The sequence below is a fragment of the Medicago truncatula genome, chromosome 2 (genome assembly GCF_003473485.1).
Source record: "Medicago truncatula cultivar Jemalong A17 chromosome 2, MtrunA17r5.0-ANR, whole genome shotgun sequence".
Taxonomy (NCBI): domain Eukaryota; kingdom Viridiplantae; phylum Streptophyta; class Magnoliopsida; order Fabales; family Fabaceae; genus Medicago; species Medicago truncatula.
In genome coordinates this window covers 31,708,078-31,780,166 of record NC_053043.1, presented here as the reverse complement: position 1 = coordinate 31,780,166, position 72,089 = coordinate 31,708,078, and the positions used below count along the sequence as shown (strand labels likewise).

The 72,089-nt window shown below is 35.9% G+C and overlaps 4 protein-coding genes and 1 pseudogene across 4 annotated transcripts; 2 read left to right on the top strand and 3 right to left on the bottom strand.

Annotated features, from left to right (window-relative positions):
- The first annotated feature begins 8,179 nt into the window (after nucleotides 1-8,179).
- LOC25486866 (VQ motif-containing protein 17) lies at nucleotides 8,180-9,024 on the top strand. The gene has a single exon (XM_013608689.3). It carries the CDS (start codon nucleotides 8,314-8,316, stop codon nucleotides 8,785-8,787), a length of 474 nt encoding a protein of 157 aa, XP_013464143.1. The 5' UTR covers nucleotides 8,180-8,313; the 3' UTR covers nucleotides 8,788-9,024.
- Nucleotides 9,025-13,247: 4,223 nt separating this feature from the next.
- On the bottom strand, nucleotides 13,248-17,753 carry LOC25486865 (GTP 3',8-cyclase, mitochondrial). The gene is made up of 7 exons (XM_013608687.3): nucleotides 17,551-17,753; nucleotides 16,593-17,204; nucleotides 16,119-16,286; nucleotides 15,836-16,027; nucleotides 14,323-14,391; nucleotides 13,750-13,834; nucleotides 13,248-13,646 (listed from the first exon to the last, which is right to left on the bottom strand). The coding sequence occupies exons 1-6, from the start codon at nucleotides 17,623-17,625 to the stop codon at nucleotides 13,751-13,753; spliced, it is 1,200 nt and encodes a 399-aa protein (XP_013464141.1). The 5' UTR covers nucleotides 17,626-17,753; the 3' UTR covers nucleotides 13,248-13,646; nucleotide 13,750.
- Nucleotides 17,754-21,935: 4,182 nt separating this feature from the next.
- Nucleotides 21,936-24,522, bottom strand: LOC25486864 (RNA exonuclease 4). Its single transcript, XM_013608686.3, has 6 exons — nucleotides 24,488-24,522; nucleotides 24,014-24,165; nucleotides 23,799-23,926; nucleotides 22,939-23,360; nucleotides 22,436-22,516; nucleotides 21,936-22,263 (listed from the first exon to the last, which is right to left on the bottom strand). Exons 1-6 carry the CDS (start codon nucleotides 24,520-24,522, stop codon nucleotides 22,029-22,031), a joined length of 1,053 nt encoding a protein of 350 aa, XP_013464140.1. The 3' UTR covers nucleotides 21,936-22,028.
- A 5,490-nt stretch (nucleotides 24,523-30,012) lies between these two features.
- LOC25486863 (lysine--tRNA ligase-like) lies at nucleotides 30,013-32,480 on the bottom strand (annotated as a pseudogene).
- Nucleotides 32,481-61,271: 28,791 nt separating this feature from the next.
- On the top strand, nucleotides 61,272-69,640 carry LOC25486862 (citrate synthase, mitochondrial). The gene is made up of 20 exons (XM_013608683.3): nucleotides 61,272-61,496; nucleotides 61,690-61,762; nucleotides 61,899-61,961; nucleotides 62,479-62,520; nucleotides 63,189-63,254; nucleotides 63,376-63,441; nucleotides 63,608-63,721; nucleotides 63,868-63,931; nucleotides 64,492-64,574; nucleotides 65,715-65,764; nucleotides 65,835-65,912; nucleotides 66,043-66,171; nucleotides 66,309-66,351; nucleotides 66,576-66,662; nucleotides 67,023-67,127; nucleotides 67,963-68,070; nucleotides 68,185-68,235; nucleotides 68,883-68,956; nucleotides 69,055-69,106; nucleotides 69,192-69,640. Exons 2-20 carry the CDS (start codon nucleotides 61,712-61,714, stop codon nucleotides 69,282-69,284), a joined length of 1,419 nt encoding a protein of 472 aa, XP_013464137.1. The 5' UTR covers nucleotides 61,272-61,496; nucleotides 61,690-61,711; the 3' UTR covers nucleotides 69,285-69,640.
- The last annotated feature ends 2,449 nt before the right edge of the window (nucleotides 69,641-72,089 follow it).

Below are 72,089 nucleotides of genomic sequence, written 5' to 3'. Positions count from 1 at the left end.
TGCTTCTCCTAAGTGTGGGGGGAGCCTAATAAAGTGTTTTTAGTCGTAGTGTTTTCAAACTCCCTTGAACTTTATTCTTTTGTTTTGTTTTATTGTAAAAGGCATGAAAAAGCAGCTTGTTTTTATTGTTTTATTATGACATAATTTTTTTGTTGTCTCTTCAATGGTCGTTTCTTGTACATGAAAGTGATTTCTTGTGTTGTAAGTGTTCTTGCTATACCCACATCAAGTTTTATTGTGAAAATTCTCCAATGAGAAAAGCACCTAGTTGCAATCCTTGAGTAAGTGTATGAATAGGTATTTTAAGAAACACGTTCTAACTTTAATGGTAACTTGGACCCTTAAAAATCTTTAGAGTAAAAGTAGTATAAGTTTGTGTGGGAATAATTCTAATGTATTGTAATGTGTAAACCAAAATGGGGCAGAAGAATATCACCAACACGTGGAGGAAAGGATACCCCCTCTCTGACTTCCTAAATATGGTGATGACTTCTCAAACAAATTGTGCTTAAATTAAACCCTCTAAAAAGGAGGAACTTCCTAAGTGAAGATGAATAAGTTGTAGCACTACTTAGGGTGATCATGGAAACTTGGAGGAAAGGATACCCCCTCACGGACTTTCAATGTGAAATGATAGCCCCTAGGCATCTACAAGCCCCCAAGCATCTAAATTGTCAAATCTATCTAAACTCTCCCATCTCTCTTATATGAAATGAAGAAAGGATTTTTCTCGGTCACTTTAGTGTTAAGGTTAGAACCTGTTCCTCATAATATCTATCTTATACAGGAGCAAGAAAAGGGTTGAACTACACACACACACACACTCACTTAAGACTTGTTGTTGGGTTGAATAAGTTCACAAGGAATACTAGAAGTTGTGATTAGTGTACATTGAAATGAAACCTCGAGGGAGACATAAGCTTTTATTTGAATTCTCATATATTAATCTTTTTGTTGCTGCCATGTCTATGCCTTTTGCTTGAGGACAAGCAAAGATTCAACTGTGGGGGAGTTTGATGAGTCATTTATTACCTATTTCTAGATATTATTTAGTTTAGTTTTAATTAGATTTTAGTTTATTTTATATTAATATTATTTCCTTTTTAAGATAGTTTACTACAAATTGCATTTTATTATATTCCAGGAATGAATATTGGATGGATGAGTCTTGGAGCAAAAGAAAGAGACTTGGAGCTGATTCGGAACGAAAATACAAAGATTGGAAAACAAAATATGTCTCCCCTAAAGACAGAAGCTTGGCACGGCCGTGCCACCCTCCAGAGTTGCTTTTGCTGCTTTTGCTGCTTTTGCTTAGATTTTAAGCTACTCTATTTTAGCCCGCAATCTCTTGTGGAACATTCTAGTAATGTAATTGCTTAGATTTTAAGTCGAATGTATGCTATAAATAGAGTAGCTACCCATCACAAATATTCATCTTTTCTTGGAATGCAATATGTGACAATTGTCTTTCTAATAAAAGTTCACCTTTACTTTCTTGTTATTTACTTTTATGTTTTCTCTCTTCTTCTCTATGTCTACAATGAACGTTAGTGAGTAGACTTCTTCTTGTCTTGGGATTGTTGGATAAGTCTAAATGACATAATCCTAATCAAACCAAGCTCTAAGCCTTAATCTTATGTAACCCTAATTTCTTATCTAAATTCACCGCTTTAACATGGATCAACCATTATCAAACTGTGGAAACGAAAGTGGAGGATTTGATAATTGTTTATCCATCATCTCAAATATCAATTCATAAAACGAAAGTGGAGCTTTGATATTCGAACAAGTGAATTTAGACAAGGATTTCAAAGGCAGCGAAATAGTCTTTGAAATCTTTGAGACATATAGTTTCGATCTTCAAGGGAACTAATAATGATCAAGTCAGCGAAATAGGCTTGGTTGCTAGAGGAACAAAAGAGAAACTGTCTTGAGAAATTAGGTCTAACATAAAGTTATAAGCTTATAGTTTGGTTTGTGAAGGACTTGTCATTTAGATGAACCAATAATCCCAAGGCTTTTATCTTTTCTTTTATTATTTGCTTTTAATTAAAAACCCAAACTTTTCTACCTTATAAACCTTTAGTCTAATCATTATCTAAAGTTAATTGAATTCCTAACTCCCTGTCGGAACGATACTCTATTTTTACTACTTCGATAGAACCGTGCACTTGCGGTTTTATCCCATCAACACCTTTCCTTTTTTGTAGTTGTAGAATTTTTTGAGCAAGATATACTCGACATTTCGAGGATTGGTTGTGATGATGTTGTTTATGAAGTGGACATGGATGGTTTCCGAGGGGAACATCCGTAGCAGGCTCGAGTACCAATCAAAGAGGTTAAGGAACTCCTTCCTCCAACTCCCTCATCGGTAGCTCGAACACACATTACACGTGCACCTCTCAGAGAATTTGAAGAGGGTCACGATGAGTGTGAGAAATTAAATTATATATTAATTTATGATATAATAATTGTACATCGTCATTTAATACTATATATGTCTTCGCGCATGTCTTACCGCACAACGACACACGTTTTGTTGCGTCGCGCTACCCGTGTTGTAGCACGTGTATCTCGACTAGTATGATCAACAAAAATGATGATAATTTGTCACTATAAAGAACATTTTACTTTTTACATTCATTGAATAGTTACCTTATATTTTGTCAAAGTTAGCCTAATTTGTGTTCGAGTGCGCGCGCGCGTGCATGCGAGAGAATGAGGAGCCACATCACTAGAAATGAAATAGCAACGCATTCGTTTAACTTTGTGATTTTCACAAAAGCATTAAATATTATATAGTATCTAACATTTAGTGGAATTTTAATTTTATTAAATATCAATATATATATTATTTTAAAATATATTTTTATTTTAAATATATTTATATTCATTCATGACATTGACCCGATGTTAAATATTAAAAAGCATTAAATATATTTTTATTAATTTTTATTTTAGTTGCTTCTTTGAGCTTCTTCTGTGACCCGATGTTAAAATACCGCTTGATTTTCCAAATCAAGGGTGACACTGACGAGGCTCGCTCAGCCGAAATCCGAACAGTGGTGTCAAATGCCTCGCCAAAATCCGAATGTGGCAAGGCGGCCTGTAAAGCGTATGGGTCCCATCCAAAGGAGAAGCGACACATGACATCGAATGAGAAACGCCTCATCAGGTCATGTACGTAAAATACTCTCCCATCATGTGTGAATGAATAAAACACTGGAATCAATCTCTTTTCAACCTCCTCAGTCATGACTTGAAAAGCGCGATCAAGGGTGAATGGATTGGTGAATTCGGGTCTTACCAGATTTCTTTGAAACTTCCACACATGGTCATCATCATTTTTTTTTTTGAAGAAAACATGGTCACCATCATTGAATATGCCATCACCTAGGAGATCGTCGAGGATGGCATAGTACACCTTTCCTTTTTTGTAGTTGTAGAATTTTTTGAGCAAGATATACTCGACATTTCGAGGATTGGTTGTGATGATGTTGTTTATGAAGTTGACATGGATGGTTTCCGAGGGGAACATCCGTAGCAGGCTCGAGTACCAATCAAAGAGGTTAAGGAACTCCTTCCTCCAACTCCCTCATCGGTAGCTCGAACACTCATTACACGTGCACCTCTCAGAGAATTTGAAGAGGGTCACGATGAGTGTGAGAAATTAAATTATATATTAATTTATGATATAATAATTGTACATCGTCATTTAATACTATATTGTCTTCGCGCATGTCTTACCGCACAACGACACACGTTTCGTTGCGTCGCGCTACCCGTGTTGTAGCATGTGTATCTCGACTAGTATGATCAACAAAAATGATGATAATTTGTCACTATAAAGAACATTTTACTTTTTACATTCATTGAATAGTTACCTTATATTTTGTCAAAGTTAGCCTAATTTGTGTTCGAGTGCGCGCGCGTGTGTGCATGCGAGAGAATGAGGAGCCACATCACTAGAAATGAAATAGCAACGCATTCGTTTAACTTTGTGATTTTCACAAAAGCATTAAATATTATATAGTATCTAACAATTAGTGTAATTTTAATTATATTAAATATCAATATATATTATTTTAAAATATATTTTTATTTTAAATATATTTATATTCATTCGTGACATTGACCCGATGTTAAATATTAAAAAGCATTAAATATATTTTTATTAATTTTTATTTTAGTTGCTTCTTTGAGCTTCTTCTGTGACCCGATGTTAAAATACCGCTTGATTTTCCAAATCAAGGGTGACACTGACGAGGCTCGCTCAGCCGAAATCCGAACAGTAATGTCAAATGTCGCGCCAAAATCCGAATGTGGCAAGGCGGCCTGTAAAGCGTAAGGGTCCCATCCAAAGGAGAAGCGACAGATGACTCGAATGAGAAACGCCTCATCAGGTGCTGTAGGTCAAATACTCTCCCATCATGTGTGAATGAATAAAATATAGGAATCAATCTCTTTTCAACCTCCTCAGTCATGAGTTGAAAAACGTGATCACGGGTGAATGGATTGGTGAACTCGGGTCTTACCAAAATTCTTTGAAAATTCCACATTTGGTCATTATCATTGAATATGCCATCACCTAGGAGATCGTCGAGGATGGCATAGTACACCTTTCCTTTTTTGTAGTTGTTGAATTTTTTGAGCAGGATATACTCGAACATTTTGAGGATTGGTTTTGATGATGTTGTTCATGAAGTGGACATGGATGGTTCCCGAGGGGAACTTGTAGTAGGCTCGAGTACCAATCAAAGAGGTTAAGGAACTCCTTCCTCCAACTTCCCCATCGGTAGCTCGAACACACATTACAGGTGCACCTCTCAGAGAATTTGAAGAGGATCACAATGAGTGTGGGAAATAAAATTAATACTAATTTATGATATAATAATTCTACATCGTCATTCATTACTATATATGTCTTCGCGCATATCTTACCGCACAACGACACACGTTTTGTTGCGTCGCGTTTGCCGCGCCTCCTGTGTTGTAGCATGTGTATCTCGACCGGTATGATCAACAAAAATGATGACAATTTGTCACTATAAAGAACATTTTACATTCATTGAATAATTAACTTATATTTTGTCAAAGTTAGCCTAACTTGTGTACGAGTGTGCGCGCGTGCGCGCATGCGAGGAAGGAGGAGCCACATCAGTAGCAATGAAATAGCAACACATTTGTTTAACTTTGTGATTTTCACAAAAGCATTAAATATTATATAGTATCTAACATTTAGTGTAATTTTAATTTTATTAAATATCAATATATATTATTTTAAAATATATTTTTATTTTAAATATATTTATATTCATTTATGCAATTTAAGTTCTACCCGCCTCAATCCCCTAAAAAAAAGTTGATATCCCCTTTTATGTTCTATATATATTCATTTGTACCACCTCTCAAACTTCAATTTATTTCTAAAATTATAATATAAATTTTCCATCTATTAATAAATGAATAAAATTTAAAATTTATTAATATTTATATTTCTGTCAAAAAATATATATTTTCTTTTATGTTTAATAAAATAAAATAAAAATTATAATTTATGGAGCAAATGGACGTTTGAAATGTGGTACAAATGAATATAAATATATTTAAAATAAAAAATATACTCTTTTTTGAAATAAATTTGCTTATATCTTTTCATTAATTTGAAGATAATAAATAGAACTTTAATTGTAAAAAAAAATATATAAAATATGTCGAAGTTATAGCATGCCAAGACTTTCTATTGTTTCATGTGAAAGTCAAGCCATGCCAAAGGGGCTAAATAATTTGTTTAATTATTTTGTTGTGGGCTCTTATAAAGTCAATATCAAGGCTGTGAGAAAACTAAATAGTAAATTTTGTTCACTTATTTTAGCAATATATTTTGTTCACTTGCAAATATTATTTTCCTTCTGAATGCACATGAAATGTTATTTTTAAAATATAGAAGTAATATCCGCTTTGTATAGGTATCCAAATTAAAACATGATATGAAATAAAAAGATAAAAAATGCAAGGCTAAATTTTTTCTTGACAGTATCCTCTAATCATATCTTGCAGATGTTTGTTGAAATAATTTACTATAAAGTAATATAACAACGTAACATAGTAATTAATGAGATATTTTATGAAAAACATAATAATCTACCACAACCGTTTAAGTTATAATTTAAATTGGTCCCATTGAAGCATACACGTCCTTATTTAGTAGCACAGAAATTAATACACAGCTAATCAGGGTCGATTTTAGCATAAGGTATAGTCCAAAGACACCAAACTTTTACCAGATCTATGAAAAAAACATACTTATGATGACAATTTGTAGAACTTTCAACACAATGGTAGCCATCACTTATTTGTTTTAGATTAAAAATAATTAAAAATGTAATAATTTCACTGAAATATTGATACTAGTTTTAAAAAAGATTGATTCTAAGTTTTTTAATACCAAAAAAATTACTTTTTCATAGACATTTCATGTACATTTTGAATGAATAAAGCATTGACATATATAGGGGAATCTAAATCAGATGTACCCCTCATTATTGGAGTAGGTTCTATCACAATCATTTATTTACTTTAACTATTTTTTCATCTAACCAATCAACAATTTAAGATCATAAACATATCAATATTTTGGTTAAACACATCGATCACCTAACCTGTGTTTGGATTCCACATAATGTAGGACATATTGGATATCATAGTAACCGTGACTGACACAATCTTTTACTGCAACTCACGTGCAAGACAGAATGGACCACCACTTCCCCACGTGGTATCCTTATGCATTCTGCAAGAATATTTTTACACAACTCTCGTGTGCATAACTGATCTTCACAAACACAATGGAACAGATATTCTATTTAGGTTCGTTTTTGGGTACACTTTTTCCACTCATCTTAGAGTTTGCTACACATTTTCGGGGTACTATCACATTCATGATCTTCACTTTATCAGATACAAATCATGGAGAGTACGTGCATGTGTTAATTGATTCTATTATTAAAGACTTATTAGTTAATGATATGCCATTATGGCAAGTGTAAAACTCTATCTCATTGGGTTTAAATACAATTCACATAGTAAAATAATTTGATATACTTAAGTGTACATTCGGATCAAATATAGGACTATATGAAATATGGACGACAAAACTCTCAGTTTAGAACTATTTCATTTTAGGATTAAGATTCATGCTAAAAACCATTGTTCAACAATCATTAATGTGTTTTACCTCTCAAAAAGAAAATTAATTTTTGTAGATAAATTAAAATAGTTTTAGTTATGTTGTTGAATACATAGTTTTTTTTTTTATTTTTTTTTTTACTTGATACATAGTCAACAAGTGAGTTGTAATTTTACTTTATTTTTATTCAATCTAACATATCTCGTTGAAAATGAACTTTTTTTGATAATTTGTGTTCGATCGAGAAGTAAATATAGATCGGTTGCAAATTATTTTTATTAATTTTTTTTAAAGAAATTAAACTAGTCCATTCAAATTGGTACTTGTAAAAATCGAACCCAACACTTTGAGGAAAACACACTCCAATGTCTCTGAAACCAAGATCACCCAAACAACCTAAGTGTGTTTTATTAATGAATAGCCGGCCAAAGTTAAATTAAACAGATCTAAGAACAAACGGAATAGTGTGTTTCTTAATGCACTGCTTGCACATATATATTATTAAATGGGACATATGACTACCAAATTAGTAACAAACTGCAATTCGTTGATAAAATGACAAACAAAGAATTTTTGTCTAATCATTGGTTTGACATGTGGAATAATAAGATCAAACTGAATGTAAGTATCTAGTTTGGGACGAATTAACTTTAGACATTTCTCTCCAAAAAAAAAAACTTTAGACATTGAACTTTATTTTTTTTAAAATATTTTTAACGCACTAAAATGTGGTTGATCAAAATTATAAAAGACTCTAATCTAAATAATTAGAAGAAGAGAATTAATTTCTCGACAAAGATTAATTGTTGTTAAACAAGAATGGTAGTTTGTATATCGTAGTTATAACACGATTATTAAATAAAATTGTTCATTCACATAAATAATTAAATAATAAAAAAGTTACATATGTAACTGAATAGGGGGACCCTCTTGCCATTCTTTATTTAATTATAATATTTCATTGACTATAAATTTGATGAAATGTTTATCCAAAACACAACTTCTTGTAAACTTTCACAAATTGTACCTTGTTTTCTAGCAGGATATTGTTCCTTTTTTTTTTTCTATGTAAACATTAGCACTCTCAAACAAAACAACTCTTTTTTCAACATTTGGTATCAAACATGAAAAAGCAACACACATCTTCTTCAACCTCAACAACATCTTCAAAGCTAGGAGTTGACAAAGATTCACAAGTAATATCAAAAGTGAAGCCAAAGATCCGAATAATTCATATATATGCTCCAGAAATCATAAAAACTGATGCTGCAAATTTCAGAGAGCTTGTTCAAAGACTCACAGGAAAGCCAGAAGAGCATGAAAGGGGAGGTGCAAGAAGCAAATCCAAGACTGCACCACCACCAAGCAAAGGTTCAATGGATTTAAACCTCGAAAAGGCGATGATCATGCAAAAAGATGAAAAAGATTTTCTAAGTCTCCAAAATGGGATAAGTGTGAAGAAGAATGAAAATGAAGAGGAAGAGATATGGAGAAGATCAAAGTCAAATGAGAAATTCAATGGTTTCTTAGATGGTTTTTCAGAATTAGATGGTTTTATGGATGAGTTAAGTACTATGCCTCTACTTAATCAAAATTAAGGCATGCTTTTGATGTGTTGTTTGTTATTTATTTTGCTAATTGATGTGTGCATATTTATCACAAATATTATTCATAGAAAAAACTTATGCTTCCTCATTGTAGATTGACAATTAGTTATTACCTTGCTTTTGATACTATGAATGATTGAATGTGTATTGATTTCAAGTGGCCCTTTTGATATGCTGAAGTATTTTAGTGAGCATTTATGAACATTACTTGATTTCATACTTTTCTTATCCTTTTGCATCTCATCTTTGTCTTGTTAATGATTGCAAAATTTTGTACAATTAATGTTGTCCAAAATTTTTACTTTGATAATGTTCTGCTATTTAAACTTTGACAATATTTAAGCAAATAAAAACAGTGTCCTTGTCACACTTATGACATTAATTAGAGTATGTAATAAATACTATTCAAGAGTGACGAGCTATGGAAATCAACAGCATTGTGTTTTGAAAGCAAAAGGTAGATTATTATTGACAACAATAATTAAAAAATGGCTAAATTACATTTTTGGTCCTTTAATTATTTAATTGATATCGGATTGGTCCTCTAACTAAAAATTGATTTATTTCGGCCCTCTAAGTTTCTCACTGTTACTACATTTAGTCCTTTCTGTTAGTTTTATTCAAATAAACGTTAGAGTTTGTGTTATGTGGGTCCTCTAACTTTTTTTATTAGTATCATTTTGGTCATATGCCTTGTTAAGGTATTATGATTAAATAGTGACTGATATTATTAGTAACTGTTATGGTTCATATGTATGTGTGAAACAGGAGATCAGATACACACATAACACAAACCTTAAGGTTTATTTGAATAAAACTAACAGAAAGGAATATATGTAGTAACGGTGAGAAACTTAGAGGACCGAAATAAATCAATTTTTAGTTAGTGGACCAATCCAATTCCAATTAAATAGTTAGAGGACCAAAAAGGTAATTAAGCTTTAAAAAATATTGCGCTTAGTTTGTTAGATAATATAGATGATGTAATTAATGAAAACTGAGTAGCCACCATTTGGAATTCATCATTCAAGAATTACATCTTTACCTCAGATTTGTATTTTACAGTTCACAAGTGGTTTTGTGTAACATTCATACAAAAAGTTGCATGTATTTTGTTTTTTTGTTTTTTGTCTATACACATTATGAAGAAGAGGAGAAAAATATGTAATATTAATTATCTTAATGCAATTAAATAAAGAGCAAGAAATAACTGTAAAAGTAGTTTTTCATCATGCTTATTTCTCATGTTTTCCAAGGAGTACTTTGAAGCGGTTAAAAAACATTGCATTCTTTGAATCAATAGATTCATTGACTTTGTAAAACTATACAAAATTACACCTCATCCACAAATGTTTATGAATATATAATAAGATCACTTGGATAATAATAATGATATGTTAAAATTATACATGTTGTTACTATATAGTTTAGTTTATTTTTTCTTTTAAGGACAAAATATAGTTTAGTTTCAACTAGTCATCTACATGGTATTTAGAAATGAATATGGGATACCACTAACTAACACATGGCTTTGGTAGCTTTGATAAATTAATGTAATGACAATGTTGATTTTGGAAAGCAAAAATTAAAATTGACAATGGGTATAGCTTTCTTTTCTTTTACTCAAGATTATGTCAACATTTGACTTTGGATGGCAAAATGTCAGCGCCTCGTACAAAATTGTAGGGGCAACTTTGCATGTCATAGGACAGATCTGACTTATATGAAAATGTGTTGTTTATATATCTTAATTTTTTTTATATCTACTCTCTGTATATCTTAACTTTTTTTTTTTTACAAGTCAAAATAATATTTTATAACCAAAACAGAGCGGTTCCGAAACAAAGAATTACAACCATTATAAACAAAGCACAACATAACAACATTAGCTTATACCTAAACAAATAAGGAGGTTTGACCACCATTACTGTGTATCAAAAACAATGGCATCATTTAATATGTTTATGACTATTGTCTTGATAGTTTTAATTGTTAAAAAAGTTTTCTCTATAGTTGACTGGAAATACCAAATCATTACAAATAAATCTATCAATCATTAGTAATTTTGTACTTTTTTTTATATGCTAATTTTTGGACAACTAAACTTGTTTGAGGTAGCTCAATATTTATTATTTGAAGTAGCTAGATATAAATACATACCAACTAATTCAAAATTAATATATTTTTTGGGTAGCCAAGGCTACTCCTTGTATATGAAGGGCTACGCCCCTGCTTTCAGCTAACCTAAAGACATCATCTTAACCTTGTCTAATAAACGGGGGATGGGAGTAACAACATTATTATAAAGGCGATTATTTCGTTTATTTCATACAACTCAGGCACACAGAAGCCATATGAGTTGCAGAAAAGAACGCCTAGCATTACCACCACCTGCCAAAAAAGTAAATTGTAAAAAATGGTGGAAATATTATCAGCGTCCACCCCACAACATCCGATCCAATCACGAACCATCTGCCAAAGCGAACCACATGTATTACACAATAAAAAGAGGTGTTGTGTCGTTTCAGGATGTCTGCACCCAGCAATACAAAAGCAAATGTCAGGCGACAGCACCCTCTAGCAATTAAATTTATCTTTGTTGGTAACCGATCACGGATGAGCATCCACGCAAAAACTGATACCTTCAACGGAATATGATTGTACCACACCAAATCCAAAGCAGAATCCTCACCAGAAGGTTCTCATGAACGAGGTTAATTATTATTTTTATATGCACCACGAACCGTGTAGCCACCTGAAGGATCCGGAAGCCACACCCAGACTTAATTATTTTTGTTTGTAAATCAAGTATTCATTTGTGCACTTTAATATGTAAGTTAGATAGAGTCGCAATAGATGACAAAGTTTTTACTGAAGAGTACGTTGTTGGATTTGTTAGACTGAATTTGAAAAGATAACTTTCAATTAAATTAAGGGTAACTTACACTCACCTCCCTTGAGGTTTTCTTAAATAACACAAACACCCCCTCTAGTTTTAAACTAAACACAAACCTCCCTTTATTTTTATTCAAATCTACAAACACCACCCCTATCATGTAACACTGTTAGTTCTCTGTTAACTAAGCTTCCTTGTCTAACAAGCTAAATGTATTAATGGAAGGATCAAATGAAATAAAAAAAAAATACGTAAAAGCAATAACAATGAACATATTCTATCTGGTGAAAAATGGATTAATGGAAAGACCTGAAATAAAACCTTAGCTTTTGAGGCGTGAAGTTTGATGCCTAAACGTGATAGATATTCAATTTTAGGATGAAGGAAGCGATTGTAATTCACATCAACATAATAAAGTTGGATGAATTGATGTCAATTGAAATTTGAAACGTTATTAATCTCTTACTAACATTCTTGTAGTGTTTTAATTAGCAACGAGTTAACCACCCCAGTAGTGGTAGCCAAATTATGGTAGCTAATCTGTAAAATTTTTGTCATGTGATTAACAGAAAGCTAACAGTGTTAAATGAGAAGGGAGGTTAATGTTTTGTTCAAAACTAAAGGGAGTGTTAGTGCTATTTAAGAAGACCTCAGAGGAGATGAGTGTAATTTGCCCTTAAATTAAAAGAAATCAAATCATCTTATTAAAACGCTCTTAAGTAGTTTATATATTAAATTGATATATGAAACAAACTTATGTAACAACAATAAAAGTCTTTTCTCATAAAGTCGGCTACATAAATTATTCATGCATATTGTGATTGATTTATTCAACTTTTATCCCAATGAGACAATCTCATTTTATACTCCAATAATTTTTTTGTCTTTTTGAGTTATCGCAGCAATTCTTACCTAGACATAAACCCAAATAAAAAATATTTGCGGACATACATAAATCGAGAGAATTAAAAGAAAAATAAAATAATCACATCATTTTTTACTGTTATCTTTAATTTTTTCTTATCTATATGTATGTCTAAATCATTTTTGTTTATATTTGTGACGATGTTAGACTTTCTCTGATTTATCCTATCTGTCATTCTCATATGTCCAAAACGTGGGAAGACAATTGTATCATGTCTTTTCAATAGATGCAACTTCAATTTTTTTATTTAATACATTAATTGACTCTAGATCTAATCTTTTTTTTTTTGGTTACAGATCTAATCTTTTTTAATGCAGCGTAACTCACTAAATATATATAAATAAGTAAATAAATAAATAAATAAAAAACCACCTTTATAAACTTTGTAAATGAGACGAATAATAGTCTTAAAATAATTTACGGGCTATCAATAAACTCAATAAGTATCTTTTTCTCTCAAAAAAAAAATCAACTCAGTATCCTTTATAATTTTGATTTATCAGGGCCAAAATAAAGTAAATAAACAATTTGATCTTCTAAAATGAAAGGCTCAACAAACATTTTAATTAGTCTATGTTTGGACTGACGTTCAAAGTTGTATCCCTTTGGGAGATACATTCACAGTACAAATACCGAAATGTGTCCCTATGCTGGCAGAAAAACTAACCACCAAACACAAGATATATATTCATTTATAACAGGTATCAATTGTGAACCTTCTCAAAATTCCAATTTGCTATGTTACTCATCATAAATATAAATACAACAGGAAGCCATTTTTAAGCATTATTCACTAATATACTCATCAATGGGACCTTTATTCTTCAAACTTTTTATCTATTTGCTAAAAGTAGACCCAAATGTTCAACAAAATATATGCTAATGGTATGATTCACAAAATTGTATCACCCCATACTAAGTGAGATTAATCATCTGTGAAGATTTCGGCCGATGCTCAATTCAAACTGTTTTTGGTTGGGGCTGCTCTGGTGGCTTGCGTTTTACACGATTTTCAACAATATAAGATACCTGAAATCAGAGACAAATTATTTTGTGCTTTAATACATTGTAGAACCAATCTTCTAAGAGATTAAATGTGAAATATCTTGAGAGAGAGAAAAAATAAGCATACCTTATCCTCCAATATGTATCATAGGCCTATTTGCTGTCTTCGCTATGTCAAACATACCGGCATGTGAAGGTTTCTTCCTCTTCACCTAAACCAAATAATAGGCAATGCTAAAGAAACATAATAGTACAAAATCTCACGGAATAACTTAACTACAGCATACACTTTTAAGTTATAGTACAATAGGATCCACTGTTGACTATTTTGCTAGGCAAATTGTTCTAAATTTCAGTCCACAACTATAATGTGGTCTACAGCTACCATAGTAGTCGCAATATAAAGGATATTGAGGTCTCATAACAGCATCGCAACTGCAATTTTCACCACATTTCCCCGTGATATAAAGGTTTGTATGTAACCGCCACCACAATATAAAATTATGACAAATACACGGCCATGTAATCACATTTTTCGGGCTGAATTTGAGAAATTGTTTTAAAATAGCATGTGAATATAATTCTATTACTATATGATCATAATAAAGAGAATAACCAATGCTTGCAATGATACTAAAAAAGTTACTAAATCATCATAATGAAATTCTGAATTTTAGTAACAATAACCAGAAGTGCATACCGCTGCGCCGATTATCTCCCTAAGTTCATGATCCTCTGCACCATTCCGCAAGGGATCTCTTAAGCTTACCTGTAAGACACTAAATCCGTGTAAGAACTTCATAGTAATCTTTAGCTGAAGTTGCACATTAAGCATGTTAAACATAAGAGTAAGAATCCAATTGATGTATGATTCATCTTAGAAATTATAAGGCATCAACTAAATGGAACATCAAATGAAATAGCATATGAACTAGAATGAGGGTGTAAAAGAAGAATGGACAAGAAATTTCACATTCAACCCCGTAATATTTCATGACATAATTAATGTAATATATCATTTAATTTCTTAAAAGATATTTCTACAGAGCAAGCCAATGTAATGAATGCATATGCTGCCAAATTAATGTACACCACAGAACTCAATACACTACTTCAAGTCATAAAAAATTTGTACTTCATTAACAAAACATTGGGTAATGTCTATTGGTTACCATAAACCAGCACATAATAGGAAGCAAAACAGCCATCACTTCACTTTACAAATATGCAAGGTAGAATTAAGAAGAGCTAAGAAATAATAAAAAACACCCAAGTTGTGGCTTAAAAGTGCGAAATAATTCATTATCAAGCAGCGCAAATAATCCCTTAATTTTATTAAATTGATTTCACACAATGACAATGTCATAATTAGTGTGATAAAGATCATGTCTTCATGTGAATCAGATATATATACTAAACCTACTTGGGTTGGCCTGGTGTTGACTTGGGACCTTGGGGTGTGCTCCTCTCAAGGTCTCAGATTCGATTCTCCCTGGTGCCAATTTTGGTGGCCTAGTCCATACAGACCTTTGCTTTGGATTTAAATGGGCCCCCGCAAGTGGACGGTGGGATTGGACCCTTCAGATTAGTCGGTCCTTAGGCTAGATACTGACTTTTCAAAAAAAATATATATATATACACACACACACACTAATAAACTTCAAGATGGAATTGACGAATCCATGTTCTGCAGAATACTTTATACTTCTTAATTTGCAAATGAATTCCTAAAATTTATTTTCATAAATTAAGAGTTTACAAAATAGTTTCTCCCTTTCCCAAAATTTAGAAATCAGGATTGATATCAGAGATTACATGTTCAATGTTCCAATCTAATACTACCACTCTATCTTCTTTTATTCTGTAAAGCAGCTAAAGATAGCTAGTAGAAGAAAAAAAAATCCCAGAACCAAAACCCAATACTGGCATAGCCTAACTATATGAATCTTTTACACCTTTTAAAGATCTTATAATGCTAAAGGTTTAAGTCCAGATTTTAGTCATAAAAATCATTTGCCGGCCTTAAATACCAATCTAAAACCCTCCATTTCCTACATCATCTAACTATCAGAATCATGTCCCATTAGGATTTATAAAGCCTGCAGTCTATCATCATGAGCTATAACCAGATTCACCAAAAACATTAAGTAGAATCTAACCAACTCGCCATTGCCAAATTTAAGTGATATGGCATAATATGCTGAATAACATACCTCTGAAGGACCAAACAAACAAACTTTTAAGTTCCCATCTGCTAGTAGTCGCAATCTATTGCAACCAGCACAGAAATGCTCAGTCATTGATGTGATAAATGAAACTTGTCCTTTATGTCCATCTATCATGAAATTCTTGGCCGTATCTGTTGGGTGATCCTGATTTCTTTTTAAGCTAGGATACCGTTTCGCCTGTTTGACAATGACGGTTATAAAGGTTCTCAACTAGAAGAAAACATAAAAACTCTATAAAATAAGATCTCAAGTCTGAATTCTACCTTACCACAGTATCCAACATCTCTGAGTACGGTACAAGTTTCTTGACATTCCAAACATTCCCATCAAAAGGCATGAACTCAATAAACCGAATGTTAATAGGCTTTTCACGTGTCAGCTCAACAAAGTCACATATTTCGTCGTCATTGAATCCACGCATTACAACACAATTGACCTGAAATGCAACAGGAACGTACAAGACATCTTTAAATGCATGTGAACGACTTCATGAATCAGTCAAAAGGGAAGCTACTGATGGGGAGGTGACCAATGTTGTCAATCCCGGATCCCGGATAATAGCAGTGTGTTCAAATTCTGCTTCACAATAGTGCTATAGCTGCTATTTGACAACATATTATACTAAATAGTGTATCGCAGAACAATAGCATTTGTTCAAATTTTGCTTCACTATAGGGCCACAATTTAACGACAATCAGGTGACCAAAGTGAAAAATGTAAAGACATGGGACCAAACATATACCTTAACAGGATTATAACCAAGGTCAACGGCAGCATTAATAGAATCCATTACTTTTTCATGCCCTTTGCGCCTCGTCATAAGCTCAAACTTTGCCGGCACAAGAGTGTCTAGACTAATGTTCAAAGAATCAAGTCCACATTCTTTGAGCTTCGGAAGTTTTCTAGCCAGGACAATACCATTAGTAGTCATGGAAAGTGTCTTCAATCCCTTTAAACTCGACAATTCATAACATATATCTTCAATATCCTTCCTAACAGTCGGTTCTCCACCAGTCAACCGTATTTTATTAACCCCGGAGCTCACAAAGAGATCAGCCAATCTGAGAATCTCGATTTTTGTCAAAACCTTAGGAGTAGGAGTAAGCTCCACACCCTCTGCTGGCATACAATACTGACACCTTAAATTACACCTCTCTGTTAGTGATATTCTCAAATAAGTATGAAGCCTTCCAAATGAATCTACCAACATATCAGATACAGAATTGTCTTTTGGCTTTTCCTCAGAGAATGAATCACATGATGTTACTGTAGAATAACCGCTGGATTTTCCTTTGAATAAAGTTTGTAGATTACAAATTCTGGTAGCACAGTAAGATCCCATCTCAAAATTAACCTGTTTTTATTGATAAATAAAAATTAGTTTCACTCTGTAAAAGACAAACACAAACATCAGACATGATATTGACACATTAACATTGGTAAAATGTTGAAACACCAGAAACTTTAACATTATAGATAACTATCAACCCTATCATCACACCCCAGATTAATAAACATGGAATTAGATCTACTAGTAATTAAAGGACGCAATCCAGGGACAAAAAAAAAAAAAAAATTCATGCAGATGCAAATGAGTATACTAGTAATTAAAGTTTGATAAGAAAGCGTTGAAAGTGAGTGGTATTATTCAAAATTGTATTGATATTAATGCAATGGGGCAATGATAGAAGTTTATTTACCGGAATGGAATTTGATTTTGATGGGTTGAAGCGAGAAATTGGCGAATGAATGAATTTGGAGAAGTAGCGCCACATGATGATATCAATAGAGAAATAAAGAATCAACTGAAGAAGCAGGAAGGAAGTGTATTTGTTTTGTTTTGTTTCTTCCTATATAGTTATAGTTATAGTTATAGGAAGAAACAGAGTTTTGACGTGTTGGATTTGAAGTCTCAAGATAAAACAATACAATACTACTACTGTCTATTACAGGTGACAAACTGAAAGAGACAAAACACAGCTGCTCACACTCAACCTCCTATACTCTACTCTATATCCACGCACATTATATAAACTCCTTTATTTTTATTTTTTTTATTCCAACCTATTTTTTTATCAACCATTTTAATCAGAACAATAATTTTAAGGAAAATATGCAACCTTTCAACATTTCTCCCTATTCAAATTTTAGGTTTAATTGCAGTTTTAATCCTCCTATTTTCATCATTTTGTGCAATTGGTCTTCTTATTTTATCTAATATTTTATCTAATATATTGGTGCAGAAAAATACGAAAATTGTTGTTCTTTGTGCGGGGTAAAACACTTCGCTTTTGAGCTATATAATTCATTTTGATTTATTCAAAAAAAAACGAAAATTCTTGTTCTGACTTTGAAACCTTCCTTATAACACATGGAAATTTCAAAAAAGTCTCAAGTGGTAGTTAACTACCGTTGTGAGATCCGGCAACAGTTAACTGCCGCTGAGGCCAACAGTAGTTAACTACCGCTACAGCCAGCGGTTGTTAACTGCTGCTGCGTTCTTGGTTCAATTTCTAGCAGCTCTCCTTCCATTTTTTCCCACATTTGAACATGTTTTACACATACTTCAACAATTTTTTTCACTCTTTTCATCCAATTTCAAATTCATCAATATAAAAGGTACGAAGTAATTAACATGATAAAATTAAAACGCAAGAAATAATATAAAAGGTACGTACGTAAATGTTATAGAAATATCACAAGGTATGAAACATGTCATAATAATACATCACCATAAAAAAAGTCAAAATGTACATAAAAAAACAGCCTAATGATAATCAACTATGCTACCTACGATGCCTCTGCCTGGCAATCTAATACGTAAGGGCAGGGCGACCAGTACTGCCAATCCGGATAATCTCCTGCACCAGCTCCGCTTTAGTCATCTCTGCCTGCATGGCCACAACACATCCCTGATGATCGTCAGTGTGTCAGGCATCTCTCTGGCATACTCCTCCTCTATAATATGCTCCACGTTCGCCGGCCTAGGAGGAGATCCTTCATCAGGTGGGTTAATCCGAGGGTGAGAGACTTTGGAATACCAAGCCATGTAGCCAGGCTCGTGATGCCATGGTCTATGACACCTCTGTCTCCAATAACGGTAGAACCATGCAACGAGGTCTAACAACACAGTATCCATCATCTCCTTAGCCAACCATCTGGGAGCAGTAATCCATTTGTGACTGTGAGCTATCTCCAACTAGCCTCGGGTCCCTGCGCTTCCGAGTCTTTGGGACATGCGGGTTTTTCTCCACCCGTTCTTTCTGAGCGCTAGCGGTAGTCGCCTATTTACCTTTGTGCATCATGGCCTCTCTATTACCCTGTTGCTGCTCATCCTCCTTCCCAACCATATTTGTACAAAAACAAATTAAAAATAACATAAATACGTGGACAATGTATTTAGGCATTTCCTAAAAATTATATACTTTTATGGTAACACAGCCTAAGACATTGAACATATCATAAAAATCCAAGCAAGTAACATGTAACATATCACAAATTAAACTTGGGCATTCATAAAAATCCAAGCTTAGAATCATTCAACTTAGGCATTCATGTAACATACCACATTATGTCATTCTTCAAACTTGCCAAAAAATATAAAAATCTAAACTTAGAATCATTATAGCATATATACATCATAAAATTTAAAGTTTTTCTATTCACACCCTATATATTTCTGGTCACTCTAAAATTTCACTCTTTTTCACCCACCAACGATCAAACAATCCTAATGTTCAATTAATCTCTTTGGAAGATTAAAGAGTGAATCAAAATATCTTTCATTCATACTCGATTGCATATAAATAAGTGAATTTTTTCTTCTTTTTCAATAACGCTGGTTTCAATTTTCTTCTTCTTGTTCAACTGCACTGTACGACGGTTTCAGTTTTACATTGTTGAGGTTAACTTAAATTCAGTTTAAGTAGGTTCATGTAAACTTAGTTTACATAATCTACTTAAACTTAGTTTACATAACCTACTTAAACTGAGTTTAAGTATGTACACTTAAACTCAGTTTACATGACCTACTTAAACTAAGTTTATATGTACATACTTAAACTGAACTTCTAGATGTACACTTAAACTCAGTTTACATGACCTACTTAAACTGAGTTTACATGACCTACTTAAACTGAGTTTAAGTATGTATACTTAAACTCAGTTTGCATGAGCTACTCAAACTAAGTTTGCATGATCTACTTAAACTGAGTTTAAGTATGTACACTTAAACTTAGTTTACATGACCTACTTAAAATAAGTTTACATGTTCATACTTAAACTGAGATTACGTAGAATCATCAAACAAGGTTGAACTTTTAAATGTACACTTAAACTCGGTTTACATGACCTACTTAAACTGAGTTTAAGTATGTATACTTAAACTCAGTTTACATAACCTACTGAAACTAAGTTTACATGACATACTTAAACTAAAGAGGGATTTTAGGGTGTAACCAAGAAAAAAAAAAGATGCTTTTTGAAAATTAAATTTTATGGAAGGGTAATTTTGTTATTTTGGGGTGCAACCAAGATTAAACAGGGTGTAATTAGAAAAACTCTAAAATTTAACATATTTCCAAAAAAAATTACACAAAAAAACAAGATTATCTCACTTAGGCATTTCATCAAATACCTTAAGTGCATTTCAAATTACTAGCACAATTAGTGTTGATTCAACATTAAATTCAACTGCATTGTACCTAAACCTACTCTAAACAATAATGCCAGCAAGAACCATACATTATAACATCAAATTCTATCGTAATTTGCAATTTCAAAAACCTAACCTAAATACTACAGTTTTGCTAAAATTATGAGAACTAACACCCTAAACAACCTACATTGCATGTAAATAAGAAGAAAAGAACTTACTTGTGAGTTAATTGATGAAATTTGGATGATTTTCGAGCAAATTGAAGTTTAGGTGATATTTGGTTATATTTTACAAGTTTTGCATGTGTTACAATAATGAGAAACTGGAGGTTTTTGTGTTCTTAAGATACAGATCGCAGCGGCAGTTAACTACCGCTGAGACCAGCGGCAGTTAACTATCGATGAGGTCAATTTCATACTTTCCATGTGTTATAAGGAAGATCTTGATGTCAGAACAACAATTTTCGAAAAAATACATAGAGCAATTGTTCACATTTTTCCATGTAAAAGCAATTGAGCTCTACCTTGGTTTTGTTTGTTGATCCACCTAATACTGCCAACAAAGTCACACTTGGTTTTGAAATTATTAACTAGCCTGAGTTAACTCACGCACTAGTTTTACATCCACGTGAATTAACTCACGCAGGAGTATTTTTGGAATTTCAGTTGGGCGCGAGCAAATTGTGTTGAGTAAAGAGCAGAATTCGCTTATTTTAGGACATTGGAAGCAAAACAAAATTCTTTTTTTAATATTTGTTTTAGTCTCTAACTAAATATTAGTACATAAATAAATGTTAGTGATTATTAATATGTTTTTTTTTTTTTGTAGTCATTATTAATATGTTATTGTTTGCATGGGAATCAAATCCAAGGTCTCTAGCTTTGCAAGCTGTGTCTTTGTTAGAGATAAGTTAGGTTGGCCTAACTTCAGATTTGTTCCTTTTTGAGGGGTTTTGGCCTAATCCCCCTCCTCTTTGTTTCCTTTTGTCTTGTTTAATATATTGGGTGGTAGCAGCTCTTATTGCTCCACTTTTTTGCTATAAAAAAAAAAAAAAAAAATCTAAGGTCACCTTTATCATTCTATACTCTTTAACTCTATCACTAAGCTACCATACCAACCTTGTAAATCTCGGAGACTATAAACACAATCAACCATATCTATGTAATCAAAATCTTATTGAAAAATAATGGCACCATAATCTGGTGTTTGTACATATAGCTTGGAAACTGATATTGAGTTTTCAATTATTAAAGAAAAATGGCATTGACTTTTTCTGATAACTACATAAATTAAATAGAATTCTCCCATGAAGAATGTTACTCATATTATTTTCAGCAAATAGAGTCATACACATATATATGCATGAGATGAATACACTTAGCTATTACATGCTAACTAATGAAACTAGTACTATTAAGCTCAGTTTGGTTTACTTTATTTTTTAGTTTAACTATATATTAATTAATTGGTAGTAACAAATAAATTTCAATCTTCTGTTTTTGGCTTAGTTTGATCATAACTTCATGGATCCATGCACCAGCAGTAGTAGTCAGACCTTGAGATATCTAGCATTTGTTCAGGACTCATTCTTTCAAGCTCATTTTGCCTCCATGAAGCAAAATTGTTTCTGTTTTGCGCATCAGATGCCAAAGGGTAATCTTCTATTCTGTGATTTTGGGTTCTCATTCTCATGTAGAGTCTCATTGCTGCAACACAATCATCATAAGGATCTTGTATCCCTGTTTGAATGTCATACCTGCATATATAATAAGTCTAATCAATTATAGTTGTTGCATCATTACATTTATTTTATTTTAATCAAGACTATTTTATAAGTCGTATTTACGATTAGTTGTAATTTTTGAAAGTGTAAGATGTTTTACACTGACTATATATCAAAATTAAACTTTTATTTAGATTATACTTACCCAAGATATGTTTGTGTTAAGTACTTGAGTGAGTTGCTGAGCTTGCTGGTTTTCATAAGTGGAGGGTATTTTGCAGTGTCCCTGTAAACATCATTAATATATACAAATTCATTGTCAATATATATTTATTTAATGAATTCTTGATTTTTGCAGCTTTATTTGATCTATGCCATCCATCTTTTTTATTGGTTTTTTAAAATTTAGAAACAAAAATATAGATTATTAACCTAAATTAAAGGTGCAAGTGTTTCTCAATTTATGAACATATATTATAATATGGGAGATATATGAAATTGGAATCTCTACAACTGCAAAACCGTATTGCAGTCGTAGAGAATCCAACTTTGAGATGTATGAGGTAGTAAGCTAGCGACTTTTGGATCCTCTACAACAAAGCACATGATGCAGTTGCCGTAGAGAATCGTTGAATTTAAGAGCAAAATTTTAAAACTCGTTCAACTTAAAAGATGCTAGCTCAAGTATGTAATAATGAAAATGATTACCTTATTTTTGGTGTTGGATACTCAATTTGCAAAGATGCAAGGTCATGATCTAAACCATGACCCACAAGAATCCTAGCTTTTCCACCTCTTGACCGAATTGTCCAAATAGGTTCTCCATTACAAAGAAAATCTTGAATCTTCCTTTGAACTACTTTCAATGGCATTGCATCCCTTAAATATTCATGTCTAATACCTGTTGTCTCATACCTGTAATTTGTGACTGGAATTGGTGGAATGACATAAGAATGGAAGATGATATTCTCATATTCATCTATTAAGCAAACTCTTGCACATAGATCCAATGACCCATCACTTCCACCTCCCACCATTTTGCAAGCTAGTGCAACTGCTTGTGGTCCTCTTCCACCACCAATTGATAAATTATCACGAATTCCCAAGTTCGAAAAGCGACCACATATTCCCTATATAAATAATATGAGTCAAAATGACTTGCTTCAAAATTAACTCTTAACATAGTAAATATTGCTTACTAACTATAATTTAGATGTTTGAAATAGTTAATAGTTCTTTTTATCAAGTTTACCTCATATATAGCTAGAATATGGATTAGTTCATTTGAGTTTATCTAACACTAGTGAGACTGTTTGGAAAACCTATTGAAATAGCATATATATGACCTATTCATGAGGCTGTTTTCAGCTTATTTTTATAAGTTCTTCAGGATGGTTTACGACAGCTTATAGCGTATATATCAAATGTTTGACTTTATTTTATCTTTTGTTATAAAAATCACATAAACGTTTATGTTACAAGCACTTATTTAAACTGTATCCATGATGTATAAATATCTGTCAATCCAAGTTCCGAATTAATAAAATGAGAACTAAGTTGATATATACACTTAATCCTGAGAGTTGGCACTTTTGTTGATGGATCCGGCGAGAGTTAGGGCTGTCAAGGACTTTCAAGCAAAATTTGCACCCTCTGTTAGCAAAGATTTCTCTGCATTCTTGTTTTGGCAATGGACCTAGAAAAGCATACAGATATATTAATTAATTAAAGCTTGATTGTCACAAATGTACAATCATCAATAAATATTTAAGAAGTTAATTACCTATAAGATGTTCCCTTAGAGACTCAAAGGATCTGCAGTGTTTCCTGCAAATCCCACAGGTTGGTTCATGAGCAGAATGGTAAGAGATCTTCATGTGATCCACTAGGTGCTCCACTTTGTTGAACTGCCTATAGCATGCTGCACACTTGTTCCTATATATTGTAATATTAATATTAATAAAACCTATATATGTTAGCTTCATTTTAAATAATTTAAGATGTACATGCAGAGTTTAATACATATGGACATTGATTTTTTTGTGGTCAGATTCACTTATGTATTTAGGTTTGAAATACTTCTTAAAGAAAAAAATTATGCATATACATGGCCGCAGTTGCAGTTACGCTACAAACCTTAATATTGCATTCAATATTGTGGTCGTGGACATAAACTTAGAAGTTAAAACTATGGCTTATACAAGTGTGTGCTAGAATGTGCCTATATGACGCGGAAAAGAAAAGAAAGAAAGAAAACCTGCGAGTTTCTGCAGTCTCAAATCTGCAATCCATAATTCCTTAAATTGATTTTACTAATCTTCTTATGATAGACTAGAAAGTAGAAAAGAATTGGACTTGAGGTTAATAGTAGGAGTGAGATGGTATTTATAGAGAGAGTCCAAGGGTATTGTACTATAGAGTTTATCACAATTGTTCCAACTTGTATAAATGAAAGATTCCATTCAATTGAATTCTGAATATTCTCTCTTTGCACCCTTTTTCTTTTATCTCTCTGTCCATGCTTCCCTTGCTATCTAGCTTGAAGACTTTGTTGACTTAATATATGGAATATCATTCTTGCATTCTTAATGATCGATATTCCAGATTCTTTGGCCCATTCTTCTTGGTTTCTTTCTTTGACTTCAGCACTATACGTGCAATATTGCTTTAATAATACATGGCATTCCCTTGTTGCAAACCAACCAACCAATGTTTGTAAGTGTTTGTGGATTATGGAGAAAAAGTAACAAATTAATGTGGGAATGAACCAAAATTATAACAAAGAAAAGTATGCATATAAACTATAAGATTAAGAAAAACAAAGCACACATTAATAATACAATTATTAACATGTTTCACCTTATAATCTAGGGCTATGTCTACAGACATAGGAACAAACAAGGTTTAATCTCAGAATGATTATGTGATCTCAAGTAGGACCTCGGCAGTGATCGGAATAGACTACTGTAAGCGGAGTTACGGATTGTTCTGATCAGTTGGATTGATGTCAGCTTCTGTCAATGGCAGTTAAGTTGTGCTGCTTCTGCCTTAGAGTTAGATGGTTAAGTACGAATACCTTTGTTAATGTGCTTTAGCCAAGTGGTTAAATTTTGACATATAGTTTCTGCTAGGTGGTTAAGTTTTCGCCCTATGGCTTTGATTTTAGCCAAAGTATTTCACGACACTTCTACTCAAATGTTCATTTGATTTGATATGCAATTGTAAGCATTTTTTTTCCCCTTATCTCTCATGGATGTCATGTTTCCTAACTTTATAACCATCGTAGTATTCACCCTCACTTGGCTTGACCGCGTATGGTGATGCATCGTCCGTGTGTGATAAGTGAGCTGTTAGGATTTAAGTTCACAACGAGAGTTCAACCAAAAAAACGCCTAATTAAATGAGAGTCTCATAGCTTAGTATCACATTGATCATTTTGTATCTATTCAATGTAGATCTCCTAACATAAAGCGCTTTGCGGAAGATTTATGCCAAAATATGTGTTGTCCAAATTGTGATCAAGTGAAACATAACAAGTGAGGAAAACACTCCGTTAATAAAAAGTTGGACTCATAATTGGTGTTGTTTGTGTAATTGGAGGCGCCATGACTTATGACTAATAAATAAGATCATTAAGATAAAGTCATTCAAGATATATATAAAATGTTAAATTGAATTATAAAATAGAAGATGTTGATCTTTGCTTGTATTTCATTTTAAAAAATACAAGTTAATTTTATTTTAGAAAAAATTAATAAAATTACACGTTCATTGTTCTGATGGACCACTCCATTTGACAAATATATATCTCTCTATATGAGGAGGAAGAAAATGTATTATATGGTCTATGATGAATCGATACTAAAAAAGTGGTCTATTTTAAATTGTCTCAATGGTGAAAACTGAAGATAAACCTCAGTAGCAGCTGGGATTTGTCGTATTTTCCAAGGCATCAATAAATTTCATGACAAAGCTTTTTGTATAGAATAGTTTCTGTTTTCATGCAAAGGGTGAGTTGACTTGGAAAACAAGGGAATGTTGTGACCTTCTTTTGACTATGAAAAAAAGAGGTCCCCAAAAGTGGATTCACCATCTCCTCGTGCAATGGGAGACCCCAAAAGAAAGTTATAATGCATCCGACAGAATATCTCTTTATAATTCATCATATGTACGATAGAATATCTCTTTCGAATAAAGTTTAATAAAATTATTATTTTTCTAAAAAAGTGATATTAATCAAAATGCAAGCCATCACAAGAAGTTGCCAGGGAATGTGGCAAAACAGAAATGAACATCAAGGAATGGCTGAGCAGTACGCATATTCAACCTATAACGTTAGCCAAATAAGCCTTTTGAACCAAAAAGAAATATTCTCTAACTTTGGTTCTTTAAAAGTGCTGACTTCAGAAGTGCAAATCAACCAAGGCAAGATGAAGAACAAGGATTCACATTGTAAGAAAATTAACTTCCTTAAAACAAATTAATAATAGCAAATACTAATATATGTTCTAAGGGTACATGTTTCGAAACTCATAATAAAAAATTTGTCTTAATAGTCGTCCATATAATTTGAGTAAAGTAAAAAAATATATATTAATGTAAAATTGTTACTTTTGGAATCTTTAACATGTTGTTTTAAGATGTAAGTTAACAAGACTTTAATGTATAGATGTAGTTTACGAAGGGTCGGCTCAATGATAAAAGTGATATATTGACGTACATGCATTAGAAAACGATGAGTAAATTTGGGACTCGATCCCCTGGATAATAAGAATGAGGAGTGATCAGAATAGGATTTTGGGATCCCTAGCTGAGCAGTGTTTTCAAATATCGGCCATGGTGGATATCGGTGGTGAATTTTTGAAAAACCGATATGGCCAATTTGTGAAGGATGGTGTGGCACGCGGCACCATATGTAAACCGGTATGTCAGATTTTTGGCCTTCCACCATTGTAGCTAAGTTGAAGTCGAACTTAACTTTTTGAACCATTGTCTAGAAGCTTGCCACAGTCTAATACAGGGATTTGTTCAATATTATAAACAATGTTCTTCCCTTGAATTGTTTGGATAGCCATTTGGAGGTTGCATGCATTTCTACTTCCTAAGCTAACTCCTCGTTAAGAAAGCCATGAAGCAACGTATTGTAATGTGAGACAAAGTGATAAGAGATTAAACTGAAATTTGATGGGAAAAAGTGTTTACACAATGAAGTAATGAGCTTATATTGAGAAGCTCTGAAGTGAACTAATCAAATTAGAGTGACCAATTAATAGTGAGACACAGACTAACTTCCCGAATGAAGGTGTTTAACCAAACTAAACTTATTAACCATTTTTTATAATGTGTGAATTGTGTTCTTTTTAAATTATTAATTTATGAATTTTGTTATCTTGATATTTTTCTTTTTAAAATGTTATGAACGTATAAGTTCCTTTTTGCAAGCTCTTCTGATGAGTGAATGATCTTATGCAAAATATCATAGTGTTTTGGCTTTGAATCCTGCAGTTGTGTACAATTCATGCTCAAATTCATTTGAATTAATTAAAAGCACACATTTGTGTTAGTTATAATGAATCTGTGACCATGGTTTTGTCCGTAATACACAAGAATAGTATCATAATGATGATGATTTCTTTACTTTAGTGAGGCAATTTAAGTGTAATCTAAGGAAGAGATTCTTTTTTGAAGCTATTCTGAAAATATTTGTGGACCTCCAAAGTTGTATGTTTTCATTTTATGGATCTCAGAACTCGTAATCTTATCAGCATCTAAACAGATTTTGTAAAACTAAAAACTTTTGTCATTCTTCACAAAAACCTATGCACCCATTCAACAATCTTTTGTCATTCTTTTCTTTTTTACAATCTCATTTATTTGGCTAAACTAAAAACTTGACCATCACGTTTAACATAACAACGACTCGATCAACGATAATTTTAACTCTTGGAATTTGGTTTGTGCATAGACATGCATGCTCATTTAGGCATCTTATATTCCCAGTTGTCTAGAATGCTTGTGTAAGACTCATGTTTGGTAAACCCATACTTCCAAAGAACCCAAAAAAAAATCTTCCATAAAGGGATAAGTGTTTTTATTTCTGGTTTAAGTTAGCTTCTGTTGTTCAAACTTTCATATAATCTCTCCCTTTATGTGTGTGGGTCTCATCTGATTTGGACTTCATTTTTATCGTTATGCAGGAGCAATAGGGGACTGTTTGGTTGAGAGAAAAGAAATCGTTGAATATTTTCAAACTATTCACAACTCTAGCGCGATCAGTTCAATAAATGGGCAAAGTCAGGGGCGGTTTCGCCGGGCTCCTTCGATAATTTTTACACATTAAATTCAACCCAAAAACCCATTAACACACTTACAAAAAGAAAAATTTGGGCAATCTAAAAATTCTCAAACACAAATAGGTCTCGGATTATTTAGCACATTATTGACGGGTTCATCTCTCTTATTTTAACAGTTTAATTGTTCAAATTGACCCTGTAATATACATTATGTCTGAAAAATGACACTGTAGAATACAAAACATATATTCTAGCATTGTAACTTGAATTTCTTCTTATTTTTGATCACCCAATAATATACGTCTGGTCTAAAAATGAGACCTACATGTTGAATTTTTTTCACTATTTTTTTCATACATGTTTAGCACATTAAAATATAGCTTTACACAAAAAATTAAATTTCTTCGACCAGGGATAAATTAATTATAATTTTTATTCCCTCATAATTATGAATTTTTTAAACAATTTATAACTAATTTGTATCTCGTTTAAAAACTACAAAATTTCATTCTGAAGGTCCTTATCATGTTCTAGTCATACCTACAAAATTAGGGAACTAAATTTGACTTGTGACTATACGCTTACGCGGAACAAAATTTCAATTTTGCACGTTTTGGTTGAAAAATCAAAATAAATTTAAACGACTTCGAAATGATATGAAACTTTACAGATCTTTTTTATGTATTTTTATAGATGTCTATGCAAATAATGAACTCAAAATTTGATTTATAGGTCGAGATTTCCATTGTTTTGTTTTTTGAGCTTTTGACTCTTTAAAAATTCATAATTAATTTGTCGTTTGTCAAAAATTTATAATTTGTTTTGTGTAAAGCCAGATTTTAACGTTCTTAACTCACCTCTAAGAAATCATGAAAAAATTCAATCTCTCGGTTGCTTTTTTGGACTTCGCGTATATTACAGGGTATAAATAATAAAAATCTCGAATTACATGGTCAGAATACATGTTATTTAATTACAGGGTGAATTTCAATTAATAACCCTATTTTAAATTGTACTTTTATTGACAAAATGATAAACCTATTTTATTTCAATTTTTTTTTAGGAAAAAAAATATTTGGATTTATAATTGTTTATATATTATCTCACATGTGAATTTGCGATAAATTTTTTGCCCGGGCTCCATAAATTTCCTGGCTCCGCCACTGGGCAAAGTTATCTAGCAAGGATAATGACATATCTTTCCTTCACTACCTCTGAGTTGCAAATGAAACACAAAAAACTCCTACAGAACACAAACAGGTATGTGTAACTATTTTCTTGTATATCTCATCTCAATCTTATGTTATGTTTCAAATGCATGATTAAAAATTGTTTTAATTATGATAAAAATACACATCGAACTAAAAAATGAAAGGACAATCAAAGAATTGAATCAGAACAAATATTTCTGATGTTGTATATGTAAATATATTTAGAATCTAATAAATGAGTCCAATTTTTGAATACTACATTATAGTATGCATATCAATTACCAAGAACAAGGTTGGCATAGTAATCTTAATGGCTTGAAGGAGAACACACCACCTGAGCATGCAGATAGAGAGAGATAAAGAGATTGAACCTTAATATTTTGTGAATCAGTCAATAACATGGTCAAGTAATCAATACCCAAACCACAACCACCAGTTGGTGGCATACCATTCTCCAAAGATGTAGATAATGTTTCATCTAAGGTCATTGCTTTGTCATCAAACAAGTGCTGCAAAACAGAGAAAATTCACTACTAAAATATGGCAAACTGTTTGAGCATAATTATTTTTGCATATTGCAGCAATATCATCTTATTACCTTGAGTTGATCATCAAATTGTTTCTGTTGTACCACATGATCATTCAATTCAGAACACCCATCACAAAGCTGAAAAGTAAAAAATTAAACAATGATCAGAAGTCAGAAACTTGAATCCATATTTTTTAAACACCAATCACCTAAATGTCGTGATACTACCCGAAATTTGTTAACAAACAATTCAAAATGTCCAGTCAATCCTGGTTTCGTTCCGTGATTCTTTGCTACTCACAATCTCAGGAAGGTTTGTAATGAATGTAGGATTGACACATGTTTCCACCTAAAAGTGTCTCACAAGCTGCAATACATCAAGAACAATAATTAAATGCATTTTCTCCATACTACACGATGTTGGCTACATGAATGACTTGACATACAACACTAGATTCATATAGAAATTATTGTTACACGGCATTAACTAATTAGAATCGGCAGAGCTCTTAACTAGAAAATAGAGTTAGTTACACACTGTAATAATAGTTGTTCATTTAGAAAGACTAAAATTTCTATGGTTTTGTATTCCTATCATCCATAACTATTTCATTCTTCAAAACCAGGCTCAGGCTTACAAAAAAATTTCGTAGGCCAGACTCAGACCTATCAAAGTCTGGTCTGATCTGGCCTATTCGCACCTCTACGCATGACCTCTGGATAAATTAAAAGAGATATTTTACCATCTCATACAAGTGCTACTTAGTTTTTTTTTAAAAATTGCTACCAAGTCTCAAAGAGATAATTAACTATTCACTCAAGCTGAAATGTTTTGCTATTTTATTACCAATTGTTTGCGGCTGGTATGAATGACAAGTGGATTTGACAACTTCATGCCTCTTCAAAATACAACGTTACTAGCGTCGACAATTTTTTGACATAAAGGGACCAACCTTCAAACAATGATCATAATACTCTTATTTGGCACAAGGAGGTTCCTCTAAAAGTCAACATCGCGTGACGTCTTTTGCAAAACCGCCTTCTAACATCTCATAACTAAATCAGGCGAAGAGTCTTTCAAGCAAATACATTTTTTTGCTCAGGAGGTTGCGGCTCACAAGAGGATTGTGATCATCTGTTTTTTACTTGCGACTTTTTTGAACAAATTTGGAATGAAATTTATAATTGGCTCAAAGTGGTTTCAGCTAAACCATCTCGAGTAAATGATCACTTGCTTCTTTTTCTTTCGTTATGTGGCTTCTCAAAAAACATTTGTTCTGCTTTTTATTTAATTTGGCTTTCTTGTGTTTGGATTATCTGGCGTGACAGGAATGCTAGAGTTTTCAACAAAAGGTCAATTCAATAATTCAACTTATAGATAAAATTAAGCTTCAATCCTTCTAGTGGCTGAAGACAAATCATCCTAATTTTGCTTTTAGTTATCACATGTGGTGGCTTAATCCTCTTTTATGTTTGAGAGTTATCACCTAATTTATTTTAGCTTCTATTTTAAGCGTGCTTGCATTAGTGCTATATCGCTTTTTTTTTTTTTGCATTGTTAACCTGATGTAACAAATATTTCAAATATTTCTTTTACCTTAGTTCTTCTCTGACACTCCTTATGTTTGAGAGACTAAGTTATGATTAATATATTTCATTTTAACTTCTTAAAAAAAACTATTCACTCTTTTTTTTGGAATAGAGAAATTATTATTTATTAATTAATAGTATTGGTGACTATTCTTTATGATCGTACCTGATCAGAAGGTGGATGCCGATGCTTTGAATGCGGTGGTTTAAGTGGTGGTGAGATGCGCCAAAGTGTTTCGTGGAGCGGATGGGGGGTGTGTATCTGCAGGCACTCCGACGCTCAAGTAAGTAGAGATCAGAGAGAGTGAGGGTTTAGAGGAAGAGATAGATTCTACCTTGGGAACTGCTTTGAGTCCCCTATTTATAGAGGTGGAGGGCTTTGAATTGTATTGGGCCTAAGTAAATGAGCCAAAAGTCCTTTTGGCCGGTCCAGAACAGTAGCCCCCAAGTCGTTGCTCTTGATGAAGAGTGATGACTAAAGTGCGGGCATATTTGGTCGTTCTTAGCTGGCCATATAAGGAGGTTCGCTCTGTGAGTTGTAAGCTAGAAAGTTACCGATCCCGTTTGACGGACACAACGACTCTTCTGAACCAAGGAACTGTTAAGGCCGAGGACTAAGAATGTCATGAGGACTGTGCGGGAGCGTGAAGGGGTTCGCTCGCTATCCCTTGGTAGTATCTTGCTTTTTGACCGAATCAGTTCGCTAGTAGAAATTCGTGTCCGGCGTGTGGGTGCTCGGTTGGCTTAAGCCGGAGGAAAGATTCCCTTGTCTAAAAGTTTGGTCGATTGTCATTCCACAATTAATGCCCACGTCTTTGAGGGAAAGGTTGAGGAGACATGACCCTTGGTTTCTGAGTGACACATGTAAAGGCTATTGCGGTACTTGAGTGCCTAAAGCTTGCAGGGTGTTCTTGGTTTATGTTTCCAAGGAGTCATCATCACCATTGATTTAATCCTGACGTTTAGAGAACTACTTCGAGAGATCAGAGCCCTTGGATGAATGACTTGATTAGATCTGGATCGTAGAGGTGCCACTTGAAGGGAGAGTTGCAGGTGAAGGGTTGTATCGGATGGTACTACGCGACCTTTGGGAGGTTTTACGAAACAAGTATAAATAGTTCAAACACTTGTTTGGAACATTACTGCATTTCATTCTCTCAAAGCCTTAGAGATTTTTCCAATGTCTTTTCAAAAGCAAAGCGTTTCCGAACCCTCAACTTCCTCATTTTCAGTCGAGATCATCCATTATAACATGTAAGATTTCGGTGATCCCTCTTTCCCTTTTCTTCATGCTTGATTCCTGTTAGTTTTTTGTTTTAAGAAACCGTAGAAATGCATGCTTCTTAGGGTAGCAGTTACTCCGACTCAGTGGTTTCCGTCGTTTGTTACGGTGGTTTCCACCGTGCGTCAGGAGTTCTAGGTGCTTTGTTGTCTGTTTTCTGTCTGTGTTAGAAAAACTGGCGACAGGCTTTAGTTTAATCCATAAGCTTTTAGTCATGCTCGCCTTCGAACGGTCTCCGCGATGTTTGGGATAGATCCGTCGTTTTGTTTTTGTCTCTTGTCCTTTAGCGGTGGTGTTTGACCCCTTCCTCGTCGCGGTTGACTTGATAGGTGGAGGAGGGGTGGATCTGACTGTTAGATTCACTTTTTCAGGTCTTCTATGGCAAACGAGGAAGCTGTCGCGCTAGACTCTTCTTGGTTGGGGGAGGAGCCTCTACAAATGGAGTCAGATTTTTCGAACGACGGTGTGGGAGAAATTCCCTTTGGATCCATCGGCGACGTGGAAGATTGGGAGCTGATGCTTCCGAGCACTTCTGATCTGGTGTGCTCGTTGTATGAAAACCATGTCTTTCCCATGTATGAAGTGGTTTTCAAAGACATGGGTTTTCAGCTCCCTTTTTCTGAGTTTCCACGAGAGATGCTTCGCTGGACTAAGTTGTCTCCTTCGCATGTCCATCCAAACTCTTACGCCTTTATGAGGGCTTTTGAGTTGTTGTGCGATAACCTCCGACTCCCTGCTTCCAAATATGTCTTATTTTCCTTCTTTACTGTACAAAGAGGTACGGATTGGATTTCTTTTCGCCAAAATCAAAAGATGTATGAGGTATTTGCTGGGAAGGTGCAGAGTTTTAAGGAATGTTTCTTCCTAGTTCGGCCGAGGAGCGCAACTGCTTTGGACATTCTGTTTGAGGCTGCGAAGGATGGTATTCAAGAACGTCGTCCTTTCTTTCCCTTGTGCCGGTCTCAAGATCATTTTCGTTATGAGCCGAAAAACTTTGGTCGGACTGTTACCAACCTCTCAGAGGAGGAGATAGATATACGCCAATAACTTTGGGCGTTTGTTTAGTCTCTTCCATTGAGGACTAAAACTGACAAACGGGGAAACCCATGGGTGAGTGCGGATGGGACCCCGGTAACATAGTCCGGCCTCATCAATACCCATGAGTTGTTGACGTCCGACAATTTCGAGGATAGCCTTGGTAGTTCATTTCTTCCCTTCTTTGTTGACCCATTTTGCTTGTGTCTGTTATTTCTCTGATCTGATGATTTCTTTCTTTCTTCTGTTTTGCAGAAAAGATGAAAGACTTGGGAGTCTATGTGAACGCGGCCCACAAGAAGATATATGCCAAGAAGCGGCGGAAGAACGTTCAATCTCTGGAGCATCACATAGTTGGCTCCGGAGTTGGCTCATCCTTTGGTCCAGTGGTGGACTTGGAAGGTGAGGACCCTCCCGAAGAGCTTGTGCAAGAGTCTGTGAAGAAGCAAAAGGTGGGAACGCCTTCCAAGCAGCCGGTCACACCCATCAGAGCATTTCTCATTCGCTCTGAGAGAGGAGACTTCCTCCAGCTTCCGAAGGTTCGGTCTGAACCAGATCAGTGTGGTCCCCACTCCACCCTTTTCTTCTATGATTCCGAGCTGAGGATTATTCAGAACCTTGGTCCAGCTGGCCGGAGTAAGGCAATAGCAGATGGAGCTATTGCTACGATGAAGGCTCTAGAGGTGGCCACGGCCCTGAACAATGTTTCGCTGGAATATGAAGTCCGGGCTAACGCATTGGCGTAGGAGATGGATGCTATGACTGCTAAGGTAGTTGCTCTTGATGAGGATCAAAGGAGCAAGAGGTCAGTTGCCGAGGAGCGTGACCGCCAATTCGCTGCAATGGAATGTTAATTGGCAGAGGTTCGGGATGCTCTTGAGTAAGCGGTTAGTTCTTCCCAGAAGCTGGCTGAGGAGAAGGCGTCTTTAGAGGAGACTCTGAAGAAGGCGGACCTCCCTCGGGAGGATGAGATGGAAGATACCACTGTCCTGAGGCGCGCTGATCTTGTGGACACGATTGGTGAGCTGGAAGGAAGCTTGGTGGATGTCGTCAAGATTGGCTTTGATCGGGCGGTGGCTCAGCTGAAGGTAGTGAACCCGGATATCGACCTGAATGTCGAAGGAATTCATCCCCTTAGTGACGTGAATGATGGGGTGATCTCTCCGCCTCCCGATCCTGAAGAAGACAATGGGCATGTTGATGAAGCTCAGGCCTGATGAGGCCTTGTAATTTATTATCTTTTTTAACAACCATGCTTGTAATGACATTGTGCGTTCTTCGTGGTTTTAGCACTCTTTTGCAATATAATTATTTCGTCTTCGATTTACACTTGTGTGAAAATATCTGTTTTATTTTCAAGTATAATGTTTGCTCATTGCGTGAGGCTTTGTATACTGATTGAAGTATTTGTTGAGAGCGAACTGTCTATCTTGTGTGTTTCAATGACTGTAACAATTTGTATGCTCTTGGTGTTCAACTTGTTTTGTTGCTCGCTTTTCGAAATGTGAGGCTTTGAGGCGAAGCAAAGTGTGTTTCACTGTGGTGGGATGGATTACCCCCCGCAATCATTATTTCGACGAAGTGATTTAATAACTGGAGAGTTTTACATGCCCGCCTAATTATTTGTTGTATAGGTTCAAGGTTTTGCCATTCTTTTCCTAGGTATTTGTTGCTCTATTGGAACGTTTTACCTTTTGCGTTGTTTTTGTAAGGAAAAATCCGGGCGTGAGAGTTCTAATTGTTACGCAGAGTATTTGTTAGAAGTATTTCACATCCAAGAGATTGTTTATCTGAATGTTTGTCCAAAGTTGTGTTTCGGACGTGGGACAACAGATGAACGAAGAAATTATTCTAAGTTCAACATACTGAGGCGTGAATCACCTATTGCGAGCTGGGGTTCTACCTAACATGCCGACCAGTGATGTCGCAGTAGTAAGCGCACATACTGAGGAGTAAGAGAATCTGTTGTGTAGATTTCTCTCATCCTTTACTTTTTTGGATTCGGGGTGGCACGACTTACCTCTTCCATTTATTTTTGCTCGATCGGGGAGCGAGAAGTTCGTTGTAACCTCGGGGACTGATTGGAGTCCCCTATTTATAGAGGTGGAGGGCTGCATAGCCGTTATAATGGCACACCTGGCTATGGTGGTTACGAAATCGTGGGAAGTGTAACCGCCAGAGCGTTTATTGCGGGAACGTACAAAGAGATGTTGTGGTTCGTTTGAACTAATCTCTTTCGCTCCGTGCACCCCCCTTGTGTGGAAGGGATGTGTCGCAAGTAACTTTGCCAAACGTGGTGTTTGAACTTTAAATTATATTGGACCTAAGTAAATGGGTCAAAAGTCCTTTTGACTGATCCAGAACACTTTATAATCATCTTCGATAGAATTTGAATTTTGTCGTTTAAGTTTGTATATCAAACTCTTATTACTAAACTGAAAACTTTTACCATTTTAGTTGATATACATACACAGTATATATAAAGATATCATTAATACACTATTGAATTATTCAATCACAAATTATTTAAAGGGCAATGCTATCCAGTGTCCCCAGGGCACTGGTTAAGGAGCAATAAATGAACATGCAGTAAATGAATCAATCACATTTGTTTTACCTCTATTAATGTAAGAAATAAATCAACTAATTAAAATAAGAAAAATGTGCTTTCAATACGTTGTCAAATTTTCTATTTTGTGATACAAGCATTGAATTCTTTTTTCTTTTTTAAAACAATTCATAAAAAATTCACGGAGGTTCGAAAGAAAAAAAATGATTCATAAAAAATTTACGGAAAAAAGAAAGTTCATTTGAGTAAAATCCATGTGAAAAAAAAAAATAATTGTTAAGAAATGAAAATAATACAGCTCTCTTTTATTTTAATTAGCTGACTTATGTAAAGGAAAGGAAATCATATTTTTAATAGGATAAGGAAGTAAAATCCACGTGAAAAAAAGTACCAAAACTAAAATCACAAGAAAAATAAAGGAAAGGAAATTTAATATAGTATTAAATACAACTCTCTTTTATTTTAATTAATTGACTTATTTATCACTTTAATTAAAGTAAATTAAATGTCATATATTTATTTATTGCTTCTTGGAGGCACCGGTTAACAGCACCCTTATTTAAATGCATGAACTATAAAATAGTTGGGAGTCATGTCAACAGTTTTAATGATGTGTTATTTTATAATCATTTTGTTTTTTGACAAGGTCATTTTATAACTTGTTGACAACGTGAACAATCATTAAACTAGTATTATTTTCTTTATTCCCTCAAATAATTAAGAAACCTTTTTTAAAAGTTTTTGTTGTTGTGAAGTTTAATGAAACCGCCACATGCAAATAGCCACCACCTACAAATCAAAAGGTATCGGATACCACTATACCAGTGCACCAATGGTAAAAGAATGACCAGGTCTTGACCAAAAAAAAAAAAAGAATGGCCAGGTTTGGTTCTTATATTTTCACAAAGAGAGTAGGCAAGAATTTATTTGACAGAGGATCGAATAAGCATGAATAAAGCACGAAAACTTGAAGATAAAAGTCCATGTGCAAGAATATGATGAAAATATAACTTAAAAAACTTTTTTTTTAATTTAAGAGAATAAATCATTATTCTAAAAATTTAAATTATTAAATTGTCAGATATTATAATTATAAGTGATTTTATAAAATTATATTTTATTAATGATATGAGAAAGAGAGATTAAAAAAATAGAAAGAAGAAAACGTAATAAATAATAAAATGTATGATATAAAAAAATCAATAAAAAACCAAAAAAAAAACATCAATAATATTTGTGGAAAAGATATTTGATAAACCATGAATATTTTTTCCAAAATAACATTTAATAAAACACAGAGGAAATACTACTATTATGTACCAACACCTTACCAACTAAATCAATCTTAGTTTTGCATTGAGTCATATGATAGAGAAATTTTTTTTTTGTCACAAACACAAGTAAAAAGTGTTTAGACACACAAATAGTTGAATAAAATTAAAGAAAAAGTAATTAAATAATATGACTAAATTTTTTTTCTCTACTTTATGTCAATATGCTCAAACCATTTTTCTTAGTCACAAATACAAGTAAAAAGTGATTAGACACACAAATAATTCAATAAAATTAAAAAAAGTAATTAAATAATATGACTAAATTTTCATTTTTTCTCTCTACTTATGTCAATATGCCCAAACTATTTTTATTTATATTTGTGTTCAAACAAGTGATTCTTCTTATGATAATGATTAACTATAAGAAAAAGGTTTCATATTATTTTAGTATATTTTCCGTTCACATTTTGCTTTTGTGTTAGGAGGAGCCAACCTTTATAGACAAGTCAAAACTATGGTCAGCTTAGCTGGCCTAACTAACCTTCTAGTATTGCCATCATTTTGGAGTTCCGGAACACCGTTTGATGACCATGTTTTCAAAGGAAAAGACATTTCTATTGGAAAGTCAAATAATGAATACACAAAGAAGAAACATTTCATTTGATAACTCCATATAATATGATGCAACATTAATTAAAGAACATAAATAATGTATTTTCAAACATATATAAAATAATGGCACACTATTCCTTAAAAAAAAAAAAACATTATTAGATGTACGCGTAACATAATTTTACACTGACAATGTATAGAGATTAGATAAAAAAAATTATAAAATGCTTTAAGTTAGCCCATTTTACATAATAATTAATTGATTGGTTGAGTGAATCCATGCACCAAGAGAATAAAATATCCATCAAATAAAATTGATATCTTGTAAGAATAATTCTTTTGTCTGACCTTACTTATATTTCAATTGAATCTTGGATTATCAAACCTCTTTTTCTTGAGAATATGACGGTTAAATTTTTTTTTTTTTCACAAATCAAAATATATATTAATAACAACGATAATATACCCTGCACAAGGCGTGCGAAAAGTGGATCACCGATCAAAATTTATAAAGTCCAGGTGCCAAATAAAGAGAGACACCATTCAAAACAATCGAAAAGAAATTACCCTTAAGCACCCATACAAAGGATGGGGTGTTTCCACCAATCATAAGAACAATACATAAAAGAGGGATGCTTTGCTTTCATCCACTAAAAAGAGTTCAACTTTACTTTCTCAAGGAGGACATAAGGATGTAAGGCCGCATTTTTAAATATACAGTTATTTCTATCCTTCCACCAGGCCCGGCCTTGAGGGTGTGCAAGATGCTCAACCAGGTCGGGCCTCCAAATGCTACGGGTCTCTAACGAAAAATAAATCTAATACCCACCCCCATTTAAATAAAAAATATATATGTTATATCCTTTTCTTTCTTTAGTATACGTTTGAGTTTTTTTCTAGACTTCTAGTTCTCCTTTTTGTACATAAATCGGATCCTATCAAACCACCCCTAATTTGTATAATCACTTAATCAGTCAATTTGGAAAGCTATTTCATTGAAAGAATCACAACAATCATTTTTTTCTTCGCATAAACCATTCGTTTTACCCTTTTCTACAACAGAGGAGTGACAAATCCAAACGACACCGTTAGATAAATTTCACCTCTTTCACTTAATTTTTTTTAATTACTTTCATGTTTAGAACTTCTTCTGATTCTGATTTTTTTTAATGAAATTTAGCTACACAAAAAAATTACGTTTTATTTTACTAGGGGCCTATTTTAAAAAGAGAGCCAAGCCTCCTATTTCACGGGGACGGCCCTGCCTTCCACATAACTTATACGCAAGCAAACCAAATAGCTTTCAAGAAAGAATGAGTGCACCACGGTAGTCCTGCCATATAAGCAAATTGAAGATGATGATAACAAAGTTCACAAGGAGACACCGAAGATAAGCCAAACCAATTCCAAACATGATACCATAAATTAGTAGCTGTTTCACATTCCAAGAAAAGATGTCGGCATGTTTCCTACGTCACAGCCGACCGGACAACGAATCCGCAACTGCAAGTATGTTCCGCCTGAACAAATTGGCTCGCGTCGGAAGTCTATTACACAGAAGGCGCCACACAAACAACGACACCTTCGCCGGTATGTGCATGTGCCACACATCATCACCGACAATCCTATCCACCTTGTTATCATGGTTTTTGGGTGCCAAGTCATTAATTGGACTTGAACCTTTTGACCGTTGATATCTCTCTTTTTCCTTGGGAAGGGTGAAAGGAGAAAAACCCTTAAAAAGTTCTAGATTCGGGGGTCGTTTTCGCTACGGGAAGGTGTTAGGCACCCGGAGCGATTATGGTATTCCATAAGAACCGCTCTCCTAAGTTTATTTCTACGCTTTAGTTTTATTGCCTATTTGTAAAAAACAAGGGTATAATTAGTGAAGAATGGGGGTGAGAAGAAGTAGAATTTGGTTTTTATTTCGGCTTGGATGAGTTTTGACTCATTGCCTACGTACCCTTTTAAGGGATCAAAACCGTTCGTAGTTCATTCTCAAAAATGGTTTTTGTTTTTTTTTTTGTTAGTTGATTTTAAGTTTGAAAAGAGATTTTGAAGAAAGGAGATGAGAGGCCTCAAGGGCATAAGATTTGGAAAGTGTGAGGTGGGATTAGTCATTTTGCAAAAATAAAGTCCAAGGAGGATTAAGATTTATTGAAAAAATTTACTTAAGAAAATAACGGGAAATAAGGAGTTTTGACTCCATTTTATTTTCAAAAAAAGAGGTTTTCAAGTGAGGTTATTTGCATGTTTTGGAAAAAGATTGGATTTTCTCTAAGTGTTTAAACCTAAGCATTCGTCTAACCATACAATCCTATGCATACATCTAAGGTGAGTGTGTGCGTGCCGGTGCGTCATAGTGTCCATAGTCCATATTACAAGAATTGCCTAAATACATTCTATGGCCCCTTTGCCAAGCTACAAAACAATGGTAACAAATTACATCACCAAATGCATCAAAACTTGCAAAAATAAATGCTAAGCTAAAGAAAGTGGAGGAGATAGTGGTGAAATGGAGAAATGCTCATGAAATGTATGGCACATGAGATGAAATGGTTAGTGATCACAAAGCACAAAATAATAGGAAATAAAACAAAAAGAAATTGCATAGGAAAAGCAAAAGAAAGTAATAAAGTGGCAAAAGCCTAAAAAATTTTGATATGATACCTAAAGGTGCTTGTGACCCACTATTGTTATTTCATGGCAATTTTGAAAGAGATTTTGTGTCAAGCCATGACATGAAATTAATAGGGACACATGCAAGCAAAGTACCACACCAAATTCATAGAGAAATTTGACACTTTATTTTTTAAGGCTAAACTTGTTGCTTGCAAAACAAAAAAATTCATAAAATCATGTTCAAAAACAGCAAACAAAAGCACATTTCCAGGGGCATATTCATCACCATATTAGGCATCATTCATTCACATCATAATATCAAAATGTCAAGAACAAAACATAGCAAAATGCATACCAAAAGTGTAAAAACACATGGAATTAGTTCATGCCATTTTAACATTTTTTTTTATGCAAGAAACACCATAGAAATACCAAAAATGTATCAAGAAATCACCAGGATTTTTTTAGGAACTTTCATAAAAAAGGTGAGTAAGCAACAGGTGCAGATAGCAAGGAAATACGGCGCAAATAGCACAAAAAAGTAAAAAACGTGAAAGTAGACTAGGCCCAAACCCAAAGCCCAAATTCAAAACACAGGAAGGCGCAGGGACCGTTGGATTGATCCAGGAGATGGAACCCTAGATCCAACGGTCTAGATTGAGGGAAACGAACCAGAGCTGGACCGGTCCGGTTCAGCTGCTTATAAAAGGATTACAGGACCGGTCCAGTCCATTTTTCCTTCTCCTCTCTCTCTCTACCCTAAACCTAGTGAGAGAAACTCTCACCTCTCCCCTCTCCTCCGGTTGTCTTCTCCGGTGAGCTTCACCGCTCCGGTGTGGTGGCTTGCCGGCCCAACAGGGCGGCGCCGCCGCACCGGAAGCGAGAAACTCCTCCGTTTTCAAAAACTTTTACAGATTAAGACATCCTTTTTCATCCTAAACACGAATATGGCATTAGATTTTGCATGCAAGGTCTGAATCGTTGTAGATCTGAGGTTTTATGTCACGGTTTTGAAACTCTTTTTTTCTTTGAAACTTTCTTGGATCAAATCCTTTTTTATCCTTCTTGATCTGTAACGATTCGCTTGCGTTGATGCTTTTTGAAAAGAGAAAAGCGAGATTTACGTGTTTACGGTTACGGTTACGGTTTGTGATTCTGGAAAATTTTCTATATGCTTGCTCGCGTGATTTTTTTTACAGGTTTAAGCTATGATATTATTTTCTGAGAAGAGGTTATGAGTTTTACCTAAGGTTTTGGTTGAAACCTTTAATGGAGGAAATCTCTGGAAATCTTGATTCTGTTCTTGATGATTTTGATGATTTTGCTTGCTTTTGGACCGAAAATAAATCGGTTTACCGGTTCTGCTTCTTCATCTTCTCTGATTCTTTCTCTACTTCTCTCTCTGTGATTTCGTGTTTGAGCTTGCTTCAATGCTTCTTGAATCTGCGTGAAAAATCCCTATGATCAGTGCTTGAGCTTGCTTCAATGTGAGCTCGCACTTTGAATTGTAGGAGAATTCTTCAATCCGGTGATGAAGATTCACACGAATCTCTGAGGATTGATGCGAAAATTAATGCATTTGTGTATGAATTTGGGTTCTGGAAAATTTTAGGGTTCTTGTGTTCTTACTGGTTTCTCTGTGATCTTTGGTTTTGATCTAACTGACAAGAAAGAGAAAGATTGATTCTGTTTTTGGTGAAGTGGCGTGTGATCCATGGCTCTGAATCTGACTCACTGTATTTATAGCTGACATGTGTGCATTGGAACCAATAGGAAACTGACATGTGGCATTGGACTGAGAAAGGGGGCGCTGCCCTATAATTCTGACTTGAAGGACCTGTTTGCAATTTTGAAAGAAATAGGGACTAAACTGCAAAATTAAAAACAGAACTAAAAAATATAAAAAATTGGACAATTTGGACTTAAATGCAATTTTAACAAAATTAAGGGACTAAAATGCAAAGTAAAAATAAAATGAATTAAAATTTGTAATTTTGACCAAACGTAAAGTGAACCTAAAATAAAATCAACAAACGGACTAAAACGAACCAATGGCCTAAATGAGGTACTTCAAAGTAACCTCTATGCCAAAATTTTGGGTGAAATGACCAAAATGCCCCTAGGGCTAAAAATGACCTAAACTGACTCAAACAGACTCTGACACTGACTCAGATGCGAACTTGAGATGAAATGTTAAAAATGAATTTGAAAAGACTCAGAGACAGTCACAAGGATGAAAATGGGTCCCACTGCAGGAAATGACCAAAATACCCTTCTGTATGACTTTTTTTGCAAATTTTGAAATAAACTGAGGTAAAAACAATGTAATGATTCAGAGACACTTTTGAATGTCTTACAAGACAAGTAAAGACATTTTGAAAAGTTTTATGCAAGAAAAACATAGGTAAAATTGCGATTGAAAATACGGCAAGGCAGAGACAATTTGAACTGTGCAGTTGAAATTTGATAATTGACAAAGTTTGAAATGAAATTGGGCCCAGTATTTTTAGGTCCAAAAACAGGGTATAACAGCTGCCCCTATTTAAGTTTCTTTGTCTGGAGAGTCAAGAGACGGAGTCTTTGGCTTGACAGGACGAAGATACTTAAATATTAGCATTTGCACTGTGTTTGGACGTAAAAATACGCCTACCCATTTTCAAATAACATGCATGTCATGCATCATTTGGATTATGAATGCAAGACCTCATGGGGATTGGAATTAACAAAATATGTCGTATCCATTGCGGGATTGGTAGACATTGACAAAGATAGTGAATAGCAGAGTAACGGGAAACTAGAAACAAGTTGGACAGGTACAAGCTGTTCTTGGACTCAAACTAGCCACTTGACCGGGGATGAAACAAACAGACAACTGCGAGTTGTTCTTATGGATTCGAACTGGTCACTTCACAGGGGATAGAGGTTACTGGACAAACATGAGTTGTTCTTATGGATTCGAACTGGTAACTCACTTGGGGATATTGGAAAGTGCGAGTTGTTCTTATGGATTCGAACTGGTGACCCGACTGGGAAAAAGAGAAAATTGGCAAGTACGAGTTGTTCTTAAGGATTCGAACTGGTTACTCGACTGAAAGCAAGGCAAATAGACAGGTGCGAGCTTGTTCTTGGATGCGAACTGGTTACTCCACCGGAGACAAACAGATAGATAGGTACAAGCTGCTCTTGGATTGAGCTAGCCACTCGACCACACGGAGACATATTGACAGGTACAAGCTGCTCTTGGATTGAGCTGGGCACTCGACCGATAACATAAGCAAATTGATAGGTACAAGCTGTTCTTGGACTTGAACTAGCCACTTGACCAAACAGAAACATATTCACTGGGGATTAGTTTGTTTGACAAAATATAGATTGAGATTGACTTGACGTCGATTTGATTTGAAAAGTAGAAATTGACCGATATTATTGGCTCACAAGGTTTTGACAGAGAACCTGACATGAGTATTGAATTGAGACTGATGTTGACATCGGAAATGCGATATGCATGAATGATATAACAGTTTCATTAAATGGATGGGCACGTAATATGCATGATTATGCATGTATGAATGCTTGTAAAGCATGACTGTTGGCAGTTTGTAGGCACGACTTCACGGGGAAGACAAGACATTAGAGTATTGGGCACGTGGTGGCTCGTGCTATATTACACATTCTTGAAAATCCTCTTTGGAGATGACGTCGTTGGGAGACGTATCGGAACCATGGTCGAGGGCCGGTAGGTATGTAACTTGCTGGGGATAGAGTCTTGAGAGACTCCACCGGGGAAAACGCCGTTGTGCTGGGCATTTCAATGCTGGGTATGTTGTAGACATTGCATCTGTGGTCAATGCTTTTTGCATATTATATTCTCATTTTCATTCATCATTTTTGCATCCCATTTTTGCCTGGATCGCCCTTTCGGGTTTTCGATCCACCGGGGAAATAAATTCTTTTCAATGCCCCATTTTTGCCTGAACTGCCCTTTCGGGTTTTCAATCCAGCGGGGTGCTCATTCTTGCCTAAGCCGCCCTTCCGGGTTTTCAACTTAGCGAGCCTTTTCATTTTCATGCATTCTCATTCTGTTTTTTCATTCTTGCCATTGACCACAGACTATCCTGGAGGAGAACCTGCTTGTAACACATATTGAAATAGACATCAACATACCCTCGCTCATGCATGCTTCATTTGAATGTACCCTGTTGCTCAGGTTTGCTTTTCAAAATAGACAAAAAGTTTTCAATTTTAAAAAAAAAATGTTTGTTTCAAGCATTGTCATTATCAAAATAGAAGGAAAATAAATTGTATATTTAGCTTTGAAAGTAAAAAGAAAATAGAGTTTCAAACAAAAGCACAGGCTCAAATTGATGTATAAGAGTGGTAGTCAGCCGAAGGCGTGGCTCCACGGATTCACAAAGCTTGGAAAATGGTAATTTTATTGATTGGTGGTACATTGAACACAGCAATCATTACACTTCCTGGAAACTTTGAATTCGCAAGTGTAGGAGCTTTTGATGAAGATAGTCATTAACAGCAGCAGATGCCCCAAGGGGGACGGTGGTTGGTCAGATATAGTTACTTGCCTTTTGTTTCGATCTCATTTTTGCATGAACCGCCCTTTCGGGTTTTCGGCTCATCGAGACGCTCATTCTTGCCTGAGTTGCGTGCAATCTCAGCGAGCTTTTTCAAATATTTTTTTGTCCCTTATTTTTGCCTGGACCGCCCTTTCGGGTTTTCGATCCACCGGGAAGCGCATTTTTGCCTAGGCCGCCCTTTCGGGTTTTCGACCTACCACGCTGTTCTTTTCATATTTCTAGGCAAAGTATTTCTTGACTATATCGGCATTCACTGGATTTGGAAGTTCTACACCATCCATGTGTGTAAGGATTAAAGCACCACCGGAGAAGGCCTTCTTGACAACATAAGGACCTTCATAGTTAGGCGTCCACTTGCCCCTTGGGTCGGGTTGCTGGCTTATCCTCCTTTTCAATACAAGTTCCCCTACCTTGAATTCTCGAGGATGGACTTTCTTGTCAAAAGCAGTCTTCATTCTTGCTTGATATGACTGTCCACGAGCCATGGCATCCATACGTTTTTCCTCAATCAAATTCAACTGATCATACCGGCTTTGGCACCATTCAGCCTCAGATAACTTTGCTTCCATGATCACACGGAGAGATGGAATCTCCACTTCCAAAGGAAGAACTGCTTCCATACCATATACAAGAGAGAAAGGGGTTGCCCCGGTTGAACTGCGCACTGTAGTACGGTAACCATGCAGAGCATAGGGTAACATCTCATGCCAGTCCTTGTAAGTGGTTACCATTTTCTGGACAATTCTCTTGATATTCTTGTTGGCGGCCTCAACTGCACCATTCATCTGAGGTCTATAGGGAGAAGAGTTATGATGCTCAATTTTAAATTCTTCACAAAGAGCTTGCACCACATTATTATTCAGGTTGGTACCATTGTCGGTAATAATCTTGTTGGGAACACCATATCGACAGATGATGTTGTTCTTGATGAACTTAGCTACCACTTGCTTGGTCACATTGGTATAAGATGCTGCTTCAACCCACTTGGTGAAGTAGTCAATTGCCACTAAGATGAAACGATGACCATTCGAAGCCTTCGGTTCAATTCTTCCAATCATGTCGATGCCCCACATTGAAAACGGCCATGGGGATGAAATAACATTGAGAGCATGCGGAGGCACATGGATCTTATCAGCATGGATTTGACATTTGTGGCATTTTCTGGCGTACTGGTAGCAATCATGCTCCATGGCCATCCAGTAGTAACCTGCTCGTAACAACTTCCTTGACATAGTATGCCCTGTAGCATGGGTCCCGAAGGTACCGTTATGTACATCATGCATTAACTGCTCTGCTTCATGTTCATCAACACATCTTAACAATACCATGTCATAGTTTCTCTTGTACAGAATCTCTCCATCTAACAGGAATCTACTGGCCAATCTTCTCAAGGTCTTCTTGTCTTGTTTGGAAGCACCCGGCGGATACTCACGGCTCAGCAAGAACTGCTTGATGTCATAGTACCAGGGTCTATAGTCAACCACATTTTCACCAGCCTGATCGACCACATCCCCAATAGCAAACACATGTGAAGGTCTTTCAAGGCGTTGCACTTTGATTATTGGCACATCATTCCAATGGTTTACTCGAAACATGGAAGATAGAGTAGCAAGAGCATCAGCCATTTGGTTCTCATCACGAGGAATATGGTGCAGCTCAACCTTTGTAAAATATGTCAGAAGACGTCTCGCATAATCACGATAAGGAATCAACTTAGCATGGTGTGTCTCCCATTCACCCTTTATCTGATTGATGACGAGCGCAGAATCTCCATAGATGTCGAGGTGTTTGATTCTCATGTCAATTGCTTCCTCGATCCCGAAGATACATGCTTCATACTCAGCCATATTGTTGGTACATTCGAACAAAATTCTGGCGGTAAAAGGAATGTGATGCCCCTGCGGGGATACAATGACTGCCCCAATTCCTTTACCATAAGCATTGACAGCACCATCAAAGACTAAACCCCACCTGCTATTGGGATCTGGACCTTCATTAATCAACGGTTCTTCGCAGTCTTTTGATTTCAAATACATGATCTCTTCATCGGGGAAATCGAACTCAATTGATTGGTAATCATCAAGAGGTTGGTAGGTAAGATAATCGGCAAGAATGCTACCTTTGATTGCCTTTTGAGTTCTGAACACAATATCATATTCAGACAAAAGCATCTGCCAGCGTGCAATCTTCCCAGTAACGGCCGCTTTCTCAAAGATATACTTTATCGGATCCATTCTGGATATCAACCAAGTTGTATGATTCACCAAATAATGACGCAGGCGTTTGGCAGCCCAAGCTAGAGCACAACAAGTCTTCTCAAGCATTGTATACCGAGTTTCACAGTCGGTGAACTTCTTGCTCAGATAGTAGATAGCATGCTCTTTCTTTCCAGTTTCATCTTGTTGACCAAGTACACATCCCATGGATTCATCAAATACTGCCAAATACATAATCAAAGGCCTTCCTTCCACGGGTGGGACAAGGATAGGTGGTTCCAGCAGGTAATTCTTGATGCTATCAAAAGCTTCTTGGCATTCATCATTCCATACAACAGGCTGGTTCTTTCTAAGCAGCTTGAAGATCGGCCCGCAGGTTGCGGTCATATGAGATATGAATCGGGAGATGTAATTCAAACGCCCGAGGAAACCTCTGACTTGCTTCTCTGTTTGTGGAGCTGGCATTTCTCGGATGGCCCGGACTTTATCAGGATCGACTTCAATGCCCTTTTGGCTGACAATGAAGCCTAACAACTTCCCGGATCTGACACCGAATGTACATTTGTTGGGATTCAATCGAAGCTTATATTTTCTCAACCTTTCAAACATCTTTGTTAAATATTCAACATGCTGCTCCTCGTCTGTTGACTTCACAATCATGTCATCCACGTATACCTCGACTTCTTTGTGGATCATGTCATGAAACAGAGTGGTCATTCCCCTTTGGTAGGTAGCACCAGCATTGATTAGGCCGAACGGCATCACTTTGTAGCAGAAAGTACCCCATGGAGTGATAAAAGACGTCTTTTCTCTATCTTCAGGAGACATTTTGATCTGATTATAACCGGAGAAACCGTCCATGAAGGAGAACACCTTAGACTGAGCAGTATTATCAACAAGCACATCAATATGAGGTAATGGAAAGTTGTCTTTTGGACTGGCTTTGTTCAGGTCTCTGAAGTCAACACACATCCGGACTTTACCATCCTTCTTGGGCACAGGTACAATATTGGCAACCCATTCAGGGTACTCAACTGTCATGAGGAAACCCGCATCAATTTGCTTTTGAACCTCGCTCTTAATCTTGAGAGCCATATCAGGATGAGTCCTTCTCAATTTCTGCCTAACGGAAGGACATTCAGGCTTGGTGGGGATCCGATGCTCCACAATCATAGGGTCTAGACCTGGCATATCTTCATACGACCACGCAAAAATATCCGGATATTCCCGGAGGAGTTGGATGATCTTCCGTTTAACCCCTTCCTCTAGAGTAGCACCAATCTTGATTTCTCGCTTGTTCTCTTCGGTACCTATGTTGACAAGCTCAATCTCTTCTTGGTGAGGCTGAATGGCTTTCTTTTCTTGCTCAAGTAACCGAGTGATCTCATATGGTATGTCATCACCTTCCTCATCTTCGGCCTCATATACAGGGAATTCAAAATTCGGAGGAACCGCAGGATTACTGTGTTCAACGGGTTTATTATGGTTCAACCTGCATATAATGATTGGATGATTTTAGAAAGAGTTTTTTTTTCATGCAGATTTTTGAAATTAATAAGAAAATACAAACGTTTTGGTTTTTTCTGGCATTACCATTGTTTCCAAGGGAAAAAGCACTAAAAAAAAGTAGTCGTGGAAGAAACGACGAAATTTTATTAATCAACGGCAATGCCGAAACAAACATGCCCTTACAGAAAATATCACTCTCGCTTTGGGCAGAGCGAGAGGATCGTTATTTTGAAAACAAAGCATTAAAGCAACAAGACACATTACTCAGAAACATGCATGATTGAAGGAATGTCAATGGCATCCCAATCTGTCGCAATGCCTCCTGGTGTAACAAATACAGGCCTGAGACCAGATCCAGTGGCTTCTTCAGAGATAGCATTAACAAACCCAGCACTGTGGAAGACTCCCGAGGAAACCCTTGATGACGGAGAGAACCCGAGACCTTCTTTACGCTTGTTCTCACAGAGCTGTATCACCTTGCCCCAGCCGGCAGTCTGACCCTCTTGGATGGCTCTCTGAGCATCTTTCAATGAAGCCATAGCAGCCCCAGCTTCCTTAGGCTCTGCACCTTCAATGGTCAAACCTTGGAAAGCAGTCCCTTCAGCAGACCCTGCTTCAATACAAGAAAAGGACGACAGCTGGCTGACTAAGTATGCTTCTTCACCATGGATTGTAACGAGTTTTCCATTCTTCACAAATTTCAACTTCTGATGTAAGGTGGAGGTAACCGCGCCCGCATCGTGTATCCACGGTCTTCCCAGCAGACAACTGTAGGATGCATTAATGTCCATCACTTGGAAGGTAACCAAGAAATTCTCAGGGCCAATGGTTATCGGCAAGTCTATCTCCCCCAGCACATTCTTTCGAGATCCATCAAAAGCTTTGACCAAGAAAGTACTTCTCCTCAAAGGGGTCCCACGGTAGCTCAACTGATCTAGAGTTGTCTTGGGCATTACATTGAGAGAGGAACCGGTATCCACCAACACATTTGATATCAAGTCTGATTTACAATTCACCGAGATGTGCAAAGCCAGATTGTGACTCTTTCCCACTTCCGGCAGCTCTTCTTCACTGAACCAGAGGTTGTTACAAGCCGTAATATTTCCCACTATGCCACCGAAACGATCTACCGTAACTTCGTGGTCAACATACGCCTGCTCCAGCACTTTCAACAAGGTATTCCTGTGAGCCTCAGAGCTCAAGAGTAATGACAAGACTGATATCTTCGAAGGAGTCTGCAGCAATTGATCAACGATCTTGTAGTCGCTCCTCTTTATTATCCTCAGAATCTCATCTAAGTTCGAATCCTCTATAGATTTGCCGGACTGGTTCACATCTGTAGCAATGGGCGAAACAACGGTTGGAGTTGCTTCTTCAACTGGTGGAGTGATTGGCGTAGCTACCTTCTTCTGAAATAACGGCGGACGGACTTTCCCGCTTCTTAGCACTGCAGAAGTCCCTTCAACAATATTGCTTACCGTGGCAAAGGAGGCTAGAGGCACCTCTACTCCATTTTCTATCATAGTAGCATTGTACTTGTATGGAACTGCCTTGTCCGAAACATAAGGAATTGGTCCTGGCAACCTTATCACCAAAGGCTCAGCATTCTTCTTCAAAGGCACACTCTTGACAGGCGGATCGTGAAAAACTGGCACAATCACGCAAACATCACTGACAGTCAGAAGATTATCATTCATCAAGCTTTGGATGTCGTCTTGAACAGTATGGCAACCCAAAGGATCACGGAGGCATCCTAGACACTTGGCATGATCGTGGCTGAACAGAGAAGCTTTGCACAGCTTGATGTGTAGAGGTACCAGAGGAGTTACGATGTTGCGGACATCAAGTCTAGGAACTTCCTCGCACACTTCGATCATATTCACAGCGGCATGATTTGGAAGAGGATTGTCGAGGACATGCGGGACATTATTCTCAAAAGTCAGCTTTCCCTGATCAATGAGCTTCTTCACGATATACTTCAAAGCATAACACCCCTCGACATCATGACCTAAGGCACCTTGATGAAAATCACATTTGAGATCAGACCTGAACCTTGGAGGCAACGGATCAGGTGGGGGCTTACCCTGTCTAGTCGTGCAGTGTCCTCTCTGGAGTAAAGTTGGAAGAAGTTCTGCATACAACATTGGTATAGGAGGAAAAGTTGGTCTGGTATATTGCTGCTGCTGTTGTTGTTGTTGTTGTTGTTGAACCGGCAACTGTTGTTTCATCTGTTGGGCAATTGCATTGACGGGCACTTGAGGTTGACCCGGTGGCAGAGGGTACTGATGATAAAACGGTGGGAAGAACGGATGCTGAGAATACGGCATATATGGGTATGACGGAGGCATTTGAGCTGCATTGATAGGAGCAACGGTAGCCATGGATTGACCGGCTCCTGCTGACACCATCCCCACTTCCGTTTCTTTCTTCTTGTGGTGTCCATTACCATACCTCTTCGATGCACTCGCAGAGGACTCAGCTTTCTCAAACACAATGATTCCATCCCTGACGGCTTCCTCAAGACGGGTTCCCATGGTGACCATCTCCGAAAAGTTGTTCGGGGCAGCGATGATCATCCTCTCAACATAATCTTTCTTCAAGGTCTTTAAGAATGTCTGGGTCATTTCTTCTTCATCTAAAGCAGGAGTGATACGGGCAGCTGCCCCTCTCCACCTTTGCGCATATTCACGGAAACTTTCTTCCTTTTTCTGAGATAGGGACCTGAGAAACTCCCTATTCGGCTTCAATCGAGTGTTAAACCCGTAGTGGCTCTTGAAAGCAGTGGCTAGCTCATCAAAAGTATGGACATCATCTTTGCTCAGACTAGTATACCACTCCGCAGCGTCTTCCATCAGACTGTCTTGGAAGTAATAGATCATAAGGGAATCATTGTCCTTGTAGTTGCCCATCTTCCGGACGTATTTGACAATATGATTTTGAGGACAAGTCAGCCCGTTATACTTGTCGAACTCCGGGACTTTGAACTTTTTTGGAACATCTACCTTCGATACTAAGCAGAGATCCTGGGTTTTAATGGAGTCTCCATTTCCCCTGTTGGCCTTAATTTCCCGTCGGAGCTCTTTGGCAAGCTCTGCCATTCTCTCTTCCATAGTTCCGGTTGTGGCAATACTCCCGTGGTGCGCATTAGCATGGACAAATAGAGGCACCGCATTCACGATGGGCTCGGTAACAGTTGTTACAGCTTGAGTCAAGGCGGTACTAACAGGAGTTAAGTTTGCCCCTGGGATTGGGCCACTGTTGGTAGTACCAGAGGTCCCTGCCCCTGTATTAGCAGTATAGTACAGCGGAAGCCCGTAAGGATACCCGGATGGCATGATAGAGCGGGGATCAGTTGTTACTGTAGGAGTCACATTTGCAGCTGTAGAAACTACAGGAACTGGTTGTTCCTGAGCAGCCAACAGAGCAGTCATAGCATCATGAGCTTTGGCCAATTCCTCCCTTAAAGATGCCAATTCGGTACGAAGCTGCGTGTTCTCTTCTTCCATAGCCCTTTTCTTTCTTCTGTATTCTCTGGTTCGATCAGTTCTATCAGGTTCGTAAATCCTCTGAGCACGAGCCACTTTTCACACTGAGGCAGAGAAACCAGGAGATAGTGAGCACTTGGAAGCCTTTGTGACCAATGCATGATGCACATGATGCATGATATGCAAATGCAAATGCGAAAGACTTATTTTTTCATCGAAGGATTTTTTAAACAAATTAGAAATCTTGCAAATAATCAAAACTACATAGTATTCTCAAAAGAAAGACTTTGAAATAAACACATGAAGCCCTCAAGCATAGGAAGTAGTCGGAGCATCGTCAGACTCGGAATCTGAATCACAGTATCTGGCAAAGAAGTCTCGTCGTCCTCGGGCTCTCTTGGAATCCCTCATAAGCAGCTCGTCTTTCTCTTCCAATTCCCTCCGGGCCTTAGCTAGTTCTTTCTTCAACATTAGATTCTCATGAGTCTTCTGCTCATCTCTACCATCCAAAGTCATGATTAGATTCTCGGCTTGATTGTACCGAGCTTTCCATACTTGCTTCTCACGACTCTCCATGGCTAGGTGTTCTTGATACATATCCTGAGTCGCAGGGAGCAGAGGTAGAGGCATAGATGGAGTAGACGAAGACACGTATCTCATAGCTGGATAAGGCATACCAATCTCCTCAGCTCGGTCTATCACCCACTGAGTATAAGCCTCATGAGCAACACCAGATCTCACACCTAGATGCTTCACACTCTTCCTTCGGACCTTAGACCAAGCATCCATGAAAGCTTTCCTTTGTCCGGTAGGAGCATTCGTGTAGAAGAAGAACTCTGGAGATGTAGCAAGATTGATGGGCTTCGACTTCATAGGAAAACCAAACTGTCTCATGGCAAGCTCAGGGTTGTAGTTGATTCCTCCACGGGTACCAAGAAGAGGTACATTGAGAAAGTCTCCACAACCCATGATAATTTCCTTGGCTTGAGCGGCGGGAGTGATCCAGACCACCTCATTAGGAGTGAGAGCCATAATCCGCTGAGAGTAGGACCAATTTTCCGAGTTATCATGGAAGGAACCCGGAAGGTGCGAAATAAACCACCTATACAAAAGAGATATGCAGCAAAGAATATACCCACGGCCCTTGAGAGTCCTGTCATGAATGGCGTGGTAGGTATCTGCTAGCAAAGTAGGAACCGGGTTCTTGGAATGGAAGACCTCGATAGCATTCATGTCCACGAAGTTGTCGAGGTTCGGAAAGAGAATGAGCCCGTAGATAAGCAAAGCAAGAATAGCCTCGAGTGTATCCTGACGAGTAGTGCTGAGATTAGCCTGATCAAGAAGATACTTCGAAGTGAACCCCCGGATGTGGGACTTGGTAATAAGATGGTTGGAGACGTCGGAAGTCTTGAGGTAGAGATCCTTAGCAATAACCAGAGGAGTAAGAGAAGTCCCGGGACCGGTGAAAGGCGTCTTCTCGGCTATAGGTAAACCCACTAGATTGGAGTAAGCCTCGAGAGTAGGAACCAACTGGAAGTCCGGGAAAGTGAAACAACGGAAGCTCGGATCATAAAATTGCACTAGAGTGTGCACTAGCTTCTCGTCCACATCAGTTCGGAGCAAAGTAAGCAATCCCCCATACCGGAGTCGGAACCCTGTTTGACTCTTGACCTTGAGTGCCAACTCTCTCAAACTAACCAAATCCACTTCCTTGAACTTGTAGCACTTAGTCTTCTTCATACCTGTGGTTATTTACAAAAAATTTCATTTGTTTAAGCCCTTCGATGAATGCATGAAAAAATGTTTATGCATGAATGCATGTATGCATGATTTGTGTTGTTTAGTTACAAGGTGGGTTGAGTTTCAAAGTAACAGGGCCACGGATGGACACGGCGTCCGGTGAACTAAGGCTTTGGATAGTAGTAACCAAGGTTCTAACACAGTTCCCAAACTGCAACCTCTCTCACATATATCATGGTAGTACAGGACGACACCCGTTCCATGAGTATTTGTAAGAAGGTCTAGCTTGAGTGTAGTATCGCGTGACGACTAAAGTTTGAGACAACACTCAATTTAGCCACCGCACTACGTCCTAAAAAGGCTAGGATGGGTTTGGTAACTACGGTTCATAGCTTCGTCGAACAATTGAAAGTGAAGTGCCTAAGCATGACAACACACGCCGACAATATCACCTTCAAAATGCCTCAGCTATGTGAGATTGATCGCATAATCCAATACACGAGGCAACCCCCGGATCGAATTGTCGATTATATCTCTACCTAAACATAAGTTCACTCAGCCCGGGTTAGGACTTTTGATATTCTCACCCCACACGTCAAATGAAAATAAACAAGTATTCACATATGTAAGCGATAAAACAAAGCGTAAATATAAACTAAGGAAAACTAGGCGCGACCCGCTAAAAAGATGATTCCCCAGTGAAGTCGCCATTTCTGTTATCATGGTTTTTGGGTGCCAAGCCATTAATTGGACTTGAACCTTTTGACCGTTGATATCTCTCTTTTTCCTTGGGAAGGGTGAAAGGAGAAAAACCCTTAAAAAGTTCTAGATTCGGGGGTCGTTTTCGCTACGGGAAGGTGTTAGGCACCCGGAGCGATTATGGTATTCCATAAGAACCGCTCTCCTAAGTTTATTTCTACGCTTTAGTTTTATTGCCTATTTGTAAAAAACAAGGGTATAATTAGTGAAGAATGGGGGTGAGAAGAAGTAGAATTTGGTTTTTATTTCGGCTTGGATGAGTTTTGACTCATTGCCTACGTACCCTTTTAAGGGATCAAAACCGTTCGTAGTTCATTCTCAAAAATGGTTTTTGTTTTTTTTTTTGTTAGTTGATTTTAAGTTTGAAAAGAGATTTTGAAGAAAGGAGATGAGAGGCCTCAAGGGCATAAGATTTGGAAAGTGTGAGGTGGGATTAGTCATTTTGCAAAAATAAAGTCCAAGGAGGATTAAGATTTATTGAAAAAATTTACTTAAGAAAATAACGGGAAATAAGGAGTTTTGACTCCATTTTATTTTCAAAAAAAGAGGTTTTCAAGTGAGGTTATTTGCATGTTTTGGAAAAAGATTGGATTTTCTCTAAGTGTTTAAACCTAAGCATTCGTCTAACCATACAATCCTATGCATACATCTAAGGTGAGTGTGTGCGTGCCGGTGCGTCATAGTGTCCATAGTCCATATTACAAGAATTGCCTAAATACATTCTATGGCCCCTTTGCCAAGCTACAAAACAATGGTAACAAATTACATCACCAAATGCATCAAAACTTGCAAAAATAAATGCTAAGCTAAAGAAAGTGGAGGAGATAGTGGTGAAATGGAGAAATGCTCATGAAATGTATGGCACATGAGATGAAATGGTTAGTGATCACAAAGCACAAAATAATAGGAAATAAAACAAAAAGAAATTGCATAGGAAAAGCAAAAGAAAGTAATAAAGTGGCAAAAGCCTAAAAAATTTTGATATGATACCTAAAGGTGCTTGTGACCCACTATTGTTATTTCATGGCAATTTTGAAAGAGATTTTGTGTCAAGCCATGACATGAAATTAATAGGGACACATGCAAGCAAAGTACCACACCAAATTCATAGAGAAATTTGACACTTTATTTTTTAAGGCTAAACTTGTTGCTTGCAAAACAAAAAAATTCATAAAATCATGTTCAAAAACAGCAAACAAAAGCACATTTCCAGGGGCATATTCATCACCATATTAGGCATCATTCATTCACATCATAATATCAAAATGTCAAGAACAAAACATAGCAAAATGCATACCAAAAGTGTAAAAACACATGGAATTAGTTCATGCCATTTTAACATTTTTTTTTATGCAAGAAACACCATAGAAATACCAAAAATGTATCAAGAAATCACCAGGATTTTTTTAGGAACTTTCATAAAAAAGGTGAGTAAGCAACAGGTGCAGATAGCAAGGAAATACGGCGCAAATAGCACAAAAAAGTAAAAAACGTGAAAGTAGACTAGGCCCAAACCCAAAGCCCAAATTCAAAACACAGGAAGGCGCAGGGACCGTTGGATTGATCCAGGAGATGGAACCCTAGATCCAACGGTCTAGATTGAGGGAAACGAACCAGAGCTGGACCGGTCCGGTTCAGCTGCTTATAAAAGGATTACAGGACCGGTCCAGTCCATTTTTCCTTCTCCTCTCTCTCTCTACCCTAAACCTAGTGAGAGAAACTCTCACCTCTCCCCTCTCCTCCGGTTGTCTTCTCCGGTGAGCTTCACCGCTCCGGTGTGGTGGCTTGCCGGCCCAACAGGGCGGCGCCGCCGCACCGGAAGCGAGAAACTCCTCCGTTTTCAAAAACTTTTACAGATTAAGACATCCTTTTTCATCCTAAACACGAATATGGCATTAGATTTTGCATGCAAGGTCTGAATCGTTGTAGATCTGAGGTTTTATGTCACGGTTTTGAAACTCTTTTTTTCTTTGAAACTTTCTTGGATCAAATCCTTTTTTATCCTTCTTGATCTGTAACGATTCGCTTGCGTTGATGCTTTTTGAAAAGAGAAAAGCGAGATTTACGTGTTTACGGTTACGGTTACGGTTTGTGATTCTGGAAAATTTTCTATATGCTTGCTCGCGTGATTTTTTTTACAGGTTTAAGCTATGATATTATTTTCTGAGAAGAGGTTATGAGTTTTACCTAAGGTTTTGGTTGAAACCTTTAATGGAGGAAATCTCTGGAAATCTTGATTCTGTTCTTGATGATTTTGATGATTTTGCTTGCTTTTGGACCGAAAATAAATCGGTTTACCGGTTCTGCTTCTTCATCTTCTCTGATTCTTTCTCTACTTCTCTCTCTGTGATTTCGTGTTTGAGCTTGCTTCAATGCTTCTTGAATCTGCGTGAAAAATCCCTATGATCAGTGCTTGAGCTTGCTTCAATGTGAGCTCGCACTTTGAATTGTAGGAGAATTCTTCAATCCGGTGATGAAGATTCACACGAATCTCTGAGGATTGATGCGAAAATTAATGCATTTGTGTATGAATTTGGGTTCTGGAAAATTTTAGGGTTCTTGTGTTCTTACTGGTTTCTCTGTGATCTTTGGTTTTGATCTAACTGACAAGAAAGAGAAAGATTGATTCTGTTTTTGGTGAAGTGGCGTGTGATCCATGGCTCTGAATCTGACTCACTGTATTTATAGCTGACATGTGTGCATTGGAACCAATAGGAAACTGACATGTGGCATTGGACTGAGAAAGGGGGCGCTGCCCTATAATTCTGACTTGAAGGACCTGTTTGCAATTTTGAAAGAAATAGGGACTAAACTGCAAAATTAAAAACAGAACTAAAAAATATAAAAAATTGGACAATTTGGACTTAAATGCAATTTTAACAAAATTAAGGGACTAAAATGCAAAGTAAAAATAAAATGAATTAAAATTTGTAATTTTGACCAAACGTAAAGTGAACCTAAAATAAAATCAACAAACGGACTAAAACGAACCAATGGCCTAAATGAGGTACTTCAAAGTAACCTCTCTATGCCAAAATTTTGGGTGAAATGACCAAAATGCCCCTAGGGCTAAAAATGACCTAAACTGACTCAAACAGACTCTGACACTGACTCAGATGCGAACTTGAGATGAAATGTTAAAAATGAATTTGAAAAGACTCAGAGACAGTCACAAGGATGAAAATGGGTCCCACTGCAGGAAATGACCAAAATACCCTTCTGTATGACTTTTTTTGCAAATTTTGAAATAAACTGAGGTAAAAACAATGTAATGATTCAGAGACACTTTTGAATGTCTTACAAGACAAGTAAAGACATTTTGAAAAGTTTTATGCAAGAAAAACATAGGTAAAATTGCGATTGAAAATACGGCGAGGCAGAGACAATTTGAACTGTGCAGTTGAAATTTGATAATTGACAAAGTTTGAAATGAAATTGGGCCCAGTATTTTTAGGTCCAAAAACAGGGTATAACACACCTCATCCCCAATACGACGGTTAAGATAAAAACAAAAAGATAATAATTGTTTTTATTATGTAAAATTAAATTAAGATTGAAATAAAAAAAAAAAACACGATTGAAGAGTTGGGCCAATGTTCGGGCGATGAGAGCGGTGTTGGTGTTGTTTGAGGCTATGTCTGGCTTGAAAGTTAATTTTCATAAAAGCATGTTGGTGGGTGTCAATGTTTCTGATTCCTGGCTGAATGAGGCAGCTTCTGTTCTCCATTGTCGTGTGGGGAAAGTGTCGTTTGTATATTTGGTCTATCTATCGGGGGTGATCCACGTCGATTGATCTTTTGGGAACCTCTTATGCGTAGCATTAAATCGAGACTGTCTCGGTTCAATAGTCGGTTTTTATCGTTTGGTGGCAGGTTAGTTCTTCTAAAGTCTGTCTTGACCTCTCTACCTGTCTATGCTCTTTCCTTCTTCAAGGCTCCGTCAGGTATAATTTCTTCCGTTGACTCTATTTTTACTAAATTTTTTTGGGGGGGCTGTGAGGATCATAGGAAACTTTCTTGGGTCCGTTGGACCACTATTTGTTCGCGGAGGGAGGTTGGAGGTTTGGGTGTGCGGAGTTTGAGGGAGTTTAATGTTGCGTTGTTAGGCAAATGGTGTTGGCGTTTGTTGGTGGAGAGGAGTAGTTTGTGGTATAGGGTGTTGGTGGCGAGATATGGCGAGGAGGATGGGAGGTTGGAGGTTGGGGGCCGGAGTGGTTATTCTTGGTGGCGAGAGATCGCTAATATTAGGGATGGGTTAGGTGGTGTCAGAGGCGGGTGGTTTCAGGAGGGTGTGTCTCGTTTGTGGGAGATGAGGATGATACCCTTTTTTTGGCATGATTTGTGGTTAGGTGGTGTGCCGTTTAGTGTGCGCTTTAGGCGCCTTTTTGATCTTGCGGTTGATAAATCTTGTACGGTTGCTTCCATGTTTTCTGTTGGGTGGGAGCTTGGGGGAGCGGATTGGAGTTGGAGATGGGGGTTGTGGGTGTGGGAGGAGGAGATGCTAGGGGAGTGTATTATTTTACTTGGTCATGTTTCTTTGCAGAGTAATGTAAAAGACACTTGGAGATGGCATCTGGATCCTTATGCAGGTTATACAGTTCGTAGCGCTTATCATTTTTTGACTTCTTCGGACATTCCTCAGGTGGATGGTGCAGATGCTCTAGTTTGGCATAAACATGCTCCACTTAAGGTCTCAATTTTTGCTTGGAGGTTGGTAAAGGATCGGTTGCCTACCAGGTCAAACTTGATGCATCGCGGTATTCTCTTAGATGCGAGTTGTTTGTTAGGGTGTGGCCAACTTGAGACGTCTCAACATTTATTTATTTCTTGTGGTTTTTATGGCACTTTGTGGTGTCAGGTACGGTCCTGGCTTGGTGTTTCAGGCCCAGACCTCATTACTGTATCAGATCATTTCCTTCAGTTCTCTCATTCCGCAGGTGGAGCTCGAGCACGGTGCTCATTTTTGCAGCTTATTTGGTTGCTTACTGTGCGGATCATTTGGAATGACCGTAATCAAAGATTGTTCAACAATATAGGTAGCTCCATTGATCAGTTGCTGGACAAAGTCAAGCGGTACTCCCTTTGGTGGCTAAAAGCTAATAATGTTGTTTTTGTTTTTGGTTCCCAACTGTGGTGGTCAAGTCCTTTGGTTTGTTTGAGACTTGGCTAATTTTTGTCTTGATTGACTTTGTATATTTGTAAATACTTTGGGCTTCCTTAGTAAATGTTGTACTTGGAGGTGTCCGTGTTTTGTTAATATAAGTTACATTTTTTATTGTTCAAAAAAAAAAAAAAAAAAAAGACCCGTGTAAAGTATTTAGAAGTTGGAGTTCAAACTTGAATTTTCCCGTTTCTCCACAATTGTAATGTGTGAGTCTAATCATCAAGCTACTTAAAATGAAAAAAAGTTAAAACCTGATAAAAATTGTTCCCATAAAAAATCAAGTTCAGAAACAATTAATGTTAAAAAGGAGCTCATGATATTTGAATTTAATATTACTATTTTTGCTAATAAATTTGTTTTTTTGATATATTTTTTTTGTCAAGTAGTCTGTTGGTTAGATCTCACATAATCTAATTGTGGAGAACTGATGTGTCTGGTGTTCGAATCACACCCTATAATATGCAATATCCCTGGATTTTTTTACAATTATTTTATTACCCTTAATTTTTCTTTTAAGGAAATAGTATTACCCTTAATCATCATTTTTTTGAGGGAATTACCCTTAATCATTACTGTGTAGAAGAAAATGAAAATGAAATGAATTAGGAGTAATCTAGCAGCAGCTGTATTTAACCTGCACCTGCCTCCACTAATGACTGAATCAGGACACGAATAATCAGCACCGCATTGCGTTATTACATTTTTCTTTTCTCTTCTCAGTATAAAGACCAGTTCAATTTTCCTATTTTTTTTGGATCCGTAATCATCATTCTACTTTTCAACCGGTAAACGCTCTTCTCTCTTTTTCTTTCTTCTTCCTAACCCTAGCTACTTCTCAATCTTCATCGTTTCGATTCTCTATTATAACTACCATCATTGATCGATCTTTCATCCCGTACCTTTTTTTTTAATCCCTAATTTTTTATTTTTTTTTTACTTCTGATTTGTTATGTTAATGTTAACGAACTGATTATGCAGCTTGTTCTATTGATTCGTCTAAATGGCGTTTTTCCGAAGCGTTTCTGCACTTTCCAAACTTCGATCTCGCGTTGTAATTACTCTAAATCAATTCTTTAAATTCTTCTTTCAATATATTTCCTATTCTTCTTTGAGAAATTTATTTGCGTTTGATTTTTTTTTTTTTTTTTTTTTTTTTTTTTTTTTGTGATGATGATTTTTGATGGCAGGGTCAGCAACCTAGTCTCGCTAATTCAGTTAGATGGCTTCAAATGCAGACCTCCACTAACACTGTATGACCTCTCTCTCTCTCTCTCTTAAAAAATTAGATGCAGTGAGTTTTCTAAGCACCAACACCGAACACCGAGACACTGACGACAATTTGAGAAAATGACATAATTAAACGTAATCACACGTGTGGATGTCTATGAAGCACTGACACCGGACACACAGACACGACACTGAATCGTTGACACCCAATAGTAATTTGAGAAAATTAATTATTTGAACGGAATCACATGTGTCAGACTCCGAATACACCTTTCATCAGAAATGTCAATGCTACAGACATCGATGTCAGTGTCTGATATAGACACATGTTGAACACACTTTTTTGATCACAAGTGTCGGTGCTTCAGAGATTGTTATTACTATTGTTATGGTGTTTGGAATTTTGTAATGCAGTTTAGATTGCGTTGGTTGGACGTTTGAGATCTAAAATTAATTTATGAAGTTCCTTGTTTGTCTTGAATTTGTATTTTTTATATTTTGAATTTTGCTGACAGAGGGGTTATTTGTTCTGTTTTGCAGGATCTTTATACTGAGATGAAGGAACTAGTTCCAGAGTATCAGGTTTGTATGCAACTTTAAGTTTTGGCATCGGTACTTTTTTTGTTGGATGAGTTATTACATACTATATATGCTGCTTTACTGTGTTTAACGTGAATTTCGTGTTTGTTTTCCTTCAACTGCATACTGAGTTAGGATGTATAATACATAAATGTGGGCTTCATAGTTTTAGACCCTGTTTGGATAAACAACTTATTTGCAGTTTATAACACAAGCACTTACCATGATAGCACTTGTGTATAAGCTATTTCTATAGCAAAAGATAAAATAAAGTTCAATTATATTCGTAAAAAACTGTAAGCTGTTTTCATAAGCTAACTTGGAGAACTTATGAAAATAAGCTGAAAATAACCTGTGAACAATGACATAAGTTGTTTTCGTAAGTTCTCCCAAACAGTCTCAAAATTTATGTCAGTAGATAAGCTCAAACAAGCCAATCCAAACAGGATAGTTATTTGGTTGTAACTGTTGGAAGTGATTGTGACTCGATTCTTTCATGTGATGTGCTCAACTTCCAATTTGCATTTAGTTGTAGTTTTCTGTGCAGGTCTCATGTATTGTGAGTCTGAGAAACCTGATCAATGTTCTTTTCTGATTCAAATCTTCAATTAGCATGACTAGGAGTTTGTATCTATGCTATGTTTTAATCTTGGCATAAAACCTGGTTGCAGGAACGTGTTAAAAAGCTTAAGAAAGAGCATGGAAGTGTTGAATTGGGAAAAATCACTGCTGATATGGTAATTATATTACATGTTTATTAGCTATGGAGTTTCTAGCAGTATTAAATGAAGTCCCACTCTCTTGGCCATAAGCTTGCAATGTAACTTATTTTTGGAACTGCATTTCTCTAATTAAAAGGTACTTGGTGGAATGAGAGGAATGACAGCTTTAGTGTGGCTAGGCTCAGCTGTTGATCCGGATGAGGTAAATATTCAATGACTCGGGCTTTGCTTAGTATATTTGTGAAAGAGTAATATAAGTGAGTTATGACATGCTAATGACTATTGATTAGTTGATAGAATCTCAGATGTAGGATTTGTTTGTTATTGTTCTCTAATTGGATCTGAGGTTAGCATGTTTTGTTTTTCAGGGAATTCGCTTTAGGGGCATGACAATTCCTGACTGTCAAAAAACACTTCCAGGTGCTTTTCCTGGTGGGGAGCCTTTGCCTGAGGCCATATTGTGGCTTCTATTGACAGGAAAGGTATAATCAAATTGAATTTATTTATATATAGATGTTGGCTTACATGTAATGCTATGAAAGCTCACGACATCAGCCTGTATGAAAGTGTTTTGGTACATCCTCTGTGGTTTTGTTATTTAATCCTCGATTCATACCCTGTGTCACAGATACCAAATAAAGAGCAAGTGGATTCATTAGCTCAGGAATTGCGAAGTCGTGCGAAAATCCCAGGTTAATTTCCTTTTGAAATCATAGCTTGGTATCTTGAAGTAATGACTGTTCATTGTAATATAATAGACAGTGTCCAAGTTGAATGTCATGGTTATGTACAGTTCTTTTATCAGTCATAAGTTTAATAATCATAGGCACTGTACTTTAGAGGCTTTTCTTTAAAGTTAAAGTGAATAGACATAAAATAGACAATGCATGGCAATATGTTAAGAATTGGATATATGATGTGAACTAGGGGTCTCTCATGGCAGGTTGTGTTCTTTTAAGATCATTGTTGTGTAGTAACTTTATAGGCATCACGGTTAGCATGTGCGTGTCAGTTGTTCTTTTGATGTGTATGTGGTCCTTGTTTGAGGAAATGCTAACTGATTTCTAAGGTCTTTTTACTTCAAGAATTAAAGGTTACAGACATGCTTCAATCATTTTGTTTGTGTTTCCAACATTCTACTTGCTCTTGGTGAAATCTCACATCTGTAGAAGATTTTAACATAATTTTTTCTCCATTGTTTATGATGCACATGACTTCTCAATTGTGGATTCCTTATTTTCTTTATTTGCAGAGTATGCTTACAAGGCAATTGATGCACTGCCTGTTTCTGCTCATCCAATGACACAATTCACTACTGGTGTAATGGCCCTCCAGGTTGAGTAACAGATTCTTTATTGAACCACTGATTTTTAAGGTCTTCCTTTTGCATAAATTTTTCTTTTATAATTTAGCTATTTTGACTACCATAATCATTTGTGTTTGTGATAAGCTATCCTTTTTCTTCAGAAAGTATAGTGTTTGTTGCTTCATGTTTTGTTTTTTAGACTTCTATGCCCATAATTTGATAATAATATTAACAAACGAAGATATTTATAAAGTAAAATTAATCAAAGGGTGATAGGTAGTGGTTCAAATTTTAGCTCAGAAAATTGGAGTATTCAATTGACTAAGAAAATGCTTCAATAGGCACATCTAACGCTCCACTCTGTCTAATCTCAGCAAACACTTGTATTTTGATAATCTTCAATGAAACGTAGATTGCTTGCATCACCCCCTCACAAAAACTCACCTTACATGTTTTTCGTGACTGCTGGTGTAAGATGTACCTCATGCAAGATTTCAATTAATTTAATATTGTAAAATATAGGATTGGAATATTATTCTTCTCTTGTTGACAATCGTAGCATTTTGGGTTTATCCTATGCATCTAGTTTCTGTGGTCTAGTTGCTTGATATCAGTATTCTGTAGTTATTTTGTGTATATTATTATTTTATACGAAAAATTGAATCAGCATCTCCCACTTTGTCTCTAATGCACATGAGCTCACCCAATGAAGAAAGAGAATCAACCGGGTTGCAGAGGCCAAAAATCAACATTATAGTGTGTTTTTGTAATCATAGTACAATTGTTTTCCTCCTGTTCTCTTTCCATTGTATATCTATCTTTATACTATTACTCTCCATGTCCATCTAAAGTAAGTTTCTTCCTTTTTTGAAGAGGGAAAGGAGGAAGAGAATGCCTTATTTTTTGCAACATGTTTGACTAAGGATCACACTAAACTAAATAATTCACTGCCTAACATATACATTATTAATTAATATTCTTGTAATGACACACATGAACAGATCTAGGTGTGTATAACTGTGGGCTGCTGCCCACACTAGCTTATTTAGTTTGTTATAAGTTATTGAATTATTTTGTTTTTTCTCCGCAAAAAATTAAGTCTTGTCCGCACAAAAATTAAGTCTTGATGACACAGACTCATTATCAATAAAAAAAAAAATCATTTTCAGGTGGAGAGCGAATTTACAAAGGCATACGAGGGTGGGATACACAAGTCAAGGTAAGATTGTAAATACCTGTGTTATTTGCACCTTATAAGCTACTGTAGCGTTTTTGCTGTGTGGGTATAGGTACTGGGAGCCAACTTATGAGGATAGCTTGAATTTAATTGCTCGTTTGCCTGGAATTGCTGCTTACATTTATCGACGGTATGCAAAGCATATCTTTCTCATCAAGATTAAACATTTAACATGCATTGGGTTGTTATAGCCAAAAGTGTTTGACAGATTTCTCTCATCCTTTTAACATTTTGGATGAATTTCTTACCATATTTTAAAGGATATACAAGGATGGGAAAATCATACCATTGGATGATTCTTTGGATTATGGTGCAAACTATGCTCACATGTTAGGATTTGATGATCCGGAAATGCTGGAGTTTATGAGGCTGTATGTTTCTATTCACAGGTTTGTGTTCCATTCATAACGACGTCACCTCTTATGATCATGCTGAGCTGTACTGTTCTCTTTTAATTAGCAGTGAGACAGCGACCGTTGTATTTGCTGTTTGATTTTTTTATGTTTTGGTTAAATTTCATGTGCAGTGATCATGAAGGCGGCAACGTTAGTTCCCACACAGCTCATCTAGTAAGCTAATTCTCTTGAACACTTTTACCATCCAGTTGCAATTCTGATTAGTGAATTATTATTTATAGAACATTCAAATATTTAATGTAGATGACTTGTGATTTAGTGAGTGCTTGTTCTTAGTTTATTCATTGGACATGATTCATGAGAGAATAGTATGGTGTCCTTTGATTCCGGCTGTTGTTATTATTGTAATTTAATGTATTCTATTGTGTTCACTCCAGGTTGCTAGTTCACTATCAGATCCTTATCTTGCATTTGCAGCTGCTTTGAATGGTTTAGCCGGCCCACTGCATGGTTTAGCCAATCAGGTTATTTTGTCATTTCTTTTTCCCTAACCATCTGTTTTTCTGATATAAAATTTGCAAAAATTCATCTTCCATTTCATAAACCATGATTGGATAGTCTCTGACCTGTCATATTTGCCATTTTTACTTAAAAATGAAACTGTCCTGCATTACTAATATTTGCTGTTCCGATAAATACAGTCAGATGCTAGTCATACAGAAAAATATGCCTTGTATTGCTGAAAAGTTTTTAATTATATAATTATGAGTATTGGATTGTAACAATGTACCCAATGAGATATATAATATGATTAATGCCCAAATTTTTCCTTATCTGTATATTATTACTTTTAGTTTTTTTTCACATCCAATATGTTGTTACAGGAAGTTCTACGATGGATCAGAAATATAGTTAAGGAGTTTGGAACTCCAAACATAAGTACAGACCAATTGAGCGACTACATTCATAAAACTCTGAACAGTGGGCAGGTAATGTAACTGATATGAATCTTTGAAGCTTTTGATGCCTGCCTTCCTCTTCCTTTTTAGCTTTTGTTTTCTCGAGAAATTTTAAGTACATGTTAAATGTTGTTAATATGTTATGGTTCTTTTGTTTTGCTTAATTTTCTTTTAGTTGAACTTGAAGTGAAGCAATTCAGTAGTGTAGATCAGAGGATAGTACTTCTGCTTAAAAAAGATAAAAATCGATTGAGCAAAGCATGCTCATGTATCCAATTTGTTATGATAAAATCTTCTTTACTTTCTTAATAAAAGGATTTTTTTTTGGCTGAAGGGCATCAGGGTTCTTCATTCTCCTTGTTTTACATGTATATGGACACATGTTTGCATGCCTTCCCAAGAGAAAGTTTCCAAAATTAATGTATAAAATTTAAGGCTTTCAAAATAAAAGTGTTTTTTTAATTACAAAGAAATTATAAGTACAAGTTAGAGGGCCGAGGACAGTCCAATAATTAGAGGTAGAGGGCGATCAAAGAAAACTATAAGCCAAACCATTAAAAAGGATTTCGATTTTCGAGAAATAGTCTATCTTTGACCAATGCACGACAAAGCTTTGTATAGTTGGTTGATCCATGTAGCTGGCTCTATCTAATGGAAAAAAGCTTGATTGTTGTTGTACAAGTAAGAGACGAGAGTAATATATTTTATGTTATAAAATAACGGGTTTTCTTATTGTAAAAGATGCATATCTTTGTACAAAATGATTGTTTTAAAAGGAATACCACTGTCTCAGTTCCAAATTCTTCTATTGAGAAGCCTCTGTAGACAACTTGACAGCAGGGTTTTTCTATTTTTGGATTTGCAGGTTGTGCCTGGATATGGACATGGAGTTTTGCGCAATACTGATCCAAGATACACTTGCCAGAGGGAGTTTGCATTGAAGCATTTGCCTAATGATCCACTTTTCCAGCTGGTATTTTTCTCAATTTTAGATTTTGTTTGCTTTGGAATACTCTCTGATGGTGCAACCTAAGTTCGTTTCTGGTAAATTTCTTTATGATCTAATGTGACTTTGTGACCTTTTCAGGTGTCAAAAATTAAAGAGGTTGTGCCTCCTATTCTGACCAAGTTAGGCAAGGTAATGTCATGTTTTTATTTTTCAATTTCAATCACAATCATATATAATTTTAGTTCCCAACCTCGAAATAGTTTTTGCTTAATGAGTTTACACTTCCACATGCCCGTATTTTATGAATACCTGTTGAGTCTAGACCATAAGTGGATTACAAAGGTTTAGCAAGGGCAATAAGGTATTGAATGAAACAAAACAGAAGAAAGATGATCTGATAGGGATTGAATATTAGATTATGAACTTTTAGTTCTTTGTGGAATTGCTAAGGGGGTTTTAGTTCAATGAAAACATCCCCGCTGATCATAGTGAGTTGTGTGTGGAGTATTTTGTTGGAAAAGGAATAAGGATTTTGATGAAGACTCGAGAGGATGATTTCTCAGTCTTCGTGTATGTTAACCTTTTTCTTACCTTTTTTATGGCGTAGTTTTTGTTCGAGGATGGTCAGTCTACACGATTTTTCAACACAATTGCATGAATGAATTTGTATATAGATTTTCACGTATTAGCTTGGTTCTGTTCGCTTTGTATTTTTATTTGTTCATTTTTGCATAATTTACTCTTCGAAGTTTTACCACATTTTTTATATATTCCTGCATCAAATTTTGATGGACCTTATACCAGATGTACTGAATACTCACTTGCTATTTTTATAGGTTAAAAATCCATGGCCTAATGTTGATGCCCACAGTGGAGTATTACTGAACTACTATGGTCTAACTGAGGAAAAGTATGAGACTATATCTCTTTCTTGTTCAACTTGAGATAGTTTTCGATTTGCTATTATTTTTTAGGGAAAATCTGATTATCTGTTTATATTCTCAACAGCTATTATACCGTTCTCTTTGGTGTTGCAAGGAGTATTGGAGTTGGCCCTCAGGTTTGTCATGCCTCATTGTTTCCTTGATAAGGTTACTCTATTTGTTGGCTTGAATTAACAAACTCTTCCTTTCGTTGTATTTTAGTTGATATGGGACCGGGCTCTTGGAATGCCACTTGAAAGGCCAAAAAGTGTCACACTGGAGAAACTTGAGAAATTGGTCGGCGCTTCATCCTGAAATTTAAAGCACCGTTTATCTGTTGATTGCTAAGATACACTCTGGTGATATGTAGGGTGTAACTTGAAAATTTTGGTGCTATTTCAACTAGAAACATTCGTTACTTACACCTCTCCCTTATTTTTCTGGTTATTTTGTCCGCATGTTCTGATTGAGAAGATGTTGTTATTTAGGAAAAGGGTGGATTATCACTCAGTTGTCTTTTCACTTTTTCTGCACAGCATAAGTAGGTCCCAAGGGAGCATCATTGTTTTGGGGTAATCCCTCTGTATTCTTTCTAAATTGGATTGACCCCCTTTGACAAAAAATACAAGTTATCAATAAGATGAGTTCACTTGAAGTTTGTGGTTTGTTGATAAAATTTAGCGTAGTATTTAATTACGGTCTATGTGACGCTGGTTCAATAGTAATTACAATCGGTTCTTGCCAAAGTATTCTTAAATAATATTAAGTTGTTATGAATATTATGGTTTCTTTTTCTAAAAAATAATAACATATGGTATTTTTTTTGTTTACGAGTTAATATTATGATTTAAAAATGTTATTTATACAATTGGTTCGATCCTAGTTTGATCTTGATCAGACCACTAAATCTTGTAGTGTCATCAATAAGTTGGTCCTCAGCAACTAAATCTTGAATAATGTCTTCAATGGTTGGTCCGATTACTTTTTTGAAGGGTTTTATCTATGTTCATGCAACGAATTTACCGAATGGGACAAATTCAAAAGCTTTTAGCAATTTGAACTTGATTCAGGTAAGGTGGTAAGTCAGCCAAATTTGAAACACAGCCAAATCCGAAACTCATAAATAATAAATTCAAAAATTAAATTACAGAATTGAAAGCCAATGCTTCCTGGATTTGAGGGAGAATGCCTTGTGACTCAACATATACATTGATATTAGTTTGGTTCTTTCACTCCTAGATACAAAGTCATTCTCTCTCTAACTGACTGATTGTGTGTAGTCAGTGATGATAGACATAAGAGTTGTCGGGCTTCAAACACAAACATGGAAATAAGTTTTTCAATTTAAATTTCAATGTGGGTAAATACCTCTTTTCGTCCTTGTAATATTAACGAATTTCGGTTTTAGTCCTGTAAAAAAAAAAGATTTAGATTTTGTCATTGTAATTTCATATTCTTCCACTTTTGATCTCTCGTTCCATCACGTAAGCAGAATCTGCATACATGGTACGTAAAATAAGGGACCAAAAGTGGAGGAATCTAAAATTACAAGGACCAAAAGTGAGAGGAATCTGAAATTACAAGGACGTAATTTATGCAGATTCTGTTGACTTGATGAAAGGAGGGACCAAAAGTAGAAGAATCTGAAATTACAGGGACAAAATCTAAATCTTTTTTTTTACAGGGACTAAAATCGGAATTCGCTAATATTACAGGGACGAAAAGATTGGTTTCATGAATAGTCCACTGCATACCTTCTTGAAGCAAAAGATCAATTCTTGGTGCAGAATTTTCAATGCTAGTTGAGTCAAAACATGCCTCAAATGGTGCCACTGATTCCACTTCTTGAGTTTTCTATTCGAAGCGTTCTTGAAAAAGTCGCGAATAAAAGGTTTGTAGAAGTGTGAGTCGTCGTGATGATTCAATTTCTCACAGGCTCAAAGTGTTACCCTCTAAACACCAAACAGTTTAATGCTCTTCCATATGATCTAAATATGTATGTATTTAGAAGCCGAATTTAGTTTCCCTTTCACTAAGAAGACAACTACTAATAGGATAATTCTTTTTTATCTGCACAAATAAATGTTATGGTGGTACTAATTGGAGCAATATACTGAGCTTGTGAGCTGAATTGTATGGCTGTATAAGTATGGTTATTCATAGAAGGGATGCGATAGGGAAAGTCCACACTAATAGTCTAAGAAGAACACTAAGTTTTTCAAGAAAGTTGAGGGCAGGATGTGAGAAACATGTGTTGTATTGAATGCAAATTTGATTGAGTTTATGTTTTTATAAGGTTGAATTTCAACCATTCTGGGTATGTTTTGATGAAGGCCTACGAAGAAAAGAGGGGAAGAAGAAGAAGAAAAGGGAAAGAAGAAAAAATTGAACGTTGATTGTTCACTCTAAGTTACAACTTGCATGATTAAACGGTCTTCTTCTTATAAATAAGATTAAAGAGTTAAAATTAATTAAATTAATAGGGTCTACAGTGAATCAATTTGGCTAACATAATCATATTTAAGGACCTTAAATAATCATATTTAAGGGACAAGTTATTCATGCAAGTTATTAAAAATAAGAATGATCGTACAAATTATTCATTTCAGGTTAAAATTAACAGAGAGGGACCAACTTGGCTAACATAATCATATTTAAGGAACAAAATGAAACTTTTATTAATTAAGGGACAAAAACAAAATCTTTAAATTAATTAAGGGACCAAATATGTAAGCCCAAATGATACTATTACTATTTTTTTTCTTCTTCATGAATTGCACATACTAATTTATGGAATCTAATTGTATCACAATGATAGACAAAACTCTCCTCAAGATATTTAACATTGTTGCATTTATAGTGTTAGAATCAAACCTAAAAACTACAAACCATGGTTAAGCTTAAAGAGAACCATTACCATCTAATCCAAATACTTTTCAGACGAAAAATCTATTATTATTATTATTAACGTTGAGATATACACTCTTCACTTTTTTTATTATGCTAAAATCTATAAGTTAAGAAAAATAATTTCTATAAAATTCTGAGTAAACTTATGTGTATAGATAGATACTTCCATAATATTAATACTAACTCTTTTGATTTCTTTCAAAATCCATA

Excerpts from the sequence above, each read along its gene's own strand:
- LOC25486866 (XM_013608689.3), top strand. The coding sequence starts at position 8,314 with ATGAAAAAGCAACACACATCTTCTTCAACCTCAACAACATCTTCAAAG.
- LOC25486865 (XM_013608687.3), bottom strand. The coding sequence starts at position 17,625 with ATGTGGCGCTACTTCTCCAAATTCATTCATTCGCCAATTTCTCGCTTC. Across the intron at positions 17,205-17,550 it reads CAAAATCAAATTCCATTCCG|GTTAATTTTGAGATGGGATC; the intron begins GTAAATAAACTT and ends CAATAAAAACAG. Across the intron at positions 16,028-16,118 it reads CAGAGATGTTGGATACTGTG|GCGAAACGGTATCCTAGCTT; the intron begins GTAAGGTAGAAT and ends ATTGTCAAACAG.
- LOC25486864 (XM_013608686.3), bottom strand. The coding sequence starts at position 24,522 with ATGGATTGCAGATTTGAGACTGCAGAAACTCGCAG. Across the intron at positions 23,361-23,798 it reads GCCAACTCTCAGGATTAAGT|GGAATATGTGGTCGCTTTTC; the intron begins GTATATATCAAC and ends TTATTTATATAG. Across the intron at positions 22,264-22,435 it reads TTAACACAAACATATCTTGG|GTATGACATTCAAACAGGGA; the intron begins GTAAGTATAATC and ends TTATATATGCAG.
- LOC25486862 (XM_013608683.3), top strand. The coding sequence starts at position 61,712 with ATGGCGTTTTTCCGAAGCGTTTCTGCACTTTCCAAACTTCGATCTCGC. Across the intron at positions 63,932-64,491 it reads AAGTCGTGCGAAAATCCCAG|AGTATGCTTACAAGGCAATT; the intron begins GTTAATTTCCTT and ends CTTTATTTGCAG. Across the intron at positions 66,352-66,575 it reads GTTCCCACACAGCTCATCTA|GTTGCTAGTTCACTATCAGA; the intron begins GTAAGCTAATTC and ends TGTTCACTCCAG.